This window comes from Stigmatopora argus, chromosome 16 (genome assembly GCF_051989625.1).
Source record: "Stigmatopora argus isolate UIUO_Sarg chromosome 16, RoL_Sarg_1.0, whole genome shotgun sequence".
In the NCBI taxonomy this organism is placed as follows: Eukaryota; Metazoa; Chordata; class Actinopteri; order Syngnathiformes; family Syngnathidae; genus Stigmatopora; species Stigmatopora argus.
This window is the reverse complement of record NC_135402.1, coordinates 12,850,658-12,922,746: the sequence shown is the minus strand read 5'-3', so window position 1 is coordinate 12,922,746 and position 72,089 is coordinate 12,850,658. Positions and strand designations below refer to the sequence as shown.

The following is a 72,089-nucleotide window of genomic DNA, read 5'->3' as shown; positions in this document are numbered from 1 at the left end:
GGGGTGGAGGGGTTTGAGGGCAAAGAACAGATAACCTTGATAGAACGTATTGACAAAGTACACATGAAGAATGTGAAATTCCTGTCAAAAGGCACAAATGTACAATGACAATGTATTGGGCTGGAAAGATATTCATTAACAAAGATATTGAAAATTTAAAGGCACCATACCATGTGTTTGGATGAATGTTGATTCCGAATATTTTTTCAGGAATATTTACAAACAATAAGTAATAACCAAATAAGAAAAGAATATAAAACGAATGTTGTACTTTACTGAATGAGTAAATTGAGCTGCTGAAGCACAACCCAGCATCCTTTTCTTTGTAAAAAATAAACCAAAAAATGATTAACACATGTTCATTCATTCCGGCGAAAGGCAGACTACACCCTAGAGTGGTCGCCAGTCAGCCATGGGGCATATAGAGAGACAAACAACTATTTGCACTCACAATCATACCACCTATCTTAGCGGACCCTTAACTGGTCGCCAGTCAGTTGTAGGGCACACACATACAGACAGATGACCATTCACACAAATCGATCCCACACTACCTGTGCCAAAATTTACCGCCAAGCCATCAGCTGCCCTTGTTTAAACACATCAATGCCAAATTACGACTCCGTACAAATTACCCAGAGTTATATACCTTCATTAAAGCAAGAGTAAGATCTCTTAGTGCCGGGATGCCTCCCTCGAAGTGCGCACCATTTAAGTCCACTAATACAATGTGGTGAGAACAGCTACATTATGCATTGCCTAGGGTCAGGGCTCACATCACTATGTTCCTCTTGACACTGACCACACAAGATGATATGTTTCTCACTAAAAGCAAAGTCTATGTGATAGTTATATACTACATGCTCACAGCAAAATAAAATAGTCAGTACACATAACAAATGTGATTATGTGACTCACTTTCTCAATAATATTCAATAACACCTAAAACAAATACATACAGTTGTGGTCAGTTGTGAAGAACATAATGTCTTGGCTCTCAAAAAACATTCAGGAAGTTTGATTCTTTTATGACTTTATTATGGGTGAACAGAAAAAAGTGATCAAATCTGCTGGGTCAGAAATATACATACAGCAACACGAATTAGCAATTTTGGTGACTTAGAAAGTTGTGTCAGTAAAATGAGCTTCATAGCATGGCCTCTTAACTTCTTGTGAGTATCTGTTCCAATCACTCTATCAGAGAAAAATCAGAGTTGTAGAAATAACTGGAAACTCAAGAGAGCCATGACATTATATTCTTCACAAGTATATGTAGACTTTTGACCACAACTGTATGTGTATTCACAGCCAAGCGGTAACTACTTTAGTGTCATGCATTAGTTTACATGTTTTGTGGGTTTTCGGTGAGATATATCGTATGCATATGTACGTATAAAATGAATGAATGAAAAAATATGTATATGTATGTTTATGTTAATGTATATGTTTATGTAGATATATAAAGTGAGAGAGAGAGAGAGAGAGAGAGAGAGAGAGAGAGAAAGAGAGAGAGAGAGAGAAAGAGAGAGAGTGAGAGAAAGTATAATGTACAGTATTATGTAAAGAAAGTCACTTGGTAATAATTAGTAAATAAACACACCCACACTTAACCATACAGTGATCCCCCACCCCCCATTATCTTTAACCACATAAAACAACAGCACCTTAAAGAAACTAAGTCTCTGTAGCCCATTAGCTATTCACCACAGAGCAAAGCACTTTGGACTCATGTTTTACTGTTACTGTTTTACTGTTAACCACTGTTTCTAAAATGCATTACCTACTTAATATAGTGTGTATGTGGGTGGGCTTATGCCTGTATACACATGGAGTGTATGCATACTTATGTTACTGGTGGCATGTTGTGGGTTTCCACCTTCAAACGTAATCTGACACAAAGCATCAGGAAGGCAAAATTGAAAGAGAAAAAGATGATACAAGAGAACAATATTGTGCTAAACTATAAGAATGTGAAGACAAGCAAGCATGTCAATACTACCAAACTGCTGAAGTCACAGACATTAATAAACAATCCCACAACTAACAAGGGTAAAACAGTGAGAAAGAACTTGAGAAAAAAAGGAAATTATTGGAATTATTGGAATGTTGTTATTTGAGTTTTGACACAATATATTTATGTACTTTCATAAATGGGCAATATACATATATATCATTCTGTGGTCAGAGGATAATCGGCCAGCTATGGCTCCCGGGTGGACGTTAGAGCAAATTTAGTTTCGAAAGTCTCCTTTCATTCATTAATTTAATCATTAATTTTCTGTACAATTTATCCTCACAAAGGATGCGGGGATGCTAGAGCTGACTGTGAGAAGTAGGCAGGCGACACCCTCAATCGGATGCCAGTCATTCGCAACGCACGAGACAAACAACCATTCACACCCCTAGTACTAAAATGTCTTTTTGTAAAATGAGCTGCTGATGGTCGGGTATAGGGATTGGGGGGTTAAAATGCTACGAATATATTCCTAAATTGGTAGCTTTTGACTCACTTTGAAGATTCAAGTCTTGGGCACACAACACAAGGCGGGTGGGGTAAAGTGGGGTGCAGATATAGCTGCCTATTCAAACCAACCTAATTTCTAAAATTCATTTTGATAATAATCCCTCAAGGGTAAATGACTCTTATCTTCAGTTGTATATTGTCTGGCACCCACCATGTGTCTAACCTGATGACAAACATGCAGACATGAAATTATCAACTCCACAGCAGGCGGGAAACAGACAAGCCCTATTAATTCAACCTCAGGAATTTTTTGTTTGTTTTTTGCTCTCCACAGTGAAACTCTAACCATTCTGTATCCACAGTTGAGCTACCGCCGTCCCTGTATGATATTAGGGGAAGTGTTTGGTTTGCCTAAAAAAGCCCCCTTCCTGTGTTTTACAGACACCATACGTCTTGAATGCATTAAACAACGGTCAGAAAAAATATGCAAGGTTTTGAACTGGCAAATAAATTGTAAAAGAAATGAACGGGAGACAAAGAGAACAAGTTAACAAGAAAATTAAGAGAGAAAGTAAAACTTGGCGGCAATAGTACATCTTGATCAACAGATGACTGATCATATCAGCGATGGCCATCTTTCACCAGCCACCATTTGATGACACGACGTGACGCTCGTGGCCGCACGAGCACACATCCATTTCCTCTGACGTACCCTCAGGCAGTAGCATCAATAACGTATGGCCTGGCCAGGGGCCTCTGTTGACACACACACACGCCCACTGGCGCACACCCACTCACTCATTCACACACAAATGCACAGAGTATATGAGAGTGCCACCTAATTCTAAGAGTCCCATATTTGGTTGTCCGTTCAGTGGAATGTATTTGTGCACGCACACTCACCACCGAAAAATATGGCTGCCTGCGTGCCCTGAAGCCTGACTGCAGAAGTCTCTTTCCCCACCAGGTCCCCCATCCTTCCAGTCTGCTTTTAGTGACAGCTAAAATGAGGAGAAGGAAGTGAATGAAAATAATGTAAAATGTTGCCGCTCCAAATTTCAACAGGCTCACTTGTCTTAAAAGTCAAAATGAATCAAACCTTTTTTTTAAAGAAAGCACAGAACAGAAAAAAATGTGATTTTAGTTAAAGAACTTTCACTTAATGGTGCATTAATTATTATAGGTGGGTATATTATGGATGATTTGGGTGATTACCAACTGCTCCTACTTCTACACTTTCAGCCACTGCTGTATATTTAGGACAGTTATGACATGAACCTTATTGTCTCAATTTACATATTGATAGATTGTATAGCACCCCAGTTCCCTTACAAAGTACTTGATGAATTGAAATAATTAATATCATTTGTAAGAATGATGAAAAAGTATAACATAATTCTACTAAAAGCTATTTTCCTCAAGTTGTTTAAAACAATGCTGTGTTTACTTTGTTTAGTCAAATACTGGCAACAATAGAAACACACCTTTAACCAGTAATTATTACTTTTACAGTGGGGTAGTAATGATTGGATCTTAAAAGTGCTTTTCCAAATTTAATGAATACATTTTTTACTGAACTTTAAATTAGACAGACATTAAATAATCATTATCCTCCTAAATGCTATATATGATATATGCCATAGTAACTGAGTTCTGTTTATACACCTGTGTATAGTATTAATAATGATTAGCAGACTGTGTTAATTGCATTTAGGATCCTGGCCGGGGAGAGTCAGCGAGGGGATGAACTTATATCTTTCTTTCCCAAAATAGAGAATTCTCGTATATTCTTAGTTCTGATATGGAGCAAGCCTACCCGTATCAACCCTGACATCACACACAGGCCCTTGGAGAATGAAGCTAACCTTAATTAGCCTAACATTGTGGTAAAATTGAATGAAATGCAGAACATCAATTATTAAGTTTAACTGTTTTCATAACCCTACACACATCCTACCATATAACACGTGTTGGGGTGGTGAATATGATTGGGGGAGAGGGGGGATGAAGGTAGCACGTCACAACCAGAAAGGAATCCATATCCTGCAATGTCAAGACGTCATTTCTCAACGTGTAATTAAAATGAGAACCCAAAACTGAAGGAGGGATTAAATGTCCCTACCTGACAACAAAGAACATTCATCATAAATGAATGATCAATCTTTTCAGTTCATTTTCCATGCTGTGTGTGCGCGTGTGTGTATGCGTGTCCGTGAGGTAAGTCCGATTTGAATGCGATTTTCACCGAAAGTTGGCAAATTTAAACCTCTAGGGATGTGCCAAGACCAATTTTCAAATTTGGACTCCAGTTTTTCAGAAAATCAATATTTTTACCAGGGTGTCGCATTTTGGAGGTCGGAAAAGTGCAACTTTGGGCCATTTTTTGCATCACTTGCGAGACTTTCAGATCAAAACTACTCTGTTTTGTGAAAGCAACATGACGAGAATAACATTGCATGTGCATCATTTTCCAGGTCATTCGTGTCGTCTTGCTAAAAATCGCTAACCCTCGATTTTGGACACTTCCAAAAACAGCCATTTCATACGGATTGGACACCATTTCCACATTTTATGTCCAATTTTAATGTGGTTTTTGACTATGGTTAGCTTCAATAGTGAATTATGTCATGACAGGGCCCAATTTTTGAATTTCGCCTTTGGTTCTTCGAAAAATCGACCTGAGGTCGCATTTTTGACATTTTAACACATGCAAAACTTTCAGACCACAAACAATGAGAGTTTTTGCAGCACTATGCAGGCGCACATGTGGCATTTATCTGCTTTTTAAAGTGGCTTCTACTGTCAAGCTACGAAATGACAAAAACCCTTAGGACATCCTTAAAACCTGCTTCATGTTTTCTTTCATTTTTCAGGGTCCCCATGAAAGAGAATTCCATTTCGACATCCCAGCTTATCTCATTTTCTGAACCGCTTTATCCTCATTAGGGTCACGGGGGTCTTCTGGACCCTATCCCAACCGGGCCAAAGGCGGGGGACACCCAGAATCGGTGGCCAGCCGATCACAGGGCACAAGGAGGCGGACAACTATACACACACACCCATACCTAGGGGTAATTTCGAGTGTTCAATCAGCCTCCCCTGCATGTTTTTGGAATGTGGGAGGAAACCGGAGTACCCGGGGAGAACGTGCAAACTCCACACAGGTGGACGTGACTTGGATTTGAACCCAGGATCCCAGAGCTGTGAGGTCTACTCGCTAACCACTCACTCCACCGGGCCGCCCTCCATTTTGACATATTCCTCAAAATCAGTGGTGCTCAAACATCTACTTTTCAAGGAGCCAACTTTCCGCCATCTGCCCTTATTTCCGGGCCAATGAAAAACTCACCAGTTACTATGTCTGCTGATGCCAGTAAAAACCCAAAGTAGTCTAGGCAAGTAGTAATCAAGCTTGGACACGCGATGACGCTGTTTCCCAGCCCAAGTCCCATATCAAATTAGATTTATTTTGATGCTTTGGCTTGATTGAATTGAACTGCTGAATTCAGACAGAAAGAAAACCCATTTTATTGCGAAACTCTGAGTCTTTTATAGGCTTATTTTCAATGAAAAACGGGACACCTCTTCACTTTTTCGTCATCATTTTAGCAAAAACACATTGTCCGAGATCTTTCTTGGCAAGTCTGCCCGACCTATGCTCAGATAAACACAGGATGTTGTTCATGACTAGTGGGCGCTTACACAACTCGGTTCAAACAGCGGTTGTGCAAATCTCTATATAACATGGCGTGTATTAGATATAATTCCATAGTTATACTTCGTTAGATGGAAAACTAGTTGAGATGAAATTAATGGCACATCTGCTTGGTGATAGTATTATTTTCATAGTAAGTTCTAAATGTCATTCATTAGGAGACCATGATTTTAAAAAAATGAGAAATTCGAAAGCAATTCATATTTTCACATTCACATTTTTTTTGCTGAATGAGTTCACGTGTGGGCGGCCCGGTGGAGCGGGTGGTTAGCGCGTCGGCCTCACAGCTCTGGGGTCATGGATTCAAATCCAGGTCATGTCCATCTGTGTGGAGTTTGCATCTTCTCCCCGGGCCTGCATGGGTTTCCTCCGTGTCCTCCGGTTTCCTCCCAGATCCCATAAATATGAATAGTAGGATGATTAGACACTCTAAATTGCCCCTAGGTATGGGTGTGAGTGTGCATGGTTGTCTGTCTCCGGATGATTAGACACTCTAAATTGCCCCTAGGTATGGGTGTGAGTGTGCGTGGTTTTCCGTCTCCTCGTGCCCTGCGATCGGCTGGCCACCAATTCAGGGTGTCCACCGCCTCTGACAGCTAGGATTTGCTCCAGCACCCCCCGTGACCCTAATGAGGAGAAAGCGGTTCAGAAAATGAGATGAGAAATTTTATGTGGGAGTGAACAGATAAGGGACGGTGTGACTCAGTGGGACTGAGAGCTAAATGTTATGGTTCGCTGAGGCTCGGTGGATTTGGAGTATTTTAACCAGTGGAGCACTTGAAGCGATTTGTTTATCAAATTTGATTGATTATATATTTACCTATATATTTCATTTGTTTTGGTCAACCTAAACTGTTAAATGGCAGGTGGCTCAATGAGATACACTTTACTATACACTTTTTAACCTTGTGTCTTACTTCTATTTGTCCACTAAGATATTTGAGATTTAGAAGGAAAAAAAACTATGACCAGTGACTGTAATAGTGAGAGGCAACAATGATTTCACAGTTAAGCCTATTTCAAAGCATGTGACCACCTTGCCCACATATTCCATAGGACAACCTTCTCTGTTCTCTGGTGACCTACTAAAGTCAAATCCTGTGCAGGTCATGAGCAGGTCACAGTTACATCATTCCAACCACACATCCTGCTGCTTTGACTTTAATGGCCTTTGGTCAGTTGGTCTAATGGAGAAGTGGGCAAACCGGTCCTCAGGGGCCACAGTGGGTCCTCGTCTTTGTTTTGACGAATCCAGCACAGACTGTTTAACTAATATGTTTTTTGAGGAAACCAGAATTACCTGACTGTAATCCATTAATTGCACTTGTTGGACACCAGGTTGATGAAAAGGTGTCCTATTGATGGGTTGCAAATAAAATCCAAACCCATAGCGGCTCTTTGTGGAATAGTTTGCCGACCCCAGTCTAATGTCACACTCACGTGTAACAAATACGGATACAAAATAATTCGAAACCCTTTTACCCAACTTGGCAGCTTGAATTGATTTGTGCCCAAGCAGTTTTAAAACTAAATTGGCATTTAAAAGGGCCTTAAAAGCCATAAATGTTGCCAATACCTCATATTTGACAAGAGCTAGTTAGTTTAAAATGTGTGTGGGTCATTTTTGTTTGTTTGTTTTTAATGGTTTTTACAGTGCTATCTGAAGATGAGTTGAAACCCTGCAATATTTTGTAATGTGTCTCCTGAGCGTCATTTTAAGATGAAACCAATAGACTTGCTTTTAGTACTGTCTTTTTTTGTTTTTTTTTAATTCTAGGTGTATTTTTGGATTTATTATTTCCTACTACAGAGGGATCAACAGTTGTACGAATGTCTTTTAATTTAAACCATTGAAGTTTTCTTTTTGGTCTGCAATTTATTAACAGCACGATGCTACTGCAGGGCGGCCCGGTGGAGCGAGTGGTTAGCGTGTCGGCCTCACAGCTCTGGGGTCCTGGGTTCAAATCCAGGTTACGTCCACATATGTGGAGTTTGCATGTTCTCCCCGTGCCTGCGTGGGTTTCCTCCGGGTACTCTGGTTTCCTCCCACATTCCAAAAACATGCACGTAGGCTGATTGGACACTCTAAATTGCCCCTAGGATTCAGATTGGCCCCCGCCTCTGGCCCGGCGATAGCTGGGATTGGCTCCAGCCCATCTCGGGACTCTAATGAGGATAAAGCAGCTCAGAAAATGAGATGAGATGAGAGAGATGTTCCTGCACCTGATTGACATAAATGTTCACGAATTCCACAAATAATGATACCTTTCTTAAACAGTACACTGTTTGCCAACTGGATCATATTGATAAATGAATGTCTATTACATGCTCAGTAAATGCTAACATTAGCCGTGTGCATGCATGTGATGTGATGTGATGTGTGTGTGTGTGTGTGTGTGTGTGTGTGTGTGTGTGTGTGTGTGTGTGTGTGTGCGTGTGCATGTGTGTGTGTATGTGTCATTGTTTACTTTCAACTAAATATGGAAATTAGCCCTCTGCTACAATCTTACATACAGTAATAACTTGAGATACGAGCTTAAGGCGTTCCGGGATCGAGCTCATATGTCAATTTACTCGTATCTCAAATCAATTTTTCCCATAGAAATGAACTAAATACAAATTAATCGTTCCTCAGTCTGAAAAAAACACCAAAAACAGGACATTACAATGGAAAATAAATAAATTCACCAACTACTCACAAGGTTACAAATACCTATCTAGACGTTATGATCTTCAATTCTAAAATGTGACAGACAGACGGTAGTGTGGAATGCGCGGAGAGAGAGGTAGATGGAGGGAGAGAAAGATGGGGGGGGGGGGAGATTGAAGGGGCAGAAGAGATACTTGACGGTAACGCGCTCGTAACAAACTTAAAATGTAGGTAACTTAAATGAACTTAGATTACGATACACACACAATAAGGTTTAATCTTACGTTTCTCTAAATTTAAACTTCTTATGCGATAACCGAGGCAAATGTTAATATATTCCACCGCGGCTTTCGAGCCGGAAGTTCCTGGCTTCTACATGCCTCACAACCGAGTGTTTGTGTTTTAAAATTATCGAACCAGCCACGACGGGTTTCGCTGGTGTCGTAATTGAAGGAACGAGCGCCGCTTTAATCTTTTTTTTAATTTTTCATGAGACTCTTCATGCATACTCTCATTGATCCTCATTGATTAGCGACAGTGTAACAAGGTTGTCAAAAGAATCAGAGACTCTGTACTTTAAAAGCGTTAAAATGACAAAAAAAGTATACATATTTTCATATATTTGGACTTTTAAATTCTAAATCTGGCTCTCAAGGAATAACATTGAAAAATAAGAATTGTTTATGGCTGTCTCTGTCAAAAAGGTTCCCGACACCTGATCTAACTCAGTGGTGTCAAACTGATTTCACAAAGGGCTGCAGTGGGTCCTGGTCTTTGTTCCAACCAGTGGTGGGCGGTCAGGGCCTGGAAGGCCTTCTCTGCTGGCCTAAAAAAAACATATGAATCATATTATCATCATGGGAGGCCTGGCAGATAAGTGGTCAACGCATTGTCCTCACAGCTCTGGGTTCTTTGGTTCAAATACAGTTCGGTCCACCTGTGTGGAGTTTGCATGTTCTCCCTGGGCCTGCGTGGGTTTCCTCCCACATTCCAAAAAACATGCATGGTAGGCTGATTAGACACTGTAAATTGTCCTTAGGTATGGGTGTGATAGTGTATGGTTGTCCGTCTCCTTGTGCCCTGCGACCGACTGGATTGTCCTCCGCCTCTGGCCCAGAGTCAGCTAGGATAGGCTCAAGCACCCCCGGTGACCCTAATGAGGATAAAGCAGTTCAGAAAATGAATGAGTGAAGGAATGAATCATCATATTTATTTTATGTCTATTCGTAATATTTAATAAGTCTGAATTATTATGTGACCTTCCTTCATTTGCTTTTCCCCTGGTTGCTCTTGTTCCAGATTGTGTTTTCATTTTTAAGCATTTAACCAATGTGGTGTGTGGATGGTCGTTTGTCTCTTTGTGTGCCCCACGGCTGACTGGCGACCAGTCTAAGGTGTAGTCTGCCTTTCGCCCAAAGTCAGCTGGGATAGGCTCCGGCAACCCTTAGGAGGATGCGCGGTACGGAAGATGAAAGATAACTCGTACAGATCCCGAATGGATGGAAGATCACAGAAAATAACAAAAACATTTTGGAGCCAAGGCACAACACTAGTATTTTTCATTTGGTGGGAGTGTTGTTGTAATGTCAGCTAAAAGATCTTGAGCACAGAGGCCTGAAGCATACCCGGTTGTATCACTAACACAAACAATGGCCAGAGTCACTGCCTTCTTCTCCCTCTCTCCCTCGCTCCCTCTCTCTCTCTTTCTCTCTCACTCACTCCTGTTACCAGATCATGGTGGTCCTGCACTACTGGCCAGGTATAAAACACAACAACAGTGTTGAAAAGGCACATTGTTATTTCCTTGGGGTCAGCCGTAGTTTAAAAGTGCCAGTCTTAATTAGTTGTCATAACTTATACATGATTACCTCTCCTCAGATACTCTGCCGTACAGTGTCTGCTCTAGACCGAGGTCAGGAGCATGGTTGCATCCACCATGTACAGTGCAGACTTAATGTCCATGGGGGCTTGGGGAGGCATAATGTAAATAAAATGAATTCCTTCTTAAGATATATCATTGATGTAGTATAAAAAAATGTATGGTTTACTGTACATTACTTGAAAAATACAAGCAGTGCCATATACCCCTAAATATGATGGGATGAGTTAAATAAAGGTTAAATAAAGAAAGAAAGAGAGAGAAAGAGAGAGAGAGAGAGAGAGAACGAGCGAGAGAGTGAGGAGAGAGAGAGTGAGAGAGTGAGAGAGAACGAGCGAGAGAGTGAGGAGAGAGAGAGAACGAGAGAGAGAGAGAGCGAGAGAGAGAGAGAAGAGAGCGAGAGCGAGAGCGAGACTACTAACAATGGATTACAGATCTATGATTCACTTTCAGAAAGGTCCCACATATTGGTTACATATTGGTTAGAGCGTAATCATTTTATTAGGACGTTTACTGTACTGCAGTGCACTGTAATGTAAGAGGGTGTGTGATGATGAGCAAGGAAAGTGAGCAAAAGAAGCTTCATGCAGATAGAAACGCTAGGCCTTATAATAAAATGTTTTTAAAAACTCCAGCTGAGTAGAATTGTGAGCTGGTTTGGGTTTGGATTGGATTGGATAACTTTATTCATCCCGTATTGGGGAAATTTCATTGTGGCAGTAGCAAGAGGGTGATTAGACAGAACAGCAAAGCAAAAGCACAAAGTACAAAGCAAATCAAAGTAAATGGATCAATGAGAATCACCAAATCAAATAATTAAGACAGAAAAGCAGCAAAAACACAAAACAAGCACCACACACAGGAAGTCTTCCACAAGATGGGGAACTTCTGCAGACTGGGACCGAGGTAGAGAATATGCAGAGTAGTCACTCTTCCAAGCTTATCCGCACAGTTCTTCAATAGTCTGGAGCTGAAGAAAACAGCAGCAGGGCAGAACTCCTCGACTCCGCTTCCGGCCTGGTAAGCACCGACAGCTCTTCCATCTTATCCCATAATGGAATGGTTGGTCAGAAGCGTTGTTTCTTTTGTCCAGCTCCGAATTTCCAGCTTTCATCTGATCAAATTGAATCATCCCAAAATTAATAACTGATCCTTCTAATAAAAAAAAAAAAAATCAGCGTAGAGACTCAGCAACTGTTTTCCTAATTTATTTCATTCATTTCGCCGAACAAGAAGTTTTCCACATTTATACCAACTGTTAATGTGGAGGGAAAGCAAGTACTGATATTAAAATACCAGAATTTTGAGTCCGACTTGCTGCCCGAATCGTTTGATGGAGTATGAATTGATCCATTTAAATGTTCATTAACCAAGCATGCACTGCAAAGTGCCCTGAGCTATAAGAGGAGGAAAGAAAAAGAAAAATAGCATTTATATTACCACAAAGTGTGTGTATATATACATAATAAATCATAAATAATATTTTATTGGATATACCCATTATTTTACCAGAGTTTGGGGGTGCTGAAGCCTTTCCAAGCAACCTACGATCAGAAGGCTGGAAACACCATGAATTGTTGGTTGTCTTATAGTCGCATTATGAAACATTTCATAGAAAGTAGTCATTGAAATGCATTAGCTTCTATGTTATTTTAATCGTTCTACTAATATTAAAATATTGTATCTAAACTTGTTTTTCTTTTCTTTTCAGAACTTCCAAAAATGTTGGGAAGAATAAAATAAAACTGGATTACTGGAATATTAACGTGCTTTTACTGACCCCTCTCGGCAAATTCTATGCAGCGAAGCCAAATCCACCTTTTTAGATTTCGAAGTCAGGTCAAGACCAAGAGTAACTAATATCATGCTTATACGCGGCACACGGCTTTGTAAAAAAAAAGTAATCCATATTTCAAGGTATTAACTGAAAGTAGCTGTGTTCCAAGGTAAAAACCTTGGCATGGGCAATGTATCGATAACAAAACGCTGCCATCATGTCGCCTATTGCAACAGTCACTGTATTTTGAATTATTTCGACTGACGTCTCTTCTCTTCAAGTTATACGATAAACAGGTCTTCAAAAATAAATTCCCCCTACCATTTCAATTGAAAAAAAGTTTACATTTTACTACTTAGAATGTTTTTATTTGGACTGATTTTGTCAAGTTCTGCCACAACTGACAATTCATTCTGAATCACATTCCCCCCTTCTCTATGTATAGTTGATTTTGAATTTATTTTTATACATAATTACTTCTTTTTTTTTCATTTTCTGAACCGCTTTATCGTCAGTAGGGTCGCAGGGTGCTGGAGCCTATTCCAGCTGACTTCGGGCCAGAGGCGGGGACACCCTGAAACGGTGGCCAGCCAATCACAGGGAACGAGGAGACGGACAACCATTCATTCTCACACTCATACCTAGGGGATATTTATAGCAGCGGTCCCCAACCGCTTTCTCACCGCGGACCGGTAAAGGTCTTTCTATTTTTTCGCGGACCGACTAATGGGGAAGGCGACAACTTAAGACAAAATTATGTGGGTGTGGAGTCGGTGCATGAACGACACCCACGACGGCAAAAAAACAAGTCCCAAGCATATTAGCAATTATTTATTATTATTATTATAATGTTGTACCCTGTATTTACGCTTGAAACACGGAGAAATAATCACAATAGTGATTCGTTGTTGCTTCCTCAATCCAACTTTAATGATATCTTTATCAACACAAAAACCCACAATATACAATTACACCCATATATATATACACACACACACACACACATATATATATATATATAATATATATATAATATATATATATATATATAATATATATATAATATAATATATATATATATAATATAATATATATATATATAATATATATATAATATTATATATATATATATTAGCAACACGTTAGAACCCAATAATGTACAATTACACCCGTTCAATATACATTGACTCGTTTTATCTTTTCTTTTTACAACTTCGAGAAGTCCTTCTCAACTATTCAACAGAGTAAACAATGAAATATCGATAACATAAATTCCTTGCAATAACCGTCATAGACACTATACAGGGTAATGGTGGCCAAAGGTAGCGTACTGAATGTTACATGCATGTGCATGACCCGGGACTCGCACGTTCACGCTCACACTTCAAAAGTAGAGAAACATTCCTAAACACTATCTTCTCTCTCACATGCTAAACAGTGTATATTGCAAACCACAAACTCAAACGGCCGCTACAACAAGCAGCATACCTTAAAACACAGGGAGAAATAATCACAATAGTGATTCGTTGTTACTTCTTCAATCCAACTTTACTGGTATGAAGTAAATCTCCCGTGTTGGCCAAGGCATCAATAATCGAATATCGATATACACCCAATCAAGACTAGTTGCACATCCCCAACATGTGATCGTTAATGGAGTGTAAGTTAAACACTTTAACATGTATAACAATTTTTCTCATTTCAAGTAGGAGGGCGAGATTGAAAACGTTCATATTTTTTTACTCTGACGGACCTGCATTAGGTGGCTCGTGGACTGGTATCGGTCCACGGACTGGTGGTTGGGGGCCACTCATTTAGAGCGTCCAATCAGCTTACCATGCATGTCTTTGGAATATGGGAGGAAACCGGCGTACCCGGAGAAAACGCACACAGGCCCAGGGAGAACATGCAAACGCCACACAGGTGGACCGACTTGGATTTGAACCCAGGACCCCCACTGCGAGGCCGACGTGTAACACACTCATCTCCGGGGCACCCTACACGAATACTTTATGATTACCTATGTCAATAAAATTCAAGAAATATGAATTTTGCAGTGGTATTACAGTCAACGGTAGAATCGGATCGCCCTGTTGTACAATTATAGCGCGACATATTAATTCAAATACTACTAACTAGTGTCACTCGCGCGTCGCGCTGCACAAACCTCCACCCCTCTCCCTCTCCCTTTCCCCTCCACACGTCACTTACAGAGCGGCAAGGAACCCATCTTCACAAGATGTAAAATAAATAAATAAAACATATACCAACTCCAATAATAAAAAAACACACAACTTCAAATTCTGTTAAGGCACCCTGAAAAAAAACTCAAAAAATAACTTTGTGACAAACGAGAGGCGGCACAAGGATAAAGAACTCCATGCCAGAGAGACAAGGAGAGTCGTATTTGACTCACTAATTCAGTGGTTCTTAACTTGGTTAGAGCTACTGAACCCCACCAATTTCATATGCGTATTTGCCAAACCCTACTTTAGTGTAAAATAAAATATGATTTTTTTTGTCAAATTCAAGATATATAAATTTCTCGCATCACTGATTGACACAGCAATACCACGTGATCATCTGCAGCCAGAGATAGACATGATTTGATGTGATTTGACCTCCACATCAGAGACTCCACCGAACCCCTGATAACGACTCACCGAACCCCTAGGGTTCAATCGAACCGAGGGTTAAGAACTAATGCACTAATTACTCTTTGACGCGATGGCTCTTCTGCTAATATGGCTGGTTTCTACAGCGCACTAACCGTGCACATACATAGAGCCACTGCATATAGGAGGCCAGCGGAGGTGTAAAAGTTAAAGAAAACCATTTACAGCACGAGAATTTAAAAAATAAAGTTGGAACAAGTCAGGCGGCCCGGTGGGGCAAGTAGTTAGTGCTCAGCCTCACAGCTCTGGGGTCCTGGGTTCAAATCCAGGTCACGTGGAGTTTGCATGTTCTGCCCGGGCCTGGGCGGGTTTCCGCCGGGTACTCTGATTTTCTCCCTTATTAAAAAAAAAACATGCATGGTAGGCGGACACTCTAAACTGCCCCTAGGTATATTTTGAATGTGCATGGTTGTCCGTCACCTTGTGCCCTGGGATTGGCTGGCCACCAATTCAAGGTGTCCCCCGCCTTTGCTTCAGCACCCCCAGTGAATCTAATGAGGATAAAGCGGTTCAGAAAATGAGAGAAACAATTCAAAAGATAGTTGTGAGTGAGGATAGAGGCAGGTGAGGATCGGTCCAACACAAACTCAAATGCGGAAAATAATATGCAGGAAAAGCAGGACCGAGTCGGCGAATAAGCTAAGGGGAAGGCACTCCCGGATGTAAAAAAGACAAAATTAAGGTATTGCAATATCGATGACTGAGTTGGCAAATAAATTCAGGATATAACATGCAAAAGAGTAACACTAAGACAGAATCCATCCTGGTTAATTTTGCGTCCTGGGCGGATAAATAGAAAGTAACTAAGGACACAGAGCAGCAAAAAAATTAAATAAATAAAAAATAAAAAAAATACATAAGAAATTGTGCAGGTGTCAGTCAGCGTTAGTGTTTCAGGGTATGTGTATTAATACTTCAAACAAATGTACCATACAAATCGTTTTGACTTGAATAAGTTTTAATAGTGTACACAGTCAAATCTTGCTCGTTCATCATCGGAACGTATATGAAGATCAGTGTTTGAAGAGAAAGTATGATTTTTTTCCCCGGAACAGAAGTCTTCCTGAAGAAATAAAGCAACAGCATCTAAAGAAACAAACAAAACTATACAATAAAGCCACTAGTGAGAATATGCAAGTTCCCCCTTTAGGTTAGTTTCCGTGAAAAAAAAAAAGAGGCTCGTTTGGTTATTCACACTTGTCTTCACAGAAGAAAAAAGACTGTAGATGTGCCTTTTGCAAAACTGATTTTCAAGAATGGAAAATGCCAACTGTAAAAAAAATGTCATTTAAGAAAGACAGGAGGGACAAATCCAAAAATAGTCTTATGGGACCTTTGGTGAAACATACAATTGTAATAACCTATTTAGCCGGGGAAAGACATACTGCACTGTACTGTAGGTTTTGAAAACACCAGAGAAAAGCTGATGTCTAGAACAATAAGTGTCACTAATACCACAACCTTAAAAATAAAGTATACTGTGCTGACCTTTGCTTTGAGCAATCTGAAAGTTTCCCTTAACAGTTTGATTTAAAAAAAAAAGTTGAAGACATAATCTGAAGATACATAGAGATACCAACATAATAACAGCCATCGGCTAGTCCATTTTATGTACAAGTGAGGATTTAAATTGATCCAGACAAAAATGATTCAACTGGAAGAGAAAAGGCCACCCCAAATGAACGAGACAGTCATTCATTCATTCAACTTGGTCAAAAACACCACCCTGTTTGAGTTTACATGCACTTTTTTTCAAAAAATGTTGCAGTCTGCTAAAGTTGACAATAAATGTAGAATGTTACACCAGAATGTACTGACACACGCTGTATTTACATGTCCTACTGGTCATGGCATTGTGCTTATGTGCTCTATGTTGTCTTACACTTGTGTACAAGAGCAACACACCACTGACAAAACACCCAGCATGTGTAAGTGTGTACACAAATGACATTCTAGAACTTTGAGTTTTTTGTTCTTCTATTACAATGTTGAATGTTGGTCCTCAATTTATGAGTAGAAGTCAACTATGATTAAAAAAATTTACCATCTGAACACACTAAAAACAGCAACTATAGGGGTAATGAAATTTGATTATGCATTGCTCAATTGAATAAACACAAGCTATCTTTTGGCAGGGGAATGATGTGTTTTTAGAGTATAGTTACTCTCATGATAGGTAACCAAGAATATAATAAATTGTAACTAGCAGGTTTTGGTCAGTGGAGATATTTTCTTTGGTACAAACTTGCATTTAGCCTTTGGGACAACATAGGAAATTTGCAAAAGATGGGTGAGGTAATTCCCCTTTCAACGCTTTCTAAATTTATTTCAAATTCATTTAAATCAAATGTCACTTCCCAGAAAATAAAAATATAAACTACACATTCAGGATGAGCATTTTAGTTAGTTTTAAGTACTATTAGGCCCATTGACACTAAAATTCTATAATAAATACAGGGAGTGCAGAATTATTAGGCAAATTAGTATTTTGACTACATCCTCCTCTTTATGCACATTGTCTAACTTCAAGCTGTATAGCCTCGAAAGGCCATTAGTAATTAAGCATATCAGGTGATGTGCATCTTAGTAATAAGAAGGGATCTGCATAATTATTAGGCAACTTCCTTTCCTTTGGCAAAATGGGTCAGGACTTGACAAGCTCCCAAAAGTAAAAAACAAAAATCGTGACAGATGTTGCAGAGGGATACAGCACTCTTAAAATTGCCAAGCTTAACCGTGATCATCGAACAATCAAGCTTTTCATTCAAAATAGGCAACAGGGTTGCAAGACACGTGCAGAAAAAAACAAGGGACAAAATAACTGCCCGTGAACTGAGAAAACTCAAGCGTTTGCCAAGATGCCAATTGCCACCAGTTTTGCAATATTTCAGAGTTGCAACATCACTGGAGTGCCCAAGAGCACAAGGTGTGCAATACTCAGATACATGGTCAAGGTAAGGTAGGCTGAAAAACAACCACCACTGAATAAGACACAAGCTGAAACGTCAAAACGGGGCCAAGAAATATCTCAACACTAATTTTTCTAAGGTTTTATGGACTGATAAAAGGAGAGTGAGTCTTGATGGGGCAGATGGATGAGTCCATGGCTGGATCGGTAAATGGCAGAGTGCTCTAGTCTGAATATGACACCAGCATGGTGTAGGTGGGGCTCTGGTATGGGCTGGTATCATCAAATCATGAGATAATCGTGAATTGGAAAGAAATTTATCACCGCCATGTTTGACATTGGGGATGGTGTGTACAAGGTGATGAGCTGTGTTGCTTTTACGCCAAACAGATCATTTTGAATTGTGGCCAAAATGTTTGGTTTTGGTTTTATCTGACCAGAGCACTTTCCACGTTTGGTTTGTCTCCCAGATGGCTTGTGGCAAACTTTAAACAAGACCTTTTATGGATAGCTTTGATAAATGACTTTCTTCTTGCCACTCTTCCATGAAGGCCAGACTTGTGCAGTGTACGACTGATTATTGTGATCTCTGCAGTTCATCCAGAGTGATCATGGGCCTCTTGGCTGCATCTCTGCTCAGTCTTCTCCTTGTTCAAGGTGAAAGTTTAGAGAGGGTGCCCAACTCTGATCCCTAGGGCCCCTTTTCAATCTGTTTTCCATGTCTCCCTCCACCAACACACATGAATAAAATAATCAGGATTGTTCACAAGCTTATGGCCAGCTTACTGATGGGTTCATCATTTGATTCAGGCATGGTAGAGGATGGAGACATGGGAAACAGACTGGATAGGGGGCCCCAAGGACTGGAGTTGGGCACCACTGGTTGAGAGTGACGTCTGGGTCTTGCAGTGGTCTGATACTCCTTCCATTTCAATCTGATTGTTGTCTTGTACAGTGCTCATTGAGATGTTTAAAGCTTGGGAAATGTTTTTGTAACCAAATCCGGCTTTAAACTTCTCCACAACAGTATCTCGGACCCGCCTGTTATGATCCTTGGTCTTCATGATGCTCTCAGCACTTTAAAAAGAGCCCGAGACCATCACAGAGGAAGTGCCTTTACACAAAGACATGATTAGACATGGGTCAATTCTATTTATCATCAACAGTCAACATAAGATCATTCAGAGATCCTCACTGAACTTCTGGAGTGAGTTTACTGCACTAAAAGTAAAGGGGCCGAATAATGCACACCCCACTTTTCAGTTTTTTATTTGTTAACAAAGTAAAATATCCAATAAATTTTGGTCCACTTCACGGTTGAGTTCCACGTGTTGTTGATTCTTGACAGTTTGATTAAAAAAAAATTATATCTTTGTTTGAAGCCTGAATAGTGGGGAAAGGTTGAAAAGTTCAAGGGGGCCGAAAACTTTCGCAAGGGACTGTATATTTGAATGTTGAGCTGTAATATTGGTTTCCCTAGTGAAAATAAATAGTAATTGAAACTTGTTTTTTTAAGTTGCCTAATAGTTATTCAAGGTATGAGTCACCTGGACACATAGATATCCTCTTAAATAGCTAAAACTAAAATAAAAAATAAAAAAACACTCAAACTCCCAAAAATATTCATCTTAGATATTTGTGAGTCTTTTGGGATAATAAAGAAAATAGTTGTTCAATAATAAAATTAATCCCCCAAAATACAACTTGCCTAATAATTCTGCACTCCCAGTACTTGTCAAGTCCTAATCGTTGCATTAAGGAAAACAGTGAAGAATAAAACATGTTAACATGTAAATATTTTATATTTCAAATCATCAATGCAAGAAATCAAAGTATAACACCTCAAATAACATAAATATTAGCTTGGTTTGAAACTTAAAAGCTTAAATAGATTTCAGCTAGAAAGCATTTGGACTTTAGATTGCTGCACCAGCTTTTAGCCGATAAAAATTTAACTCGATATGAAATAAGCACAATTTCAAGAAAAATATTTAGACAAATGATCTGGGAACTCCTTTTGCAAAAAATGCCATCAAAGTTGCCAACGTTCATATTTATGCAATTTCAAAGCATATACTGTTGTATGAAACATTAAAGGCATTTTTTGTATGATAAGGGTCCATAATTTGGGGCAGTGCAATTATAATATTGAGCCCATTTTGGCGGAGCGGCCTGGCGGCTTGAGTGGTTAGCACGTCGGCCTCACAGCTCTGGGGTCCTGGGTTCAAATTCGGGGCGGTCCACCTGTGTGGCGTTTGCATGTTTTCCCCGGGCCTGCACGGGGACTCCGGTTTCCTACCACATTCCAAAGATATGCATGGTAAGCTGATTGAACACTGTAAATTGCCCCTAAGTATGGGTGTGAATGTGAATGTTTGTCCGTTTGCTTGTACCCTGAGATCGGCTGTCTACCGATACAGGGTGTCCCCCGCCTCTGGCCCGAAGTCAGCTGGGATAGGTTCCAGCAACCCCCGCGATCCTAGTGAGGATAAGGCAGTTCAGAAAATGAATGATTTTTTTTGCAAAATCCTGCATTGTATGATGCTTCCTTTTAATACATTTTTAATAAAACGGGGCAAACATGCATCAGTTGAATAATAATTATCTATAAATGAGATGAATGCCAATGTGAGGAATAGTTTAGACTGGGGGTATCAAACCCGCAGAGTTCTGCTGCCTGATGGGCATTTTGTAGCTGATTCATACTGTACGTACATAATTAAATGTTTTTGTTGTTTATTTTTTATCGGCCAGGGTGGTGCAAAACCAGGTGTTTTTGAGTTGTGTGATTAAGTATGCACCCTACTGCACATTGCTCAATTTCCCCAAAACCCAAAGGAAATAAACGGGAAATACCCAAAAATCTGCAGGAACCGACAAACAAGAATCATTCTGGGAAAGACCCTCAAAATCAATAGATCATCCAAATTTTACCAGAAGTGACCTCTGAATTCCCTAAAATGGAAGTGAAAAAAAGGTAGTGACGCACAATTAACTAATTGTCTGCTATTGACAATGATGTCCAATTCACTTAAACTGGCTGCGGATGGTCATCTTTCAGTGGCATCGATGACGCTAGACGTCCAATCCATTTTGAACCAACGGCGGCCAGGAAATTACTTTTTGGACCAAAAATAAACCAGTCCAGCCCACATGAAATCTAGTTGGCACAAATGTGGCCTGAGTTTGACACCACCGGTTTAAACTGTGTAAAAGCTGGGGGTCACTCTGAAACTCTAGAGTTATTGTTCTGCAAAGGTACAACACTTTACTTTTAATATAAAAATAATGGAATGGTTCAGAATAGATTTTATTTGTCACCTTTAGTTCCTTGTCCTACAAGGAACTAATGTGCGAACACCCTTGTGCTCTGGCAGTTGTTATTGCTGAAGGAAACACTTACTTTAATATGAACTAATTCGACCAAAACCACTGAGATGCGGCATACACTTGCGGACGTGCGAATCTAGGGCGTCTTTGTGGGTGCGCGCCCAGACTCAGTGAGCAAAAATGTTCCTTAAAATGTAAACTTATTGCATTTACACCAACACTAGACTGGCAGAGGATGAGAAAAGAGCAAGTGTTGAACGATAAACAAAACAGTACGTTGGTCACTGAAACCGAGGAACATTATTTTTTAATTGTTTGAATGTGAATCCAGAAAGTCGCGATTGGACCATAAGTCAACTATGTGAAAACTAAAATACTTGACACTGAATCCGGCTGGTGTGGTAGCGAGGCAGTGAGGAGGCAAGGTGTACTTTTAAGTGTAAGAGATACTCAATTCCCCAACAACACCAAAAATCTTGACTGTTTTGTTTTTTTGAAGTGAGTTGAGCACCTCAGCCAAATACCTGAAACGTAAAAAGTTGCAACTCTGCTTGTTTTGGGTATGCGGAGCAGTTCTGTTTTTTTAGGTTGGAATGTCAGCCTGAGGTTGATCCGACAAAAGTAAAAAGCAGGCTCGCTCACTGTGTACATTCCATTACAGCGCACTTATTCTTGAACTCCTTTGTATGTTGTTTTTTCCTGTCTTGTTGATGTTACTCCTTTGTGGTGTAATCCTTTAAAATATAATGTGTAATGTCAAGTTTCGTTTGCAGTCAATCTCCAGATGCTGCTTAAGACATACTGGAGCAGCGTACTGAGGGAGAACCCATCTGGGTCAAAACCTTGTCCAACCACTGGAGGGGGCCGTTGAGATGCAGTTCGATCCAACAAGGAGTGCTAGTGACTGTCTGACGTCTACAGAAATAAAAACACAGTTCAGTTAGAAAAAACCCACACTCCTTGTTCAAAACAACTGGCACTGCTTACTTTGCAAAAAGTAAACCAGGATCATCTGGGACAATAAAATGAACACGACCTTAAAAGGTGTGCATTAAAATGTTAAAGGTACAAATGTGCCTTCTTGTGCCACATGCCAACGCATTCTCGTCTGCGCAAAGTACATTGTTGTGGTACAATCACAAGCTCAAAATGTTGGCTTTAGAGTGGTATACAGTACAATAGTTTGCAGCTGTAAACAGGACCCCCTGTAACATGAGAAAGAATTGGAATATTATATATTAAAGATAACGTTATCATAGGATGAAAGAAGGGGAACAGATTTTTGGGTGAACTACTAAAATTGCACACACATTACGTAAAACAAATTAAGCAATTCCAAAATGTGCAAAATGCAAAAATTGAATATAATTCTTGAAAATGTGTCAAGCAAGTTCGAAGACCTATCAAGCAACTTGGTTCATATGAAAAACAAATGAATAGATGAAATACTTTAACAGCAATTCATTTGAAAAGTCTGATGAGTTGATTAAACATAGCTGACTGCTGTTGGCCCGAGGAGCAGGCACATCGACGGCTAAGCAGATGGGCTCAACAGCCAGTTAAGGCCAACCAATGATGAAAAAGCAAAGCAGCCCTACTGGCTGTAAAGTCTGGTATCTGGACGGATACAACACAATCACGGAGCCAACGACAGAACAGTTGTTTGCCAAACACCGTTTGGCACCCAGGCGGCCAAAGGACCTGAGATCTTGCACAATTTACCACAAAAGGTTAATAGAGTAATCCCTCGAATATCACGGCTTCAAATATCGCGGCCTCACTACATCGTAGAATTTTTCTGGGGTAAAAAAAAATTTAATAATTTTTTTTGTGTATGTTCATAAAAATATGAAAATCCAACCCACAAGCGGAAGCCACTCCCCTGTCCTCCGCTTGCTACTAGGACTCAGCACTGAAGTAAAAAAAACATATATACATATATATACAAATATATACACATATATATATAAATACATATATATATACATACATATACACACACACATACAGTGGTACCTCGTCATACGACCGCTCGTCATACAAAATTCTCGTCTTACGGCGGAAATTTCGATCGAATAATTCGCGCGTCATGCGATCAAAATCTCGTGATGCGACCAAGCCAGGTCTTTTTTTGCATATCTTTCGTGTATAACAATATCTACGAGCACGGAACGATTAATTCAGACGAGTTTCTCCTAAGACCAGGAAACGCACAACGCGCATGCGCGGGCAAAAAGAGGGCTTTCTGGGTAATGAAGTATACTCGTGCACACAACACCCATAGGCAATGGCAACCTTTCTCAGAATAAAACTTCATTACCCACAATCAATGTGGGTAAGCTCAACTATTGTATTTCCTGTTATTCTTTCTAAGGAAAGAAGCTCCCGCGATCGTTCTTTAAAGACTATTTCTCGTTGGCAAGTGGTCGTGCGTTATCCTATTGTGAGGACATTTGTGTGCATCATTTTGGGAATATTTTGAAGGCAATACAACAGCAAACAGTCCATCGATAGCGAACGTGAGGGTGGAGGCGTGGCAAACCGCCAACCCGGAAAATGAAGGTAACAAAAGATTACAACAAAATTAGAATTCAGTTTTGTGTAAAGTTACATTAAACGTATGTTTGAGTGTCTGTATATATTAATCCAAGTTAATTTAAATTTGTTTGTTCCGTTTACGAGTGAGTTGTCGTGGAAAAAAAAAGTCCCTACTTTACGATTTTTCGTTTATCGCAACCATGTCTGGTCTACATTAACCGCAATAATCGAGGGATTACTGTATAATTGATTGTACAGGCGCACAGTGCATTAGAGTGAAGAATGTGCAGGGTGTGACCTAATCTTTGTTTGAATACAAATAATGAGTACTAAAGCCCTACCACAGATTTATACATCTAAGGTTGAAGATACAAGAACGTACTTTGCGGTCTTTCAAATCAAATCAAATCCAATCAAATCAAAAGCTTTTATTGTCATCATACACAGCTGCGTATAACGAAATTGGTCGTGCTACTCCACAAAGTGCGTTTTCCCAGTAAAAAAATCATAAATAAGTAATGTAAAAATATAAAGAGTCACATCCTGGCAAGGTAAATTCTAAAATATTGCAAAATCTAAGATATTGCACATTGTTATTGCACACCCCAAAGGTATTGCACAGAAGGGATTGTGTGTCGTGCTAACGCAAGTTCAGAGTCCTGATGGCTGTGGGAAAAAACTGTCGTTAAATCTATTTGTCCGTGCTTTGTGAGACCTCTAGCGTCTGCCAGAGGGCAGCAGCTGGAACAGGTTGTGACCGGGGTGGTATGGGTCCCTGACAATGTTCCCGGCTCTGCTGAGGTAGCGAGGGCTGGCAATGTCATCCAGTGAGAGCAGAGAGATGAGGTCAACAAACTGTCTTCGTGGTGCTCAGTGAACAATCTCACACTGAACACCACGAAAACTAAAGAAATAATCCTGGACTTTCGCAAACACAGCACAGATGTGGCCCCACTCCTCATAAATGGAGTATGTATAGACAGGGTCCAGTCCTTTACATTCCTGGGGGTCCAGGTCACGGATAAGCTCTCCTGGTCTACAAACACCACGGCAGTAGTGAAGACGGCCCAGAAACGAATCCATTTCCTCAGGGTACTCAGGAGGAACAACTTGGACACTAAGCTTCTGGTAACCTTCTATAGAGCCACTGTGGAGAGCATCCTGGCATACTGTATCAGTGTGGTACGCTGGAAGCACGGCAGCAGACAAAAAGGCCATGCAGAGAGTGATTAACACTGCCCCGAAGATCGTCGGCTGCTCTCTTCCCTCACTGGAAACCATTGCCAGCCTTCATTACCTCAGCAGAGCCAGGAACATCATCGGGGACCCACACCACCCTGGTCACAATCTGTTCCAGCTGCTGCCCTTTGGGAGACGGCATAGGTCTCACGAAGTACGGACAAATAGGCTTAAGGATAAGTTTTTCCCCACATCCATCAGGACTCTAAACTTTCGGTAACACGACACACAATCACTTCTGTGTAATAACTTCAGGGTGAGGTAACATGAAAAGACATTGGGCGGTGATCTGCCTCCTACTGGCTGACTGAAGGTAAGTGAAAGACAGTGAGAGGTAAGTGATCCGCTCGGGGGGTGATGCGATGTATCCATCACGGCAGAATGCTAAATTACGAGTCTGAAATTATTTTCACTTATTTGGGTCTTTTACCGGGAAAACGCACCTTATGGAGAAGCACCAACAATTTCGTCATACGCAGTTTCTGGGTATGATGACAATTAGGCTTTTGTCGAGTCAATGATGATGATAAAGCCTATGTCCGATTATTATTATGTTATGTTAGATATGTACAGGGAGTAAAGAAGAGGACTCAGTACACAGCCTTGAGGGGAGCCAGTGCTCAGTGTAATGGAGGAAGAGAGGTGGGGACTAAGTCTAACAGTCTGTCTCACTTCATGTTTCTGAAGCTTCAGTGTACTGCTGTAGGGTGGTGGGTGTTGAGACTGAATCTGATTTGTCAGTCTCAAAGCGGGCAAAGAAACGGTTCAGTTCCTCTGCTAGTTAGGCATCTCCGTTAACAGACATATTATTGTCATTGTAATTGGTAATGTGTCGTATTCCCTGCCACATCTTCTTTGGGTTATTTTCTGTGAAGTGCTCCTCAATTTTCCTTTTATATGCTGCCTTGGCCTTTTTAATGTCTCTCTTCAGGTCTGCTCTGGAAGCACTGTATTGTACCTTGTCCCCTGGCCTGAAGGCGGTGTTACGGCATTTGATGAGTGCCTGTCTCTCACTGGTCATCCAGGGTTTATGGTTAGGAAAAACCTGTATACGTTTATTAACATTGACAGTGCCCATGCAGTTTTTGATGTAGTAAAGTACAGTGTCCGTGTAGTCCTGGAGGTTAGGTGTTCAAAAGATTTCCAAATGGTGTGGGAAAAACAGTCCTGTAGCTGAGAAAGGGCGCCCTCAGGCCATGTTCTTATTATCTTTATTTGTGGCCTTGTTAGCCTCCGGAGTGGAGTGTATGAGGGGGTGAGGGACAGGCAGAGATGGTCGGATCCAGCAAGGTGATGGAGGGGTGTGGCTCTATAAGCATGTTTGATGTTAGAATTACCATGGTCTAGTTTTATCTCCTCTGGTGTGACACTTCACATACTGGATAAACTTAGGCAGAATAGTCTTTAAACATGCTTTGTTGAAGTCACCGGCGACAAAGACTCCATCGGGGTGGTCAAGCTGCCGTTTGTTTACAGTCGCTAGCAGGAGGCTAAGTGCCATGCTAACATTAGCATCCGGTGGGATGTAAACAGCCATTACAATGGAAATCGTTAGCTCTCTAGGTAGATAGAAGGGCCTGCACCGTACTGCCAGGAGCTCTAAATCAGGGGAACCGTGTGCGGTCGATTGGTCGCCGGTCTTTTGGTCACCGGTCTTTAGGTCGCCCGGAAGTTTGGTCGTCGTCTTTTGGGTCGCCGGTCTTTTTTGTCGCCGGTCTTTGGGTCGTCTTTTGGTCGCCTGATCGGCTACTGCCATCTACTGTCAATTTATTAAATAGCAGATGGTGTTTTTATTGAAGCATTCCAATGAACCTTCATTCTCTCTGGAGAACTTGCAATGTTGAAATACTTTAGATTAGATGGTCATTTTTATCAAACAAATAAAAGTATTAGTATACTTTTAATTAGACAGTATTTAGATCGTTTCAACAGTATTTAGACTCTAAATACTGTTGAAACGATCTAAATACTGTTGAAACGATCTAAATACTGTTGAAACGATCTAAATATCTAATATCAAAATATCAATAAGAGCACTCATTTAACACATCAATAAGAGCACTCATTTAACACATCGGCTGCTGCCGTTGACTGACATAGGCGTCCAATGAACCTTCATTCTCTCTGGGAGAACTTGCAATGTTGAAATACTTTAGATTAGATGGTCATTTTTATCAAACATCAAAATATCAATAAGAGCACTCATTTAACACATCGGCTGCTGCCATTGACTGTCATAGGCGTCCAATGAACCTTCATTCTTACTGGGAGAAATAAGAGCACTCATTTAACACATCAGCTGCTGCCATCGACTGTCATTTTAGCTCCAGTATTTGTATTTCATCACTAAGTGCTGATTTTACCGCATTTTAGTGCATTTTGGCACTTTTGCGAATGGTCGCATATCGTCGCATTTGGTCCCGCCGACTTTTATCGCTGTCTTTCCCCCGGGAAAATCACCCCCAGAGCCCGGTAGTCATGTCCTATAAGCTCCGGTATTTGTATTTCATCAATAAGTGCGTATTTTACCCCGTTTTAGTGAAATGTAGGCGCTTTCGCAAATGGTCGTCGCATTTGGTCGCGCCAACTTTTATCCCTGTCTTTCCCCGGGAAAATCACCCCCAGAGCCCGGTAGTCATGTCTGATAAGCTCCGGTATTTGTATTTCATCAATAAGTGCGTATTTTACCCCGTTTTAGTGAAATGTAGGCGCTTTCGCAAATGGTCGTCGCATTTGGTCGCGCCGAGGTTTATAGCGGTCTTTCCTCCGGAAAAATCACCCCCAATTAATGTCTGAAAAGCTCCGGTATTTGTACTTCATCATTAAATGCAGTTTTAAAAACTATTACTCCGCTTTTGGAACACTTTTCTGGGCATTCTTAACCATTTTTCTACCTTAAGAGAGATTCTCCCATTCATTCTCCCAGAGAATGAAGGTTCATTCAGTGGCGGGCCGTCAGGGCCTTCGAGGCCTTCTCTGCTGGCCTAAGAAATATCTGAATCATATTATATTTTGTCCATCAATACGTACTTATTATTCCAAATGGTCTGTTAGCTTCCTTTCATTGCTTTTCCCCCTGGTTGCACTGCTTCCAGATGTGTGTTTTCATATTGAAGCATTTAACCAATCACATTTCAGCCATTATTTGTTGCCAGATCAGATCTGCCTCAAAGCCTTCACAATCAGTTCTTGCGGGCTCTGCTGCATTAAACTAGACTGTAGCTTTTAACCAATCAGATTTCGAGTTGGCAACCCCACAATAATTTTTCATAGGCGTTAGCATTTTGCTGGCTGGGACATGTCTTTGCTTTCACAAACTATGATTGGCTAGTAGGCGGGCCAAAGCGGTACCGAGGCAGCCGAGATCGCAAACTCCACCCACTATGGCCGACAGAAGCAAAAACAATAGATTCTGTTTGCTCACAAAGCTATTTTCTAGACGGACTTTTTCAGGAAAAAAATGGACATCATTAAGAAAGGGCGGTCAACTCCGAAGCTAGCAGGCCTGTTACAGCCAGGAAAATGGTGTGTGGGGCAATTTCAGCGCGCTAACTTAGCTCCACAAGCAAATAGTATATTGTGGTGTTGATTTAATGCCATTTTCAAAACGGACTATGCTGGAAATATGACAGGACAGACTCGACTTTCATCATTAACTTCGATGGCAATAGGAAAGAAAGAAGAAAGAAAGGAGGATGGATATTGTGTAAAAAGGATTTTTGGTGACTAAAATTACAAATATGGCTATATTCCTAAATAATATTTCAATTGTGGGCCAAGTTCACTATCTGAAAAGCTCCAGTGTTTGTATTTAAGCTCCAGTGTTTGTATTTAATCACAAAATGCTGCTAGGAAGTGGATTTTACCCGTTTAATTTTTGGCGTTTCACCATTGACGTCCATCGCTGTCTTTTCCCAGGAAAAATCACCCCCCTGGCCTGGTTGTAATGTCTCAAAAGCTCCAGTATTTGTATTCAATCAATGAATGATGCTAGGAAGTGGATTTTACCTAATTTTAGTATTTTAGAGCATTTTTTGTCATTTCACGTATGGACGTATCGACGTTCATCGCTGTCTTTTTACCGGGGAAATGATATTCCGGGCCCGGTTCTGATGTCTAAAAAGCTCGAGTATTTGTATTTAATCAATAAATGCAGTTTTTGGCTGGATTTTACCTCATTTTCGGGCAATGTTTGCCCGTACGCCATTGACGTTCATCGCTGTCTTTTCCCGGGAAAATCACCCTCTGGCCTGGTTTTAATGTCTGAAAAGCTCCAGTATTTGTATTTAATCATGAAATGCTGCTAGGAAGTGGATTTTACCCCATTTTTGTGCATTAATTTATTGATTATTTTTTATGTGTCGCAGCTGTAGCTGCAGTAGAGGTTTTATAGCCATAAAATAGTTTTTGAGGGTTGGATTGATACGTTGAAGGCGCTACCAGAAAATGCACCGCCCGCCACTGGGTTCATTGGACACCTATGTCAGTCAATGGCAGCAGCCGATGTGTTAAATGAGTGCTCTTATTGATATTTTGATGTTTGATAAAAATGACCATCTAATCTAAAGTATTTCAACATTGCAAGTTCTCCAGAGAGAATGAAGGTTCATTGGACTGCTTCAATAAAAACACCATCTGCTATTTAATAAATTGACAGTAGATGGCAGTAGCCGATCAGGCGATCAAAAGACGACCCAAAGACCGGCGACCCAAAAGACGACCAAACTTCCGGGCGACCTAAAGACCGCGACCAAAGACCGCCACCAAAAGACCGGCGACCAAAAGACCGGCGACCAAAAGACCGGCGACCAATCGACCGCGTACCAGGGGAACAGTGAGTGTTAATGATCCTTCTGTTGCAGCACCAGTCGTTGTGTATGTACTCGCAAAGTCCCCCCCTCCCCACTTGCTTTTCCCGGATTCTGTTGATCGATTGTGCCGGTGTAGCGTGCTGCTAGCTAGCAATACCGCGGCGTCGGGGATTTGCGGGTGTAGCCACGTTTCCGTGATGAGAATAATGTTGCAGTTCCTGACAAAGCTGTTGGTAGCAAGCTGAAGTTCCAAATCGTCCATTTGGTGGGTGATGGATCTGGCGTTGGTCAAGAAGATACTCGGAAGCGGTGCTCTGTGCAGTTGTTTCCTTAGCTTAGCAGCTAGGCCCGCCCGGCATCCGCGCTTTTGCTTTCTTTCCTTTCGCCGCCTCCGTCGTACTCTGAGTGGGCTGACTATTCACGGAGATCCCAGTGTTCTCGAGATGTCAATTTGTTGTGATGATATCGCATCTCCTCCCGAGAGTAATTAAATCCTGGCGACTGTAGAAAAAGTTTGCCTCGCAGATGTTCGTAAATAACGATAAGATTGAGAAAACAAAACACCAAACTGGGGAGCAAAGAGCCGCTGCACCCGTGCGCGCCGCCATCCTGAGGAAAACAATACAGCTGCCATACTGCTTATCTGTTTTAAGGTGGCAGAGACCCTGGCACATTGTTATTGAGTCGAGAAATAGGAGAGAAAGAAACTTGAATTGCACTGGACCTAAAATACAATATTTCAAATTTTAGAATCAGTCTTTGGTTTATTTGGATTCCAATTTTTTAAAAGACAAAATAAAATTAGATTGTCAAAGTTTAAGCACTGCACATTATTTTGTATGGATGATTCTAGCAATGTGACATTTTAATATTTGTAATTGACAGACATTGCAACTGGCTGGCATTAGTGGATAAGCAAAGAAACACACACCTGTACTCCGCGCCCCACCCTTTGACAAAACTCATCCTGATGGTGCACATCCTCGTCAGCTGGTAAACAGCCTCAAAGCCTTGATTGACCGACTGAGCCAGCAAAGCAGCAAACTCTTGGTTGTTAAAAATCTTCAGATTACAGCCTGGAAGTGAAAAAAAAGTAGACTTTATCTGACTGTTGTCACTACAGTAATACCTTGAGAACAAGCTTAATCTAAACTAATGCGTTCCGGGACCAAGCTCTTATGTCAATTTACTCGTTTCTCAAATCAATATTTCTTATAGAAAATAACTAAATATACACACACTTAAAAATAAGTTTTAATCTTATGTTACAATAAATTGAAACCTTCGTGTGCGATAACCGAGGCAAAAGGTGTTAATAAATTCCACCGAGGCTTTCGAGTTGGCAAACCAGCCACAACTCGCTTTGAATCGTTCCGCTGGTGTCTTTTTCAGATGCTTGCTTTGCTTTCAAATCCATGTAGATTCCACTGGCTTTTTCGCAGAATTTCAACTTGGTCCAGTAAAAAATGCAATGCAAATGCCTTATCGGGAACCATCTCGTATGCTCATACAGTGGTAACTCGAGATACGAGCTAAATCCGTTCCGTGACTGAGCTCGTATGTCGATTTTCTCGTAACTCAAACGAACGTTTCCCATTGAAATGAACTAAAAACAGATTAATTCGTTCCAACCCTCTGAAAAAACACCATAAACAGGATATCGGATTAGAAAAAATGTTTTATTTGTTCTAATTTGCCATCTATTAACAAAGTAACAATTAACTAGTGGTTTAATATTACTAAAATGTGTTTAATAGTACTAAAATTATACGGATTTCGAAGGGGGAGATGGAGAGAGACGGAGAGGGGGGGGGATTTTTGCACGGCCACGCGCTGGTAACAAACAAATTTAAATGAATTTGGATTACGATGCAGACACTCAAAAATAAATTTAATCTAACCTAACACTAAACTTAATTCAAATTTTGTTTGACATTTTGATACCTTTCTTCTCCCGGGTTGGCTCTATTTGCCCCACCTCCACACTGACTTTCACATGCAACCTAGATGATTGCTTTTGTATTCCCTTCAAAATATTCCCAAAATGATGCACACAAATGTCCTCACAATAGGATAACGCACGAACACTTGCCAACGAGAAGTAGAATATACGCCATTCGCACTGACTAACGGAAAAAAAAAACACTGAAAAAAATGCAACGCTCCGCCCAGTGCTCGCAGAGACATTACACGAGGGAGTTGCGACCACAGTGACATTACACAAGGGAGTTGCGGGGAGAGAGAAGTGTCCATGTTTTTATGAACAGCCTCTCGCGTCCGCCGTCTGCTCGTATATCAAAACTTGTCTCGTATCTCAAGATAAATATCTGCTCAAAATTTGTCTCGTATCTCAAGGTAAATATCTGCTCAAAATTTTACTCATCTCAAATTGCTCGTATGTCGGGTCACTCGTGTCGAGGTACCACTATTTCGAATTTGTCTCCTATTTCAAGGCAAAGTACAACAGTAGCGGGCCGTCAGGGCCTTCTCTGCTGGCCTAAGAAATATCTGAATCATATATTATATTTTGTCCATGAATACCGTATTTTCACGACTATTCGGCGCATCGTATTTTTAGCCGCAGTGTCAGTAACGAGTGCTATTTCTGTATTTTAAACACAAAGCACGCACCGTTTTTTTAGACGCATATATATTATATATGGATGAACATCGAAACGCAATAGCGCTGGCTACCGGAAGCAGACTATTTCCGGGTTCCGGTGCGCAGTGACTGCTGGGATATATAGTTCTTGCACGCTACACCCACACGCTAAAAACACGTTTTTAAAAAGGCAACAGAAGCAAAACTGAGTTCGGTTGTACTTTATTTAGACATTTTACAACTTACTCACGTCATCATCACCCACAAATCCATCAAAGTCCTCATTTTCTGTGTCCGAATTAAACAATTGCCCAAATGAGTCTTCCAAAACGCCGGGTCCAGCGGTTGTAGTTCTCAAGCCGCCGGGAATGACGACAAGCTCCGAGTTAATATATATATAGTTCGCAGTCTACCTTTGAATGCTCCGTTGACGCCAACATCTAGCGGCAGGATTTATTTTGTAAATACAGCCAAAATGACGGCGAGCACCAAATTAGTGTGCTCGCCGACACACTGGGTGTATTGAAGAACTGGGTGTATTAAGAACTCTTTATCCCAGCAGTCACTGCGCAGTACTTTATCTACGGGAAATAGTAAAGTCTGGGGCTGCTTGGCGTAGTTGTATATATATAGTTCACAGTCTAGCTTTGAATGCTCTGTTGACGCCAACATCTAGCGGCAGGATTTCTTTTGTAAATACAGCCGAAATGACGGAGAGCACCAAATTAGTGTGCTTGCCGTCATACTGGGTGTATTGAAGAACTCTATATCCCAGCAGTCACTGCGCAGTACTTTATCTACGGGAAAATAGTAGAGTCGGGGGCTGCTTGCCGTAGTTGTCCTATCGACTGATGTATTTTATTTTATCGTGATAACAATTTTAGTATTGGTCCATATATAAAGACCACTGGATTATAAGGCGCTCTGTCTAATTTGGAGAAAAGTTTAGACTTTTATGTGCGCCTTATAGTCGTGAAAATACGGTACTTATTAAATAATTCCAAATTGTCTGTTAGCTTCCTTTCATTGCTTTTCCCCCTGTTTTGTAATGGTTGTAATGTCTGAAAAGCTCCAGTATTTGTATTTAATCAATAAATGCTGCGAGGAAGTGGATTTTACCCCTTTATAGTGCAAATTTTGCCGTTTCGCGTATGGACGTATATGGACGTATCAACGTTCCTCGCTGTCTTTTTCCCGGGGAAATGATACTCTGGGCCCGGTTCTGATGTCTAAAAAGCTGCAGTATTTGTATTTAATCAATAAATGCCGTTTTTGGCTGGATTTGACCCCATTTTCGGGCAATGTTTGCCGGTACGCCATTGACGTTCATCGCTGTCTTTTCCCGGGAAAATCACCCCCCTGGCCCGGTTGTAATGTCTGAAAAGCTCCAGTATTTGTATTTAATCATTAAATGCTGCTAGGAAGTAGATTTTACCCCATTTTTGGGCATTGATTTATTGATTATTTTTTATGTGTCGCAGCTGTAGAGGTTTTATAGCCATAAACTAGTTTTTGAGGGTTGAATTGATTCGTTGAAGGCGCTACGAGAAAATGCACGGACTGTCACTGCTGTACAAATATAATAGGTTAAACTACTGGATGTTACAGTAATGCTAATCTGCAGTGTTCATCTATACATATTAATATTTCGGAGTGTGTGTGTGCACGTTAGTGGGTTTGTCCGTTAACATCGGACAAAATGGAGACAACACCGTACATCCGATTTGAATGCAGTTTTGAACAAACAATTACAAATGTAAGGCTCTAGGATGTTACGGTGCTTGTTTTTTGAATTTGGGCCCCAGTTTATCCAAAAAATCCATTACCGAATTTACTCGCATATACGGTGTTTATTCGAGTATAACGCGCAAAATTTTGTACCAAACAACTGAACCAAAGTTCTGGTGCACGTAATTCACAAATCCTGGTGAAACACTGCCCTCTGCCAGTGAAGAAGTCCCCTCCGCAGCCATTCTATATAAAAAGGAGACCTAAAACCGGTCTTTGTCCGCCAGAGGCGCTAATCTACCTTCTTTTACAAAAGCCAGCCCTCTCCAAATAGTCTTCGGCAAGCATATCCTCCTGACTACCAGGAGTAAAAATATTTTCCAATCACATTTATAGTGGGGCAAATAAGTATTTAGTCAACCACCAGCTGTGAAAGTTCTCCTACTTGAAAAGATTAGAGGCCTGTAATTGTTAACATGGGTAAACCTCAACCATGAGAGACAGAATATGGGGAAAAAACAGAAAATCACATCGTTTTATTTTTAAAGAATTTATTTCCAAATTAGAGTCGAAAATAAGTATTTGGTCACCTACAAATAAGCAAGATTTCTGACCATCAAAGAGGTCTAACTTCTTCTAACGAGGTCTCCACTTGTTATGTGTATTAATAGCATATGTTTTAACTCTTTACCGGTATTAAAGACAGCTGTCCATAACCTCAGTCTCTCACACTCCAAACTCCACTATGGCCAAGACCAAAGAGCTGTTGAAGGACATCAGAGACAAAATTGTAGACCTGCACCAGGCTGGGAAGACTGAATCTGCAATAGGTAAAACGCTTGGTGTAAAGAAATCAACTGTGGGAGCAATTAATAGAAAATAGAAGACATACAAGACCACTGATAATCTCCCTCGATCGGGGGCTCCATGCAAGATCTCACCCCGTGGCTTCAAAATGATAATGGGAACAGTGAGCAAAAATCCCAGAGCCACACGGAGGGGACCGGTACCCGGACGTTTTGTCGACGGACGTTTGGTCGACGGACAGTTCGTCGAACGGGCGTTTGGTCGAACGGACGTTTGGTCAAACGGACGTTTGGTCGAACGGACCTTTGGTCGACAGATTTGCCGCCGGACATTTCGTCGTATGGACGTTTCGTCGCCGGGTTCGCCCGCTCTCAAAATTATAATCATGAGAGAGAGAGAGAGACAGACAGAGTTTACTGTTGAAAGCGATCAACCAGGTAATCTCTCGCTCTCACAATTATAATCGTGAGTTTGTAATTGCATTAATATCTAAATATCTAATATCAAAATTATCAATAAGTTGCGTATTATTGGCGTGTGTACATGTTATTTGTCGCCGGATTTGCTCGCTCGCTCCCGGATTCGCTTTGCTCGCTCTCAAAATTATAATCATGAGAGAGAGACTGTAAATGTCAGAGGATTAATATCTAAATATCTATTATCAAAATTATCAATAGGTTGCTTATTATTGGCGTGTGTACATGTTATTCGTCGCCGTCAGAGCAAGCGAACCTGGCGACCAAATGTCCGCCCGACCAAACGTCCGCCCGACCAAACGTCCGCCCAACCAAACGTCCGCCCAACCAAACGTCCGCCCAACCAAACGTCCTGTCACGGGGGGGGGAACTAGTGAATGACCTACAGAGAGCTGGGACCAGAGTAACAAAGGCTACTATCAGTAACATAATGCGCCGCCAGGGAGTCAAATCCAGACGTGCCCCCCTGCTGAAGCCAGTTTACATCCAGGCTCGTCTGCGGTTCGCTAGAGAGCATTTGGATGATCCAGAAGAGGACTGGGAGAATGTGTTATGGTCAGATGAAACCAAAATAGAACTTTTTGGTATAAACGCAGGTTCTCGTGTTTGAATACCGAATTGCATCCGAAGAACACCATACCCACTGTGAAGCATGGGGGTGGAAACATCATGCTTTGGGGCTGTTTTTTCTGCAAAGGGACCAGGACGACTGATCTGTGTAAAGGAAAGAATGAATGGGGCCATGTATCGAGAGATTTTGAGTAAAAATCTCCTTCCATCAGCAAGGACATTGAAGATGAGACGTGGCTGGGTCTTTCAGCATGACAATGATCCCAAACACAGCCAGGGCAACAAAGGAGTGGCTTCGTAAGAAGCATTTCCCCCACTGAGCGACCTGTATCCATAACAGCAGAATGCCAAATTACAAGATTCCGTAACTTATTTAGGTCTTTTGCCGAGTAAACGCAGCTTATGGAGAAGCACCACCAATTTCGTCACACGCAGTTTCTGGGTGTGATGACAAGTAGGCTTTTGTTGTTGTTGATAATGACGACAGGGCCTATATCCGATTATTATTATTATTATTATTTCAAGGTCCTGGAGTGCCCTAACCAGTCTCCAGATCTCAACCACAGAAAATCTGTGGGAGTTGAAAGTCCGCGTCGCCCTTTGACAGCCCCAAAACAACACTGCTCTAGAGTTGATCTGCATGGAGGAATGGGCCAAAATACCAGCAACAGTGTGCGAAAAGCTTGTGAAGAGTTACAGAAAACATTTGGCCTCCGTTATTGCCAACAAAGGGTACATAAAAAAGTATTGAGATGAACTTTTGGTATTGACCAAATACTTATTTTCCACCATGATTTGCAAATAAATTCTTCAAAAATCAAACAGTGATTTTCTGTTTTTTTTCCACAATCTGTCTCCCATGGTTGAGGTTTTCCATGTTTACAATTACAGGCCTCCCTAATCTTTTCAAGTAGGATAACTTGCACAATTGATGGTTGACTAAATACTTATTTGCCCCACTGTATTTTGAAATTCCCCATAGCAAAAGAATTTGGTATTATCGGAAGGCTCTGAATGTCCTCTATAGAGCACAAAGGAGTTAATGTGATTGGATCCAGTGGGTGGGCGATATTTAGGTTTACAAATGTCCTCGACAAAGGACAAATTTGAACGACTGGTAGTCAGGAGGTTATAGGATTATAGTGGTAAAAGTATTTAAAAAAAAGTTGCTCCACGGAAACGAGTCCGCCCAGGAGCACTATCATTGCTCAAGAAGAATGGAATCAATTGTTTGGCGAATCTGATGATGATCAGTCACACTTTGAAAAATGTTAAATACAGACGCTCCCCTACTTACGAACGAGTTAGGTTCCGAGCGATTGTTCATAAGTTGAATTTGTTTGTAAATTGATTCAGTGCTATATTTTGTATTATAATTTATGTTTAAGGCCTATACAAGTATTTTGAAGGTTTATATAAGTGCATTTGTATGTTTAAGGCTTGTATAAGTAACACACATTGGTTTGTACTAAAAAACATTTAATAAAATGGAGAGAATATGTACAGTACTGTATAGAGAGACAGAGAGAGAGAGATTTATGCATTAGAAACTGGCCCGAAAGAAGCGATCTAACGACGATTGCAGTTTTCTTTTTTTCATCATAAATGATGCGGTAGCACTGTATGGCATCATTCAATTGATTTGCAAACATTGTGCGACGTTCAATATTTGGGTCCTGCTGCTCGATCTTTCTGTTTATAAATGGTACTGACGGTCGAGCGATTCAAGTTGTATATGTGCAACGCTCACCACTCTCACGCGCATCAAGCTTCGTTATTATTGCCACTTGTTTCAAATGAAATGGCTTGCCTCTTCCTTGCACCTCCCTCACTAGAAGCCTTTCGCTTTTCACCAACCATATTGAATAATGGCTGCACGAGATATTTCATGATAAAAATGAAAAAGGTTCTTTGCGCACTGGAGATACGTCAGGCACTTACGCAACTTACGCAATTTACGCAACTTACGCACTGCAACGAACTGGGCAGAGGAAGGTGGATGCTGGGTGAGCTGAGCGCTCACAGCGCCAGGCGTCGGTATTAGCGGCGGAAAGAAGCACTACTCGGAAAAAGGCGCGCAATACAAAATCGAACTTACGAATATTTTTCGACATAAACGCAATTTGCAGACATGTTCGTATGGACCGTTGTTCGTAAGTCGTATGTTCGTAAGTAGGGGAAATTGTAAACTCAACCATTTTAAGGCGCAGTGATCTGAGCGCCCCACTGCCTGAGTGGTGGCCCAGGTTCAAGTTCTGCATGTGTGGGTTGTGTCAGGAAGGGCATCTGGCATAAAACTTGTGTGCTAAACCTAAAGGGCACTTCTACAGTTCCACTGTGGCGAGACCTGAGGGGATAAGATGAAGGTCCACCATTTTTGTGAAGTGCACACATAAAAAATCAATAATAAATAAGTAAAGAAATAAGTAGTCATCATAAATAAATAGTCAAATTAGATAAAAAGTCAACATGAATAAGTGGTCACATAAATAAGTAGTCCGGTACAAAAAGAAGTCCAAAAAATTAGGTCTAGATTAGGTCATCCTAGCTGCAGAACTCCAGTTGATACAGTTATTGCAATTTTGTTGTTTTATCACAGTAGATTAGTTTAGTTACATCTCACAAAGCAGGAGCCATTCATTTACAAATGGGATTCCACTTCAGCTTACATATATTCAGATATGATGTGACAGAGTTTTTAAAATATTTGAATGAGGAAAAATAACATGCTTTTACTCTCAGATAGATTGTTATAATCATTTGTTTTAGATGTACAGTCATACCTGTACTTACGAATGCCTCTAGGTGCAAAATGTCCAGGTTACGAAAGCTTTTTATAGGCAAATGAGTGCCTTGAGATAAGAAAAATATCCAAGTTACGAAAAAACCCCAAAAGTACATGCATTCCTTATCCGTTATTTTATTTTGAAAATATTGTCGCGGATGCGTTGATTCTCGCTTTAGAAGCTCACTCCACCATATACTGGGCTCTCATTGGCTGTCTCACAACAACCCTCCATTTTCTTTAACCCATTGTCTGCTTAAACTTATTTATGCTTGGGGAAGCTGTGCCTTGACCTAAACCGCAGCCTTCGGTGGGCAAAATTGTGTTGCGGGGGCAGGCGATGGGCCCTTTGGTCAGTAATAAGGACGTTGACAAGTTACTAGTTGGTCGATGTGCACCAAAACGGAGCTTGAGTAAATGCAACGCTCGGCAATACACGAGGATTTTAACGAGAAGGCAGCCGAGGAAGAAGCAGCCACCATTGCAACAGCACAAATCAGAACAAAACGGGGGAGAAACGAACTTTCCGGCTTCGTGAAAAACTCTCCTGAACGAACTCTCAACAGAGCATGAGTAAATGCAACGCTCAGCAATACACGAGGAATTCAACGAGAAGGTAGCCGGTGAGGAAGCAGCGACCATCGCAACAGTACAAATCAGAAAAAAATGGGGGAGAAACGAACTTTCCGATTTCATGAAAAAAAAACATCCTGAAAGTGTTCACGAGTCGTGCCCACTTTGACGATGTTTATCTTGTGCATTTTAGAAACATTATTTAAAGTCATCAAAGGCAATCGTCTTTGTATAGTTTTTTTTCAAAATGTTCGTCAACCAGCACTGCAGAAGCAGGTAAGAATCAGTAGTGACTTATAAAATGGGTGCAAAAATGCATTTCAAAGAAATCATAAAACGTTAATGTTTGTTGTTGTTTGAATTCTTAATGCTGTGTTTATTAAATGCATATTCATGTTTGTGTGCTATCTTTATGTTGCATCCCGGTAGCTTTCTCTTGTTCCCATGGGTTTCAACACGAGTAGATTTTGTATATATACTTGTTATTCATTTTGTGACATTAATAAATAATTTTATGATAATTTTCTCTCATTTTTGTTTTTCTCGCATCTTTCTTCCAAAATTGGGACATGTTGACCAATTTTAAAGAGTTTAGTTGGTAGTTGTATGAGGACCGTGGAACGAATTAGAGAATTTACATGTAAAGTACTGCTCTACTTACAAAGTTTTCAAGTTACGAAAAAAGTTCTGGCACCAATTAATTTCGTAAGTAGAGGTATGACTGGACTGTCATTATTTTGTGTCTAAAAAATTAAATGTCGTATGCAAAAAGTATTTTTATCAAAGTTGAATCTTGAAAAAGAGGGTGTCGTCTTATAATCGGGGTCTTTTTATATTCAGGCCAATATGGTAAATTATTTAAGACCAGTGTTGTTATAATTGGACTAAGGCATTTTTGATTACAAGATTAAAATAATTCAATGTATTTTATTTTTATTTTTTTAAAGAAATGAACCCTCTTTTTTTTAAATAAACATCAGTCCTACTAGGGAACTTTATTTTAGTGTTGATCATTATTGTGGTAGAGCCAAGTATTTTGTTCACAGTGATATCAATAGAGATCAGAGTTTATACTCAGTGGTGTAAAAAAACCCAATACTAAGAGTCAGAACCTGGGGGTATCTTGCAGACCGTGGCAGGGTGCCAGCCATATCGCTGGTTGCAGTTGGGACTCTGGACAAAAATGGCACTGTCGCTGAGGCACTCCGCAAACACCTCTCCTCCAATGTAATACAACCTGACCCCACGACCTGCATGTTTCATTGAAAGCCAAGGAAGGAGATTAACCATCGGCGTCTTTGGAACTTCGGGGTATGCTTACTATTAAATACCTATGTGCCTCCTTGTCATTTCAACAGTTGCATTTCTGTTGACGTTGCTAAGGAGTCCAAGGCAGAAACGTTCCGAGTTGGAGGGATCTGTGAAGCCGTCCACAGTAAGAGAAGGCTGCGAAGCGTGGAATGTTTCTCCGACACGCTGATTAAGCTCATAGTAGGCTATTGAACACCAGAAAGCTGGTTCACTGTAAGTCACTGGCTGAAGGTCTGTTGAAAAATGTTTAATAAACAAACTTTACTGCATTTCCTTTAAAACTCTTTTTTGGTTTTCAAGCTGCAAAATTGAATATGGCAAGCATCTGAAATACAACAGGTTTCCAAAATATTGTGTATTTTTCTGATTCAACCTAAACATTGCAAAGAGGCAACGCATAGCTTTCACCTCAAATTTACAACTTAAATCAACCAAATCGATAAACAAAATAGCAAACGTACCCAGACCGTGGCTGACAGGTGACAAGGTGTTTGGTGAAAGTTCCGCTGGTGAGCCTAGCACAACACACATCAACGCAAATACTTAATTATAGTTAATTTACCACATCTAACATACTTGTTTACCTGATTCCATACTTTGATTCATCGGTTGGTCACTAGCCTCACCATCTTCACTTATGTAGCCAGGCGGGGGAGTCTCTGAAAAAGTATTACGCAAAAAAAATACAGTGAAACCTTGACATACGAGCTTAATGCGTTCCGGGACTGAGCTTGTATGTCGATTTACTCATATCTCAAATCAACGTTTCCCATAGAAATTAACTAAATACGAATTAATTTGTTGCCACCCTCTGGAAAAAAACCAGGATATATTACAAAGGAAAAAAATATTTTTAATGGTTGTAATTCACCATCTACTAACAGAGTAACAAATAACTAGTGGTTATGATGTTAAATAAATGAGGCATTATTTTATAAAACGGGGAGGGAGTTCGTGGATGGGGGAGAGGGAGAGAGAGAGACTTGATAGATGTGCTCGCAATGTAACATAAACTTTAAATTTAACTTGAATGAACTTAGATTCCTATATACACACACACTTAAAAAAACACTACACTAAATTTAAACCTACTTGTGCAATAACCAAGGCAAAGAGGTTCATGTATTCCACCGCGGGTTTCGGGGCGAAATTCCTGCTTCTCCATACGTATTGACGATCCAGCTCAGTCACGCGTATACTAATGTTTTTCGATTATTTCGTGCTTAATATCGATTGTCATCATACGCCTTTTCTTCGCACTATCCTTCATTGCACCGGCTTGCTTTGGATCAATTGTGTTTCCCTTAATTCTGCAATGCAAAAAAATAAAATAACGGAAAAAAATGCAACACTCCGCCCAGTGCTCGTAGAGATCTTTACACGAGGGAGATGCGGCGAGAGACAGTGCGGTGAAATCATAAAGCAGCCTGTCGCGGCCTGGCCAACTGGCTGTCTCAAATGGTCACATCTCAAAATTTGTCTCGCATCTCAAGGTAAATATTTGCTCGGAATTTTACTCATATCTCAAATTCCTCGTAAGTCAAGGCACTCATATGTCGAGGTATTATGTAATATAAATAATTGTGAAGCAGTTAATGTACCGTGTATACATGCAAAAGAAAAACAACCATTGATGTGTAAAGTTTCAGGTGTGTTTAGGGAGTTAATGTTGTATATAAAATAAAAGATGACCTACAAGAAAGAAGATCTTTCTGCATTTTTTTATAAGAATAAATTATAATAATCTTTCTCATTTATAGTTATTTAAATAAAAACAAAGAGACTAGTTAGACAAACGGTAAGACAAATTTGTATTAAACTAAGAGAAGTGTGTTTTGAGAGCAAAAAACAAATGGGATTTTTTTGCATTGAAAAACCTACATGGTAAAAGTTAGTACAGGCATACTTCTACTTACGAATGGCTCTAGGTACGACATTTTCAGGTTAGGAATTTTTTAATATGCAAATGAGTGACTAGAGACACGAAAAAGATCCAAGTTAGGAAATCCCCCAAAAAGTAAAGTATTTTATTTTGAAAATATTGTTGCGGATGCATTGATTCTCATTTTAGAACATCGCTACCCTCTACTGCAGGGGTCCCCAAACTTTTTCTTGTGAGGGCCACATAACTTTTCCCTTCTCTGATGGGGGGCCGGTGTCAGTTTGTAACAGAAAAAGCCATGGAACATTAACTTTCTGTTGTGCCATGCACAATCTTCTCCCTTTGCTCTGAAGTTTATGCACGACACCACAACCGTCATTACAGAATCCCACGTCAACATTTTGCAGCACAGTGCTTGGTGGTGAATTTGGCAGTGGACTCGTAGCGGGGCGGTGAGACCCCTTTTTTCCAACTCCCGGTTCATGCGTCCCATTATCAGACCGCGAGTTTCGGCCACCATGCTAGGAGCCCCGTCAGTCGTGATGCTAGCTAGCTTTGACCAGTCCAGGTCCAACTTCTCCATGGTTTGGCACACTTTGTCAAAAATATCCTCTCCCGTTGTAGTCCCTTTGAGACTTTGGAGGGCTGCCAGATCCTCGCAAATCTCAAAGTTTGCGCTAACTCCACGAATAAAAATGAGCAGTTGCGCTGTGTCTTGCACGTCCGTGCTTTCATCCAGTGCTAATGAAAAAAAGTCAAATTATTTCGTCTTCTGCTGCAGCTGGGCATATACATTACTCTTCAGCGCGTCTGGTCATTGTACTCACCGACAGACTTACGGCATTAAATGCATCTTTCTTCTCGGGACACACCTCCTCCGCGACAGTATCCATACATTTCTTAACAAACTCTCCGTCAGTGAAAGGCTTACCGCTGCTTGCTATCAATTTAGCAACCCAAAAGCTGGCCCGAACGGATGCCTGGTTCTGCTGAGATAGTAGTCCACTTTTTTGCTTTGAGAGTTTGTCTGCTCGTATTTGGCCTTGCAATCTATCGTACTTGTCTTTGTGACGGGATTCATAGTGTCGGCAAAGATTGTGTTCTTTGAATACCGCCACCGTCTCTTGACAAATGAGACAAACAGCCTTTTCTTTGCATTGAACAAAAACATAATCGTTTGTCCACTCCAGGTTAAATATCCTGCATTCTGAATAAATTTTTCTCTCACCTAACTTTTTCGCCATTATTCCGTTCTCAAACAGGTTGCAGTTTTAATATGCTTGAATAGTCCGCGATGGTCCCAGGGCTCCGCCCTCACCTGCAATCGTCCAGATGTCTCGGTAACACTGCTCGTGCATGCAACGGTGGACGTGCCCGCATGCATCAAAGGGAAACACTCTCCCCGCGCGTGTCACCAAAGAAGCAATGCGAAGCCCCGCTTCACTGGGATGATTTGTGGGCTCAGCAGGGGTGCAATGAACCAAACACAAGATTAAAATGTCCCAGTCTTCAAGGCCAAATAGGAAAAAAATTCCGATAGCGTCTCTGGTATTGTTCAGAGGGCCGGTCCAAATGTGCCAGCGGGCCGCATCCCCAAAAAATAAAAAATAAAAATAAATAAAAAATTCTAAAAAAAAAAAAAAAAAAAAAAAAAATAAAAAATCCGATAGCGTCTCTGGTATTGTTCAGAGGGCCGGTCCAAATGTGCCGGCGGGCCGTATCCGGCCCGCGGGCCGTAGTTTGGTGACCCCTGCTCTACTGGGTTCTCATTTCATCGCTCTCATTCTATCTCATATAATGACAATAAAAGCATTCAATTCTATTTATTTAATTGGCTGTCTCACAACAACCACTGTCCATGTTTCAAGATTCTATCTGACATACCTGTCCACCTGGAATAAATGCTCTCCTTATTAACGATTGCAATTCCCCTTATTAAGAGTTTAAAAACTCTACTTGCTCCCTCCTGCCTGATGTTTTTGAACTGAAGTACATCAAATGAATATATTGAACATGCAACATATTTCAAGTAAAGATGGCCTGGTTTACAAACCTGGTATGTAGTTATTAGGAGGATCTATGCCAGCTGGAAAATTTGTGTTTTCAGGGATTGAGTTTGTGAAGTCATCTAAAGGTGGAAGCTCTGTCAGGATCTCTGTATGACGGGGCACCAAAACTGGGGGCAGAACTGTGGAAATGACAAGCAAAATGTCAATGACACTTCTTTCCATTCACACAGAGGGCTTATGCAAAAATAAATAAATATCATCTCACCTTATCACACAAATTCATAGCATTATTTTGATAGTATCCTAAAGATGAGAACTAGGTTTGAAATCAGCTCCAAATGAAATTACCTGGTGTCTCCACCCTCTGGTAATGGTAAGGGTTGACACACACTTCATCTTTTTTGAGGTTGAAGGCGTACTGGCAATTGTCATTAGCTCTGAGCTCATGGTGGCTGTGAAGGTCGGGCCATCTCCACAGACGACAGTATATAACATGTGGCAGGCCCTTACGATGAGACACCTGGAGACGCCCGTCCAGTGATCTGAGAGAATGTGAAGGAATTTGACATAGAGCTGAAATTATTTATTCAAGTATTGAGGAAAAAGCTAAAAGGAAATAATACACAATTATTTCAAGAACACATTTTTATGTAAAGCATAATTTGATTGATAAAAATGCTCAATTTACACCCCTTGTTTCATTTAATTGCCATCTTATGTTGCTGCCGACGGGTTACGAGAGCTATCTAGTGAATGTTTACTGCATGTGTATGTATATACGTAAAGTGGGGCAAATAAGTATTTAGTCAACCACCAATTGTGCAAATTCTCCTACTTGAAAAGATTAGAGAGGCCTGTAATTGTCAACATGGGTAAACCTCAACCTTGAGAGACAGAATGTGGCTATATCTATCTATATATATCTATATATATCTATATATATCTATATATATCTATATATATCTATATATATCTATATATATCTATATATATCTATATATATCTATATATATCTATATATATCTATATATCTCTATATATCTCTATATATCTCTATATATCTCTATATATCTCTATATATCTCTATATATCTCTATATATCTCTATATATCTCTATATATCTCTATATATCTCTATATATCTCTATATATCTCTATATATCTCTATATATCTCTATATATCTCTATATATCTCTATATATCTCTATATATCTCTATATATCTCTATATATCTCTATATATCTCTATATATCTCTATATATCTCTATATATCTCTATATATCTCTATATCTCTCTATCTCTCTCTATCTCTCTCTATCTCTCTATATCTCTCTATATCTCTCTATATCTCTCTATCTCTCTATCTCTCTATCTCTCTATCTCTCTATCTCTCTATCTCTCTATCTCTCTCTATCTCTCTATCTCTCTATCTCTCTATCTCTATATCTCTATATCTCTATATCTCTATATCTCTATATCTCTATATCTATATATATATATATATATATATATATATATATATATATATCAGTTTGATTTTTAAAGAATTTATTTCCAAATTAGGGTGGAAAATAAGTATTTGGTCACCTACAAACAAGCAAGATTTCTGGCCGTCAAAGAGGTCTAACTTCTTCTAACGAGGTCTCCACTCGTTATCTGTATTAATAGCATCTGTTTTAACTTATTACCGGTATTAAAGACAGCTGTCCATAACCTCAGTCTCTCACACTCCAAACTCCACAATGGCCAAGACCAAAGAGCTGTTGAAGGACAACAGAGACAAAATTGTAGACCTGCACCGGGCTGGGAAGACTAAATCTGAAATAGGTAAAACATTGGTGTAAAGAAATCAACTGTGGGAGCAATTATTTGAAAATAGAAGACATACAAGACCACTGATAATCTCCCTCGATCTGGGGCTCCATCTCACCCCGTAGCGTCAAAATGATAACAAGAACGGTGAGCAAAAATCCCAGAAACACACGGGGGGGACCTATTGAATGACCTACAGAGAGCTGGGACCACAGTATCAAAGGCTACTATCAGTAAGACAATGTGCCGCCAGAGTGTCAAATCCTGCACTGCCAGATGAGTCCCCCTGCTGAAGCCAGTACACATCCAGGCCCGTCCGTCTGTGGTTCGCTAGGGAGCATTTGGATGAACGCCCTTTCTCAGCTGCAGGACTGTTTTTCCCACACCATTTGGGATTTTTTTGAACAACACAACCTCCAGGACTACACGGACACTGTACTTTCCTACATCAAAAACTGCACGGTCAACGTCACTGTTAATAAACGGATACGGGTTTTTCATAACCAAAAATCCTGGGTGACCAGTGAGACACAGGCACTCATCAAATGCCGTAACACCGCCTTCAGATCAGGGGACAAGGTACAATACAGCGCTGCCAGAGAGCTGAAGAGAGGCATTAAAAAGGCCCAGGCAGCATTTACAAGGAAAATTGAGGAGCACTTCACAGGAAATAACCCATAGAAGATGTGGCAGGGAATATTACACATTACCAATTACAATCACAATTATGTGTCTGTTAATGCAGATGCCTCACTAGCAGAGGAACTGAACCGTTTCTTTGTCCACTTTGAGACTGACAAATCAGACCCAGTCTCAACACATCCACCACCACCCTGCAGGAGTACACTGGAGCTTCAGGAACATGAAGTGAGTCAGGTACTGCGGACTGTGAACACCAGGAATGCTGCTGGCCCTGACGGAGCACCTGGGAAGGTGCTCAAAGCCTGTGCTGACCAGCTGACTGGTGTCCTGGTCTACAAACACCACGGCAGTAGTGAAGAAGGCCCAGAAACGACTCCATTTCCTGAGGGTACTCAGGAGGAACAACTTGGACACTAAGCTTCTGGTAACTTTCTATAGAGCCACTGTGGAGAGCATCCTGGCATACTGCATCACAGTGTGGTACGCTGGAAGCACGGCAGCAGACAAAAAGGCCATGCAGAGAGTGATTAACACTGCCCAGAAGATCGTCGGCTGCTCTCTGCCCTCACTGGAAGATATTGCCAGCCCTCGTTACCTCAGCTGAGCCGGGAACATTGTTGGGGACCCGTACCACCCTGGTCACAACCTGTTCCAGCTGCTTCCCTCTGGCAGGCGCTACCGGTCTCAAAGCACGGACAAAGAGGCTTAAGGACAGCTTCTTTCCCACAGCCATCAGGACTCTGAATTTGCAGTAGCACGACACACAATCCCCTCTGTGTAACAACTTTGGGGTGAGGAAACATGAAGGACGTTGGGGGGTGATCTGCCTCCTGCTGGCTGACTGAAGGTAAGTAAGAAGACAGTGGGAGGTAAGTGATCCATTTTATTCTTTGTTGGCATCGGTGAGGCAAACCTTTTCGCAGTCGCCGGGATTTGGTTGCGCTCGGGAGGTGATGCGATGTATCCATCACGGCAGAGTGCCAGCGAGTCTGAAACTATCACTTGGTTGGGCTTTTGCCTGGGAAAAGCGCACTTTGTGGAGAAGCACTACCAATTTCGTCATACGCAGATGGGTATGATGACAATTAGGCTTTTGTCTAGTCAATGATGATGACAAGCCTATGTCGGATTTTATTATTATTTTTTTTTATTTTATTTACAGTGTGATACGCTGGAAGCACAGCCACAGACAGAAAGGCCATGCAGAGTGATCAACACTGCCCAGAAGATCATTGGCTGCTCTCTGCCCTCACTGGATGCCATAGCCAGCCATCGCTACCTCAGCAGAGCGGGAACATTGTCAGGGACCAATACCACCCTGGTCACAACCTGTTACAGCTGCTGCCCTCTGGCAGACGCTACAGGTCTCACAAAGCACGGACAAATAGACTTAAGGACAGTTTTTCCCACAGCTATTAGGACTCTGAAATTGCATTAGCACGACACACAATCCCTTCTGTGCAATAACAATGTGCAATATCTTAGATTGTGCAATATTTTAGAATTTACCTAGCCAGGATGTGACTTTTTATACTTTTATATTACGATTTGTTTTTGTTTTTTTACTGGGAAAACGTATTTTGTGGAGTAACACCACCAATTTCATTTACGCAGCTGTGTATTATGACAATAAAGGCTTTTGATTTGATTTGAGAATGTGTTATGGTCGGATGAAACCAAAATAGAACTTTTTGGTAGAAACACAGGAGTGTGAGAGACTGAGGTTGTGGACAGGTGTCTTTTATACCGATAATGAGTTAAAACAGATGCTATTAATACAGGAAACGAGTGGTGACCTCGTTAGAAGAAGTTAGACCTATTTGACAGCCAGAAATCTTGCTTGTTTGTAGGTGACCTAAGACTTATTTTCCACTCTAATTTGGAAATAAATTCTTTAAAAATAAAACAATGTGATTTTCTGTTTATTTTCCCACATTCTGTCTCTCATGGTTGAGGTTTACCCATTTTAACAATTACAGGCCTCTAATCTTTTCAAGTAGGAGAACTTGCACAATTGGTGCTAAATACTTATTTGCCCCACTGTATATATCAAAAATGTGAAATGAATAATAATGCTGTTTTACAACAATACATTACTCTATATATATCTATATCTATATCTATATCTATATCTATATCTATATCTATATCTATATCTATATCTATATCTATATCTATATCTATATCTATATCTATATCTATATCTATATCTATATCTATATCTATATCTATATCTATATCTATATCTATATCTATATCTATATCTATGGACCGGTGAATGAAATATTGACACCTGTAGTGAAAATATACAATATAAAAGTCCCTTTTTGGACTTTGTCATTTTTTTCTTTTCTTTTTGCCCATTGATTTACTTCTGAAACAATCCACATCTTCCATGACTGAAAATCTATATTCAAATGTAAATGTATTTTAATGAAAATAATATCTTCATTTGTGGATTTGTTTACTGGATTTTCTTTTATCAAGTTTGCATTTATTACCTCATTAGTAGTCATTCACTCCGTAAACTGAACATTGACAAAATCCTGCAATGCTGCAGCATAGTTTAAACACTGAATTGTATTCCAATATAATACAGTGGTACCTCGTCATACGACCGCTCGTCATACAAAATTCTCGTCTTACGACGGAAATTTCGATCGAATAATTCGCCCGTGATGCGGTCAAAATTTCGTGATGCGACCAAGCCAGGTAGCCATGGCACTGTCTTTTTTTTGCATCTCTTTCGTGTATAAAATCTTTCTACGAGCACTGGGCGGACTTTGCATTTCCATACGCGTTTTTCCCCCACTTTGGTCTACATTTACATACCAGGTAAACAACAATGGATCGGCAGAGTTTTGCAAAGAAAAGATCTGGAATATATGTACACTCGGTAATCAGACACGGGGAAGCGGCAAGTTCCAAACAACTCTTGATGCGTTCGTTTTGAAGGCTCCGGCGGAACGTCGGGGTGGGGCCAACCCGTTACAAAGGTAAAAAAGATTAAAACTAAATTAGAATTCAGTTTTGTGTGAAGTTACATTAAACGTTGAGTGTCTGTATATATTAATCCAAGTTAATTTAAATTTGTTTGTTCGTTTACGAGTGCCGTGGATAAAGTGCCCACGAAGCCCCCCCCCTCTGCCTCCGTGTGTATGTCGTTCCCTTCCCCTCCGCGAAATGCGTCTAATTTTACTTCTATTAAACACATTTTATTACTATTAAACCACTCGTTAGTTATTACTTTGTCAATACATGGCGAATTAGAAGAAATAAAACATGTTTTACATGAGTGCGGAGTTGCCGTGGATAGTCCCCCAGAACAGCGCCCCCCCCCCCCCCCCCCCGCCTCAGTGTGTATTTCGTTCCCATCCCCTCCATGAAATGCGTCTAATTTTACTTCTATTAAACACATTTTATTACTATTAAACCACTGGTTATTTATTACTTTGTCAATACATGGCGAATTAGAAGAAATAAAACATGTTTTACACGAGTGCGGCGTTGCCGTGGATAGTCCCCCCGAACAGCCCCCCCCCCGCCTCCGTGTGTATGTCGTTCCCTTCCGCTCCGCGAAATGCGTCTAATTTTACTTCTATTAAACACATTTTATTACTATTAAACCACTCGTTATTTATTACTTTGTCAATATATGGCGAATTAGAAAAAATAAAATAAAAATTCCAATCCAATATCCTGTTTTTGGTGTTTTTTCAGTGGGTTGGAATGAATTAATTTGTTTTCCATTCATTTCAATTGAAAACGTCCGCTCGAGTTACGAGAATCTTGTCATACGATCTCAGTCTCGGAACGGATTACGCTCGTATGTTGAGGTACCACTGTAATACATAAGCTCTACTCAATCTTAAAAAAATAATGATGACAACGTTGTTCTTGAAGAATAGAATTGACACAAACAGGCCAACAGTAAAAATATGTAGCCTTGATTCAACCTTCATATAATGTATCACTTATTTACTACATGCGAGTGTATTCACCTGTTATGGTCAGGGTATCCGTACATGCCTGAGGAGTCCCACTGCTCTATCATGTGGCCTGACCCTAGACCCCAAAGATCTGAGCAATTGCTAAGGACAGACACATGTACACACACACGCACGCACACAAACACGCACACACACAAAAACAACATGAACCAAAAATGACTCAAATAAAAGCAAACAGACAGTAAATGTGAGATGGCCCATTGCAGATAAACAGGATGAAATCAGAAATATGAATATGTAAATAGTTGGCATCTTTTAAATGAAATACAAAACAAAAAAAATACCATCACCCCATGCTTATAAATAAATGATGCTAACTACGTTATAGAAATAAACAAATTTAGTGTGATGCAGATGTTTTTTCATTATTATTATTATAAGGTGATCGATATTATTTCTATCTAACCCTAACCTCCTAACCCAGTAAAGCTCCTTTCAAATAAGTTCCCGCAAAGTCTGTGATCACAGAAGATTACATATACATAATTTATAATTTATGTACAGTGGTACCTCGACATACGAGTGTGGCCCGACATACGAGTAAAATTTCGGGCAAATATTTATCTTGAGCTACGAGACAAATTTTGATATACGAGCAGACAGCGGACGTGAGATGCTGCTCATAAGAACATCATGGGCACTGTCTCTCTCCCCGCGACTCCCTCGTGTAATGTCTCTGGTCGCAACTCCCTCTTTGTAATGTCTCTGCGAGCACAGGGCGGAGCGTTGCATTTTTTCAGTGTTTTTTTTTTCAGTTAGTCAGTGCGAATGGCGTATATACTACTTCTCGCTGGCAAGTGGTTGTGCGTTATCCTAATGTGAGGACATTTGTGCGCGTCATTTTGGGAATATTTTGAAGGAAATACAAACTCAAACAACCCTCGATATTGACTGAAAGTCAGTGTGGAGGTGGGGCAAAAAGAGCCAACCCGGGAGAAGAAAGGTATCAAGATGTCAAACAAAATTAGAATTAAGTTTAGTGTTAGGTTCGATTAAACTTATTTTTGAGTGTGTCTGCATCGTAATCCAAGTTCATTTAAATTTGTTTATGTTATGTTACGAGGGCTTTGCGTGCAAAAATCCCGCCCCGCTCTCTGTCCGTCTCACCCCCGCCCCGCCCCCCTTCGAAATCCATATAATTTTAGTACTATTAAACACATTTTAGTAATATTAAACCACTAGTTATGTGTTACTTTGTTAATAGATGGCGAATTAGAACAAATAAAACATTTTTTCTAATCCAATATCCTGTTTATGGTGTTTTTTCAGAGGGTTGGAACGAATTAATTTGTTTTTAGTTCATTTCAATGTGAAACGTTCGTTTGAGTTACGAGAAAATTCCGCCGGGTCAAGCGGGTAAGTGAGGAAAACACCTGACATGAACTGCCATGAGCAAATAACGACATACGAGCTCAGTCATGGAACGAATTTAGCTTGTATCTCGAGGTACCACTGTATTTTGTTTCTGAGAAAAAGGACAAATTGGCAGCTTTAATTAGTAAAATAAAAATTATGAAATCTACCAAAAAAGAGATGAATAATAAGGTCAAGACTATGAAAAGACAAATTTTAAAAACACTGGACACAATTTGAATAAAAATGTTGTTATAAATGAGGCATGCGCACACAAATGACACTAAACATCGTCCATTTTTTGCATGCACGGCAATAAAGTTGTCTAATCTCTCATATCATCTTCCGCTTATCCGAAGTCAGGTTGCCGGGGCAGCAGCTTAAGCAGGGAAGCCCAGATTTACCTCTCCCCAGCTACTTCATCCAGCTCTTCTGGGAGGATCCCAAGGCGTTCCTGGGCTAACCGGGAGACAATCTCCCCGCGGCCCCCTCCCGGTGGGATGTGCCCGGAACACCTCCCTAGAGAGGCGTCCAGGGGGGTTGTCCTGATCAGATGCCCGAGCCAACTCATCTGGGTCCTCTCGATCCGGAGGAACAATGGCTCTACTCCAAGCCCCTCCTGAATGACTGAGCTTCTCACCCTATTTCTAAGGAAGAGTCCAGAAATCCTGTGCAGGAAACTCATTTCAGCCGCTTGTATCCGGGATCTCGTTCTTTTGGTCACTACCCACAGCTTGTGACCATAGATGAGGGTGGGAATGTAGATGGACCGGTAAATAGAGAGCCTCGCCTTTTGGCTCAGCTCCTTCTTCACCACGACGGACCGATTCAGAGTCTGCATCACTGCAGACGCCGCACTGATCCACCTGGCGATCTCCCGCTCCATTCTTCCCTCACTCGTGAACAAGACCCCAAGATACTTAGACGCCTCCACCACTCGCACATGCATATTGTGCAATGTGGAAATGTCGGTCCTTTTGGAGACGGCGTCTCATCTCATCTCATTTTCTGAACCGCTTTATCCACATTTGGGTCGCGGGGGGTTCTGGAGCCTATCCAAGCAGAATCCGGACCAGAGGGTCCAATCAGACTACCATGCATGTTTTTTGGAATGTGAGAGGAAACCGAAGTTCCCGGAGGAAACCCGTGCAGGCCCGGGGACAACATGCAAACTCCACACAGATGGACATGAGCTGGGAGACAGCGTCAACATGGGACATTTTGTCGAATAAGCAATAAAGTTCTGCGAGTGTCTGGTGTCTTAAGGGTCATCCAAATTGCGATCATTTTGCGCTTATTCCGAGGAGGCATATTGATAAGACTTACCAGTGCTGTGTACGCATACTTCCTGAGCTCGATCGAACCCTTAGGGTTTTGGGGAGTCAGTCTCAGGGATTCGGTGGAGCCTCTGCCGCGGAGGTCAAGACACATCGAGCCATCATGTCTATTCATGATAACATGCCAAGCTAGACCATTACTGGCTGCAGATGATCACGTGACATTGCTTGGCCAATTAGTGCTGCGGCCAATTTATATACGACGAATCGTCAGTCAGAACTTGTAACTCAGATGATTCACAATAAACTTGTATTACCGAATTCTTCTGGTTTACAGTGCAGTGGGATCAAGATGGCGGAAGCCGTAGCGTTGGTCTGGAATTCGAGCCATTCAAATTGGAAATGTGGTACTTTTCCGAAATGGATAAATAAAATAATATGTAAGTGACAATTTTTGGGGGATTTCCAGGGTTTAGGGAGGTTGTCCGGGGTCCCGGAGTTTGCGTTGTATTTCCGGGTAAACCTCGGAAATTCTGGGGTAGTCAGCAGCTCTGATATAGGGACCGAACCCACCGTTACGAACCCCATCTCCCGGAGTACCCCCCACAAGACTCTCTGGGTAACACAGTCGAACGCCTTCTCCAAGTCCACAAAGCACATGTAGACTGTTTGGGCAAATTCTCATGCCCACCAAAGACATTGCTGAGGATTAGAGCTGATCCACTGTTCCATAGCCAGGACGAAATCCACAATGCTGAATCCAAGATTCGACCTCCCGGTAGACCCTCCTCTCCAGTACCACGGAATAGACATTACTGGGGAGGCTGAGGAGTGTGATTCCCCGATCCCACCATCGGACCCAACTCACCACCAGGTGGTGATTGGTTGACAGCTCCACCCCTCTCTTTACCCAACTGTCCAAGACAGGAAGCCGCAGGTCCGATGACATGACCACAAAGTCGATCATCGAACTGCGTCCTAGGTTGTCCTGATGCCAAATGCACATATGGACACCCTTATGCTAGACGTAGGGCGGCACAATGGCGCGAGTGGTTAGCGCGTTGGCCTCACCATTGATGCCCTGGGTTCAAATCCAGGTCACGTCCACCTGTGTGGAGTTTGCTTGTTCCTGCGTGGGTTTCCTCCCACATTCCAAAAACATGCATGGTAGGCTGATTGGACACTGTAAATTGCCCCAAAGTATGGGTTTGAGTGTGCATGGTTGTACGTCTCCTTGTGCCCTGCGATTGGCTGGCCACCGATTCAGTGTGTCCCCCGGCTGTGCCCCGGAGTCAGCTGGGATAGGCTCTACCACCCCCCACGACCCTAATGAGGGTAAAGCGGTTCAGAAAATGAGATGAGATGCTTGAACATGCTGTTTATTATCATCAGTTCACGACGAGCGCAGAAATCTAAAAATAGAAGACCACTTGGGTTCCGATCAGGGGGGCCGTTCTTCCCTATCACCCCCCTCCAGGTCTCACTGTCATTGCCCACGTGAGCATTGAAGTCCCCTATCAGAACGAGGGAGTGCCCCGAAGGAACACTTCTCCACCACCGCTTCCAAGGACTGGTGGGTACTCTGAACTGCTGTTTGGTGCATACGCACAAACAACAGTCAGGTTCCGTCCCCCCACCCAAAGACGGAGGGATGCCACCAGGGCAAACCCCAATATACAGGCACCAAGCCAGGGGGGGCAATAAGTATGCCCACACCTGCTTGGCGCCTCTCACCATGAGCAACTCCAGAGCGGAAGAATGTCCAACCCCCATCGAGAGGAGTGATACCGGAACCCAAGCTCTGCAGGTGAGGCAGACTACATCAAGCCGGAATTGCCTGACCTCACACACTCGCTCAGGCTCTTTCCCAACCTCACACACTCGCTCAGGCTCTTTCCCAACCTCACACACTCGCTCAGGCTCTTTCCCAACCTCACACACTCGCTCAGGCTCTTTCCCAACCTCACACACTCGCTCAGGCTCTTTCCCAACCTCACACACTCGCTCAGGCTCTTTCCCAACCTCACACACTCGCTCAGGCTCTTTCCCAACCTCACACACTCGCTCAGGCTCTTTCCCAACCTCACACACTCGCTCAGGCCCTTTCCCAACCTCACACACTCGCTCAGGCTCTTTCCCAACCTCACACACTCGCTCAGGCCCTTTCCCAACCTCACACACTCGCTCAGGCCCTTTCCCAACCTCACACACTCGCTCAGGCTCTTTCCCAACCTCACACACTCGCTCAGGCTCTTTCCCAACCTCACACACTCGCTCAGGCCCTTTCCCAACCTCACACACTCGCTCAGGCCCTTTCCCAACCTCACACACTCGCTCAGGCTCTTTCCCAACCTCACACACTCGCTCAGGCTCTTTCCCAACCTCACACACTCGCTCAGGCTCTTTCCCAACCTCACACACTCGCTCAGGCTCTTTCCCAACCTCACACACTCGCTCAGGCTCTTTCCCAACCTCACACACTCGCTCAGGCTCTTTCCCAACCTCACACACTCGCTCAGGCTCTTTCCCAACCTCACACACTCGCTCAGGCTCTTTCCCAACCTCACACACTCGCTCAGGCTCTTTCCCAACCTCACACACTCGCTCAGGCTCTTTCCCAACCTCACACACTCGCTCAGGCTCTTTCCCAACCAAAGAGGTGATATTCCACATCCCAAGAGCCAGTTTCTGCAGACCGCCAAGGATCCCTCCTTTGGGTGCCGCCCAGCTTTCGACGCACCCGACCTCTTTGGCCCCTCTTATAGGTTACCCCATGTGAGGAGGAACCCATCTAATCTCTTCTGGCTGTGCCCCACGGGTGTAGGCCACCAGGCGATCGCCATTGTGCCCCTTCTCTGGGCCTAGCCCCAGAGTGGGGCCCCAATGACCGCTTCCACTCGAGGGAATCCGTAGTTCATTGGTCTTTCTCATCATAAGGGGTCTTCTGAGCCATTCTTTGTCTGGTCCCCCACCTCAGACCAGTTTGCCATGGGTGACCTAACCAGAGGCACAAGGCCCCTGACAACATAGCTCCAAGGATCACTGGGACACACAAACCCCACCACCTTGATAATGTGATGACTCATCAGGGGGAACAAATCTTGTCCTACTAACTAATGACCCAACCATGCTTGCGGTCTTTGACACACTTCCTCAATATGGCTTTTCTATCAAAGAGAAAAACTACATCTGTTTCCTTCTCACAATATGCTGTACAGGCAAACCGACATCTGAAGCTTCTGTGTTGAGATGAGCTACCAAATTAAGAAATCCATTAAGCACAGGTACTCAATGTACACAAGTATAGTGCAAACTACAGTAAGTTTGTGTGCAATAATAGAAGGGAAACAACAATTTGAACTTAGCCAAGATGAGATAAGTTATCTCAGGGATGGGATCACACTCGTACAGTTAAGCATACGGAAACCAAAAAACGCTACTGGAGAAATCTGAAAAGCACCAGCACTTGGATCAGCAACAGTACAGTTGTTACTTTCACATTCTTCTGGTGAAGAACAGTAAAAATATTTCACTGTCGAGGGAGCTTTTTTTGTAATATCAGCTCAACTTGATAACCAAGTTCATTTGACATTTTAGTGTCTTTCCCTGCAGTCCAAAATACTTCATTTAAAAAATAATAATAATAATCCTAGAAGGTTGGAATTTAATAATTATTAGGGGGCAAAAGTCCCCGCGTGATGAATAACTATTTAACAATAAATGAAGACTAATTATTCAAAAATTGATTTGTTCCTGGGGCCGATTGACTACCTATTTATCGTAACTCAAAGAGAACTATTTCAAAAGGAACCAGTGGAACTAATGTTTTCTAAAGTCAAACTGTTGAATACAGCTGACAACATCTAAAAAACAGGGAACTAAACCATTAATAGTCGGTGATGGACATACATTATTATTATGTAAATATGGAATAGGCGCCTTTCAAAGCGGCTGCTAGTTGCAGTGGCTCCCTATACCCTCACTCGTATTCTGTGTTTTTAGGGCTTTTTTAGAGCTTTTTTTTCCTTTATTTTTACGTTTTATTGTCTCTTAGGATTGTACTTGTTACTTTGCTTTATATATTATATTCCAAACCTTAATGTTTTAAAACTTTACTTTCAAGACTCTACTCCAGGACTAAAGTTGTGCGAGAGGCAGTCTTTGAGCTATTAGTTTAGTTTATCTTTGCGAATTCTGGACATTATATTTTGACCCACTCAGCCATGCCTCCGCTGTTTTACACAAAGGATCAGCTGTTAGCGCTACGCAACACCTGGATTCCCCTGGACCTGGACCTGGACCTCCCCGCGGAGTTAAAGAGGAAGAGAAGAGGATGCAGAGCTGGACGAAAATGTCAGGAGAGAAAGCGACGCTTCAGACCCAGCATTCCATCTATTATTATGGGGAACGTAAGATCTCTCCCCAATAAGATGGAAGAGCTAACGGCGCTGACCAAACAACAACGACAATATCGGAATATCTGCATTATGTGCTTCACGGAGACCTGGCTGAATGAACTAATTCCAGACTCTCTCGTCTCCTTGGACGGTTTTCAGCTGGTGAGGGCGGACAGAGATGCTGAGGAGAGCGGTAGGAAGAAAGGGGGGGACTAGCTGTTTTTATTAATAGTAGATGGTGCAGCCCCGGGCACATTACTGTGAAGGAGCGACTCTGCACTTGAGATATCGAGCTAGTAGCTGTTAGCATCAGGCCGTTTTACATCCCCCGGGAGTTCTCGCACGTTATCATAATAACTGCGTATATACGTCCCTCGGCCGATGCGACAGTCGCCCGCGAGCTGCTTCACGCCACTGTGTCCCGGCTGCAAACGTCACACCCCCAGTCTCTCCTTCTTATCTCTGGTGATTTTAACCATGCTTCCTTGGCTTCTACTCTCCCCACCTTCACTCAGTATGTGAAGTGCCACACCAGGGAACAAAAAACTCTGGACCTGCTGTATGCCAACACAAAGGAGGCATACAGCTCAGTCCCCCTCCCCCCACTGGGCCGCTCAGACCACAACCTGGTCCATCTGATCCCCACCTACATCCCTATGGTGAGGAAAATAAAACCTACCACGAGGATCATACAAAGATGGACCGAGGAGACCAGCATGGTACTGAGGGACTGTTTTGAGACCACTGACTGGGAGGTGCTGTGCAATTCACATGGTAATGACATTGACAGCTTGACCCACTGCATCACAGATTATATTAACTTCTGTGTTGAGAACATTGTACCCTCCAAGAAGGTCCGTTGTTTCTCCAACAATAAGCCGTGGGTCACCAGGGATCTAAGGGCCCTCCTGAACAAGAAGGAGAGGGCTTTTAGGTCTGGGGAGAAAGAGAGCCTGAAAATGGTCCAAAAGGAGCTGAAGAGAGAGATAAGGAAGGGTAAGACCATCTACAGGAGGAAGCTGGAGAACCAACTCCAGAGAGGCAACACCAAAGAGGTCTGGAGGAGCTTGAGGACTATTTCGGGCCATGGAGGCAACAGCGAGAGAGACCCGGAGTCTGGCGGCAGGGAGTGGGCCAATGAACTGAATCAGTTCTTTAACAGATTCAGTCCTGCCCCCACTCCCCTGACCCCCCAGACCAGGAGCAACGCTCCCCCCTCATTCTCCTCCTCCTCCCCCTCTTCCACCGGTCTCTGCATTACAGTCGATCAGGTGATAAAACAGCTAAAGAAGATCGAGGCAAGGAAGGCTACCGGTCCAGACGGCCTCAGCTCCAGACTACTGAGAGAGTGTGCGGATCAGGTTGGTATGGTGATTCTGCATATTTTCAACCTCAGCCTCAGTCTGGAGAAGGTCCCCACCTTGTGGAAAACTTCCTGTGTGGTCCCAGTTCCTAAGACTGCGTACCCCAGGGAGCCAAACCACTTCAGGCCGGTAGCATTAACCTCTCACCTGATCAAGACATTGGAGAGAATCATCCTCAATCACCTCAGCCCCCTGATGAATGCAGAGCTGGACCCGCTGCAGTTCGCCTATCGTCCAGGTATTGGTGTGGAAGATGCTACCACCTACCTGATGCACAGGTCTCTTTCACACCTGGAGAACACGGGAAGCACGCTGAGAATGATGTTTTTTGACCTCTCCAGTGCGTTCAACACCATTCAGCCGGTCCTACTGAGAGGGAAACTGGAAGAGGCTGGAGTAAGGAACCACCTAGCCGCATGGATCATCGACTTCCTCACTGACAGACCACAATATGTGAGACTCCAGGACTGTATGTCTGATGTGGTAGCTTGCAGCACGGGGGCCCCACAAGGCACAGTGCTCTCCCCACTCCTCTTCTCCCTCTACACATCGGATTTCCAACATAATACAGACACCTGCCACCTCCAGAAGTTCTCTGACGACACCGCTATTATTGGACGAGTGACGGACGGGAATGACCTGGAGTATAGGGGAGTCATCACAGCCTTTGTTGACTGGTGTAGGCAAAACCACCTCTACATCAACACCAGTAAGACAAAGGAAATGGTCATCGATTTTCGGAGGAATCCTCAACAGACCACTCAGGTGAACATCCAGGGTACAGACATTGAAATCGTGGAGAATTTTAAGTACCTGGGTGTTCACCTCAACAACAAACTAGATTGGTCCACAAACATAGATGCCCTGTACAAAAGGGGCCAGAGCCGCCTCTACCTACTGAGGAGTCTACGTTCCTTTGGAGTGTGCAGGACACTGCTGAGGACTTTCTACGACACTGTGGTGGCATCTACAGTGTTTTATGCAGTGCTCTGTTGGGGATGCGGGAGCACGGAGAGGGACAGGAACAGGCTGAATAAGCTGGTCAGGAGGGCCAGCTCTGTTCTGGGCTGTCCTCTGGACTCTGTGGAGGAAGTGGGAGAGCGGAGAATGCTGACCAGGATGATGTCCATCATGGACAGCACCTCCCACCCCCTGCATGAGTCTGTGGAGTCCCTCCGAAGCTCCTTTAGCAATAGACTGCGGCACCCTCATTGCAGGAAGGAGCGCTTCCGCAGATCCTTCCTCCCATCAGCTGTCAGGCTCTTTAACAAAAAAATGGCTGAGTGTTGAGACCTACCGTATGCATGCATGTATATTTATGTGTATGTATGTATAAATGTGCTAAGCAACACGCTTATTTATTTATATATTTATTCATGTATTTATTTGTTAACTTACTTTTACCTATCTATTTATGTCTAAAATGCCTTTCCTATTCCTGCATCCTCACCCTGTTGCTACTGTGACAACAAAATTTCCCAAATACGGGATGAATAAAGTTATCCAATCCAATGGAAGCAGATCGGAAGGAGCTCAACTTCAAGCAACCATAGATGATTTGAAAGAGGACAACTTAAAACTCATTCTCCAGAAAAAACGCCATTATCATTTAGTGCTTACTGTATCTTCAGAGATGTCACAAAAAAAAGTTAAGTAAAAAATATTGGGATATTAACACTTATCATTCCACAACTCCATCACAAAGGATTTGAAATGAAACAGAATGTGATTGAACTGTAGACTTTCATCTTTAAATTTAAGATAGCTATGTCCAAATCCAGTGAAAAGATTTACCCTTGTCAGAACAGGATTGTGCTATTAAAACTAACAATGTCAATAATGGAAACATCACGTGGTAAGTTTTGGTTTCCTCCAACCCACTTTCACTTCTCCTACAAGACTAACCTTTTTGACCTGAATGAAGAAGCGGGTTTCCCGTTGCGCAACGTTTTCGCTACAATTATGTGGCTCAGTATCAGTGTTTGACCACATTAGGTATGCTGCATGATCAGTCAATTCACTGATTTGCTTATCTGAAAAATTTGGAACCTCTGTGGTTTGTAACTTCCGTATCACTGGTTGGCTTTTAAATTGTCAAATGTAGGTTTTTTTTATTATTATTTCTTGTGGAATTAAATCAATCAAGTTAATATTAAAAGAATGAGTCCAATTTCAAATTGTTTGCATCATAAGACTGGTATTACACTCTGGGTATATTTAACCCGTTTTAACCCACTGTTCTCATTTGAGAACAGCCTGTGCTTCTTTTCTTACGTGATAAAAAAAAGGAGTTTTCCCGTTTTATGCAAATGTTCTGAACACGTTACAAAAAACTAAAAATTGATAACTTGGGTTAAAATGGGATAAGTAAATATTAAGATTTTCTTTAAGATTAACATTGTTACCTGTCAAAAAAAATGATAAAGCTTAAAACAATAACTTGGCATACAGCAGGAACTGAGTCAATGTTTGGACAATAATTTGCCTGCTTTCAAGGATCTTAATGGTTTTCTCGCGTTATACATGACACCACAATTTCAAATCCACCTTTGTCTTATTGTCATGCTTTTTTTCCCAAAATAGTTTGCTCAATTTGAATTGGAACTGATTTTCCATCAAAAACACAGTGAGTGGCACTTGGCCATTATTTAAGTGAAAAGTATGTAGGAACTAAATTTAAAGTGTACGCAGTTGTGTTTGCCCATCTCACCTGGGTATGGTAACACATTTGGTGTTGATGTTCTGCGTGCTGATGGCTTTTTCCAGCTCATCCAGCTGTCCTGTCTTCTTCAGCTTCTTCACCAAACTCTTAACAGCTTTTTCACACCATTTCTCCTCCTGGCCACCTCCGTTCTGCTCCCCTACTCCTCCAATGCCACTCCCTCCACCTCCTGTCAGAGTCTTCTTCCATCCCAACAACCGCTTCACCACCGGGGGAGTGAAGGGTAGTATGGAGGACATCTTGTGTGTACGTTGCGTACGTAAGCGTTTTGAGATAGCCTCTTAATCTGATGTAAAGGGAACAAGGGAGGGGGAGAGGGAATTAAAGCCGTTGGGTAGTATGTCTAAAATTGTTCAGTAAATAGAAGGACAGAGAGGATATACAAGTGTATTTTGTTTAATTAAAGCCAAGTTATTAATACTAAGGAAAAGGCTGGAAAATACAATAGTAGACAATATTTCATGGAACATGCAAATCAAGGGGAGTCGAAACTGGAGGATCCAATTCATCCTGAAAATACAGAAGATGACAAAAACATGTCAACTTCAAAAAAAGTAAATTAACAGCGATGAAAAAAGTCACTGAGGCTAACTAATGTTTTGTTAAAATAATTGCGTCAATGCAGGGTACCTTTCGGTTACTAGGTCAGCCTTAAAACCTAAGCCATCTTAAGAGAGGTGACAAATCTTCTATGTTGATGCTGATACTAATCAAACACTAATCTTATACAAAAGTACCTATCCTATTATCAAAACCAGAGTTAACCTTCTACTGCTAACACTGAGCAGTGTCAGACCGCATTAAACCTGGGTTGGCTGGCGGGTCAAACATGGCGCATCGGATAACTCCGTACACATCTGGAGAAAATGTGCTCAAACTATGCTGTAAAAGAATGCAAAACTCACAAATGGTAAACGATACAGATGAAATGTATTAAGGAGTGGAAAAAATTATATATACAGACGCTCCCCTACTTACGAACATACGACTTAGGAACAACATACGAACATGTCTGCAAATTGCGTTTATGTCGAAAAATGTTCGTAAGTTCGATTTTGTTGCGTAAGTTGCGTAAATTGCGCAAGTGCGTGACGTATCGCCAGTGCGCAAAGAACCTTTTTTCATTTTTATCATGAAATATCTCGTGCAGCCATTATTCAATATGGTTGGTGAAAAGCGAAATGCTTCTAGTGAGGGAGTTGCAATGAAGAGGCAAGCCATTTCATTTGAAACGAGTGGCAATAATAACGAAGCTTGATGCGCGTGAGTGGTGAGCGTTGTACGGTCATACAACTTGAATCGTTCGACCGTCAGTACCATTTATAAACATAAAGATCGAGCAGCAGGACCCAAATATTGAACGTTGCACAAAGTTTGCAAATCAATTGAATGATGCCATACAGTGCTACCGCATCATTTAGGATGAAAAAAAGAAGAAAACTGTGCAATCGTCGTTATATCGCTTCTTTCGGCCAGTTTCTAATACATAAATCTCTCTCTCTCTCTATACAGTACTGTACATATTCTCTCCATTTTATTAAATGTTTTTTTTCAGTACAAACCAATGCGTGTTTCTTATACAAGCCTTAAACATACAAATGCACTTATATAAACCTTCAATATACTTATATAGGCCTTAAACATAAATTATAATACAAAATATAGCACTGAATCAACTTACAAACAAATTCAACTTATGAACAATCGCTCGGAACCTAACTCGTTCGTAAGTAGGGGAGCGTCTGTACCGTATTTACTCGCGCATATATATATAAATAAATATATATATATATATATATATATATATATATATATATATATATATATATATATATATATATATATATATATATATATATAAATATAAATATATAAATATATGTATATATAAATATAAAAATATATATATATAAATATATATATATACACACACACACATACGTAATACGTAATATACATATATATATATATAGGGTCGCAACTCCCTCGTGTAATGGCTCTGGTCACAACTCCCACGAGTAATGTCTGCCCGAGCACTGGGCGGAGTGTTGCATTTTTTCAGTGTTTTCTTTTTCCGTTAGTCAGTGCAAATGGCGTATATACTACTTCTCGTTGGCAAGTGGTCGTGCGTTATCCTATTGTGAGGACATTTGTGTGCATCATTTTCAGAATATTTTGAAGGGAATACAAAAGCAAACAACCCTCGATAGGTTGCATCTGAAAGTCAGGGTGGAGGCAGGGCAAATAGAGCCAAGAAAGGTATAAAAATGTAAAACAAAATTAGAATTAAGTTTAGCATAAAGTTAGATTAAACTTATTTTTGAGTGTGTCTGCATCGTAATCCAAGTTCATTTAAATTTATTTATGTTACGTTACAAGCGCGTTGCCGTGCAAAAAGTCCGTCCCCTCTCTCTCTGTCCGTCTCTCTCTCCCCTCCGCAAAATCTGTCTAATTTTAGTACTATTAAACACATTTTAGTACTATTAAACCACTAGTTATTTGTCACTTTGTTAATAGATGGCGAATCAGAACAAAACCCACCCGCTGAAAAAAAACACCAAAAAACGGATATTACAATGGAAGAAAATATTTTGATTTGTTGTAATTTACCATCTACTAACAGAGTAACAAATAACTAGTGGTTATGATGTTTAATAATAAAATAAGGAATTATTCAGTACAACGGGGAGTTTGCTGATGGGAGAGAGAGACTTGATGGATACGCTCGTAACGTAACATAAACTTTAAATTTAACCCCCTAACCCAGAGGCAGGGGACACCCTGAATCGGTGGCCAGCCGATCGCAGATTTTAATCTTACGTTACACTACATTTAAACCTTCTTGTGGAATAACCAAGGCCACTAGATTAATGTTTCCCATCGCGGCTTTGGAGGGGAAATTCCTGCTTCTCCATATTGGCAAGCCAGTTCAGTCACACGCACACAACTCTAATGGTCTTTGATTATTTCATGCTTAATATCAATTGTCATCACACGCCTTTTCTTCGCACTACCCTTCATTGCACCAGCTTGCTTTGTATCCATTGTGTTTCCCTTAATTCTGCACTGACTAACGCAAAAAACACAAAAAATGCAACACTGCCCAGTGCTTGTAGAGATCTTTGCACAAGGGAGATTAAGCGAGAAAGACAAGGCGCTGAAATCATAACCAGCCTTACGCGGCTGTCTCAAATGCTCGTATCTCAAAATGTGTCTTGTATCTCAAGGTAAATATTTGCTCGGAATTTTACCCGTATCTCAAATTCCTCATATGTTGGGGCACTCGTATGTCGAGGTATTACGTACATCAAGAAGTCATGTAATACGAAAAAAACGGCACACTGATGACAGGAAGGAAGGCATTCGTGTCTTCGGAGTACAATATCCCTCTGAGGCTTCAATTCTGAACTTTAAAAGCTACAGACAACTCTTTACTAGCATTTATGTTTAAAAAAAATCCAAACAGTCCAAAATAAATGCTCTTTGTTGCAAACAATGGGACAGTCGGTAGAAAGATCGCCAAACACCCACCTACAAAATGAAGCTATTTAAAAAAAATCGGTGTTTAATCATCATATTGTGGGATTCTGTTTATAAAACATCAAACCTAAACAATGTTTGGACCAAAACCGTGTGAGGAGACCTTCCTAAATCACACACGTCGCCTTATTGTAAAGGCACAACAACAACAAAAAATATCTCATCGTGTTGATGGACCAAAATGTAAAATCGAAACGCTAATCGCAATTAGCAAGGCCTTGAGGACGAGATACCGGTCGTATTTTGTCTGTAATATCAAGTTGCTTTCTGAGAACATGTTTGTTTGTATCACTTCTACTATGTAACCACCCAACAGATAAACACTCACGCAATAATACACGTTCGCTCTCAGAAGTGCGAAGAATAAGGTAATGCGTTTCGTGTTTAACGAATCAGTCTAGAAAAAACAACGAAAAAAAATCCAGGGCGATTGTCACATTTTTAAAATTGAATGTATTAAAGTTTCTTTGTCTTGGATTTACCGATCCTCCCTCTTCGCTTCTATTGTCAACTTCAAAACGCGTGAGGGAAAAAAAATACCGCTAGCAAGCTCGCTACTTTGTCTGACACCAATAACCATCTCTGCAATATGTTTTGTCGCTTACAAAATTAATATTATTAACTGTTATTATTAACATGCTTACCAACCAAGGAGATGAAAGATGACCGTGTGCTCATTTAGGTACCCGTAACTACGTCCAGCCTTTTCATTATGATTTTGGTCTTAAAAGTGAATATGGAATGCAAAGAAACAACAGGGTGACGGACTCTCATTCAAAGCGCAACCAAACTATGAATGGCAAGCAGGCAGCAGGACTCAGTAGAATCTATTTGGCCCGCCTCTTCTCTCTTTTTATTGGCTAAATATATTGGTTCAATAGCGGAGCTTTTTGACATAGTACTTATTTTCCAGTGGTTTGAGTCCATGTCAATTCTGTACTATTGTGGCGGACTCGAAGGTCGGTTAATACTAAACCTTTAATTGCCTCATTATTATCATGACTATGATTATGGTAATGATTTATATTATTAGTACATCAATATTTTTAGATTAGTAATAAAATAAAGCATGATATGAGTGAAACCATTTTGGGGGTAAATTCGTGCCATCATGCAAATTAAGCAACACAGTGTCAGCACCTGCATGCAAATTAGTACTAGTTCCTTTAAAAAAAAAATCACCGCTCGGTTAAAATACTGCGTCCTGTTTTTAAATAACTCAAAGTGTATTCATTAATGTATCTTAACTGTATAGGACAGCATGCACATGCGCAGCGCTAGCGCTGTCTGTCTCACCTGAGATTTGTTGCTCAGATGCGGATAATGCCAACTAGTGAGGACTGTTCGATTTTGGAGGATTATCAGTGTATTGAATAAATAGTCATCAGCATCAGTGATTCCTCACAAGATGAGAATAATATTGTTAGCAAGAAATCCAGACGAACGAGGAAACAAAACACAATATGGACTCTTTACCTCACCAAGTGTTTGATTTCAGTTGACTTTTGCAAATTTTAGAATTTTGCTTTCCTGTAAGTATTACATCTTTAATTTTCTGTCATTTTACTCATGTCGATTTCAATTATTTACCCATATGAGGTGCAAAATGCCCTATTTGACCTCTGTCTACAATATCTAGTTGTGAAGGTAATTATTGCTGTTGTTAAAAGTAAAATAAATATGGGTTCATCTGTCTATAAAAAGATCTAAACAGTAAATTCATTGTTTGCTGATTATCAACCAGAGCCAGTGAGTCACAACTAACTTAAGTAGTTTTAAGACAAATCCAAACGATTGTTGAACACACATTATATTTTACGCAAAAGGGATTTTCATTTTCATGCCACTCCAAGTGGATAAAGAATAACACACTGAGTTAATAAATCTCACTGGGCCATCACCACGGTAACGGAAACTCCAGTGGGTAGATTGCAGTGTCATGTATAAACATATGTGACTGCATTGATATATACACTTATTGGTCAAGTAGAGTCATTTCAGTCACCTCGTTCATTTTTACATTTATTATACAAAGATTTATATTTTTTTGTGTGCAGGTGTGTGCCTGATCACATCACCTTCATGTAATGGGCAAATGCTGCAAGTGCAACGGGAGAGTGCTTTGCATGTGCTTGCTGCCTTGCATGATGACTGGTCACCTTCTCATTTATATCATGGTGACTATATTCGTAACCATCTCGTACACCCCCTCCAAAATAACCATCCACTACATCGCTCCGGGGATTTCAGCAAATTCCGGGGCTTTGGCCTCTCATCCACTCAGCCCTTTCTGGAATCTTCATCTGGAGCACAGTGCACTGTGGAATCATCTGCAGCACTCCTTGGACCGCCATTACAACCCAATACTGAGAGGAAATACGAGTGGGACACGGAGAAAGCCTATAGCAAAACTTCCAACTCCAATTAGAGATGAGTGCCTTTCTGGTTGTGCATCACACAAGTGCTCAAAACCTCCTCTATATGATGTCAACAATATACCTGAACAAATGAGGTCATTCGTGAATTCAATGCATTGCAGGTGTTACCGGATGCTCATCAATCAACCCAGTATGTGTAAAAGGAACAAGACTAGATTTGGTTTCAACTATCCAATGCTTCTCATAGCCATCAAATCTCAAGTAGGGAACTTTGAAAACAGGCAAGCCATCCGTGAAACCTGGGGTCGCAGTGGTTTTGTGAAAGGAGAGTTCAACAAGAAAGGGGGCTTTGTCCGTACCGTGTTTCTACTCGGGAGGCAAGACTCGAGTACAGGACCTCACCCAGACCTGAAAAACCTTTTGGATTTAGAGAATCAAAAACATAGGGACATACTCCAGTGGGATTTTAGGGATTCTTTTTTTAATCTAACCCTGAAGGACTTGCTGTTCTGGAATTGGCTCGAGCAATACTGCCCCACGGCGGCATTCATTTTTAAGGGGGATGACGACGTCTTTGTTCGAACTGACGCATTACTGGATTACTTAAACAATAAGTGGAAGGAACACCATCTTCGGTGGACCATTACAAATGAAACTGACGTGGATTTATTTGTGGGGGACGTCATCGCTAACGCAATGCCAAATCGGGATCCGTCTACTAAATATTACATACCAGAAAGTTTCTACAGAGGCGCCTACCCAACGTACGCAGGAGGAGGAGGGGTCGTATACTCTCAATCACTTGCATTACGACTTAAAGAAGTGTCCGCAAAGGTCTGCCTTTTCCCAATCGACGACGTTTACTTGGGAATGTGCCTGCAGAGACTGGGGGTCTCTCCCAGTCATCACCCAGGTTTTTTAACATTTGATCTACCAGAGACAGGCAGGGGAAATCCCTGTGCTTATAAATCGGTGCTTCTTGTTCATAGGCGGAGTCCCAAAGAGATGTTGACGTTATGGAACAGGTTGCAGAATATGAATAGTGAATGTTGAAAATTTCCCCGTAAAATAGGATTAATTAGGATAAATGCAGTTAAGATGACTTTTAAAAAGTATAAAAAATGGGTGCCTTTGTGTCCATTTTAAGTAGGAAATAGTCTATCAGATGTTTTGAATGCAAAAAGCACGGTTGTGGTTTGCATGATTTGTGTACAAGTCCCTCTATATGTCAGCGCGCATGACTGTAATATGCCGTGATACCTAACACTTAGGTTAAAAAAAACTGGAGAAACTGTTTTGGCTTCTGCTTTGTATACACAAATAAAAACTTCAGCAGTACACAGTTATTAAAAACTTCTAATGTTTTCCTAATAAGCAATTTAGGATAAATTATTCTAATTGGACCATCTTAAGACAGACCTGCATTGGTACTTTGGTAAAATATGTGACACTAACAGATATTCTTTCAACAAATATTGTGTCATGACTTGTTTAGATACTCATTGTTTTAAATTGTGTTTTAAATGAATTGTTAACTTGAGTTAGTTACTAACATTATGAAAACGTATTTATTATGTAATATATATATATATATATATATATATATATATATATATATATATATATATATATATATATATATATATATATATATATATATATATATATATATATATATATATATATATATATATATATATATATATATATATATATATATATATATATATATATATATATATAAGTATCCTTGTCATTGTTATCCATATGTCCACTAGACAAGAGTGTTACCATACTGTAAATGTGTGCTCGCTGTCTTGACTTCTGTAGTTGCAGGCCTCAACATTCATTAAAAATACAGCACGGACTGACTTGAAAGAGACTTATTTGAGATTGAGTGACATCGAGTGTTGAATTCCTGATCCTGCAATGACGGAGCCACTTTCACCAACAACTCAGTGGAAAACTATGGTTGGTCCAGTAGAAATAATGAAACTGGCAAAAACTTTTTAGCTCTCAATAAGCCTTGTTACCTCTAGACCTGGGCAGCAATTGATCCAGAAAGTGGGTGCAGGTTTTTAGTCCAACCGAAGCATACAACATTTTTTTACACCAATCCACTGGCTTACAAGTGTAACCAGTTGATTGCAGGCAGGTGCTGCTTGATTAAGCAGGAACCTCATTGACATCGATAATTATCGTCATATAATAGATCCAAGTGAAGTCTCCCTGTTGTTTTCTTTCTTTCTTTTTTAGTTTTTTTAATGCCTCTTAAATACCTCTACACATGACATGTGAATAAACAACAGCCTTGGACGGCCAAGTCGGTGGTTGGTTCTGTGGTCGAGGGTTCAATCCCAGGTTGGTCCACACTGTGTAGAGTTTCCATGTTCTCCGGGTACTCTGGCTTCCTCCAGAATCCCCAAAACATGCAGGTTTGTCCGGTTGAATATCCCCCTTATTGCCCCTAGGTATGTTCGTCTCCTTGTGCCTGGCAATTGGCTGACCACCGATTCAGGTTGTCCTCCGCCTGTTGCTCATAGTTAGCTGGGATAGGCTCCAACCCCCCCCCCCCCCCCCCCCCCCCCCCCCCGCTACCCTAAACCCTAATGAAGATAAAGCGGTTCAGAAAATGAAGAAAATCAATGAATGCATGATCTGCTACAGACGGAAGGCACACTAGTCAACATCCGGCTGGCAGGCCAGTCATGTACCCCACCTGATTATCAGCTGAGCAATCCGTGTTGAGAATTGAGGGAGAGTGAATGAAGGGGAGGGGGAAATTAATGGCCTTGTGCGGTTCAGAAAATGAAAAAAAGGCTTTGCTCAAAATTTGTGTACATACATAATGACTGGTGCTGCAACAGTTGGATCATTAACACTGTTCCCCTGATTTAGAGCTCTTGGCAGTTCGGTGCAGGCCCTTCTATCTACCTAGGGAGCTAACGATTGTCATTGTAATGGCTGTTTACATCCGGCCGGATGCTAACGTTAGCATGCCACTTAGCCTCCTGCTAGCGACCATACCTGTCAACTTGTACGTTTTATACGTATTTTATACGGTTTTTTTACCATTTCAAATCATGTACGCCGTACACCGACTTTTGTACGGGGATTTTTTTTTTTTTTTTAATCGCCAATATTTATGAAAACCGATCTCAATAAGACAGTTTTGGCTAAAATCCAGATAGTCTCGTAGGCTGGTAGCCAACGACGCTACTGTCATCGATCGTTACTATTGTCACGGTATACCAGCAAAAATTATCCTCAATCGTATGTATTTTTTTAGCGGTGCGTACGGCAGTATCGATAAAGGATGACATGCGTATGCGTAGATATACATAGAGTAAATATCGTAGAAGCAAGCATGGAGGAGCCACCTAGTAAGAAACGAAGAACTCAAGGATTGGGGTCGACACCAGAAAGAATGGGAGTTACTTCAAGGTGAATATGCTGGCTGGATTAAAGCATCGTTAAGAGGCACTCAATTCTCATTCTGTGTCCCTTGCAATAAAGACGTGAAAGTTGCTGCGAGTGGATTTTTCCGATATGAAGAGCCACTTTAAAACTGCCGGACACGTGGAGAATGAGAATTCATACAGAGTACAGAAAGACAATGGGAACAGACACTTACTTCTTTATTACAGATGAAATTGAACTGTGACAACTGTTGCTCACAAGTGAGACCCTCATTAGAGCAGATAAAGTCTGCTAAATCATGCACATTGGCTTACAATAGGAAGCACTGAAGGCACAGTTTATTGCATTGTAAACTTTTTAAATTGAATAAAAGACTTTGTATGCAAATTACCTTTGTTATTTCTATTACACTGTCTGGTTACCGCGAGTAAACATGCGTCGTACGG

At 41.2% G+C, this 72,089-nt stretch overlaps 2 protein-coding genes across 9 annotated transcripts; one reads left to right on the top strand and one right to left on the bottom strand.

Moving 5' to 3' along the window:
- Positions 1 to 21,688: 21,688 nt before the first annotated feature.
- Positions 21,689 to 66,707, bottom strand: smad2 (SMAD family member 2). 6 transcript variants are annotated; one of them, XM_077623455.1, is made up of 11 exons: positions 66,494 to 66,698; positions 62,294 to 62,591; positions 51,184 to 51,273; positions 45,078 to 45,271; positions 44,774 to 44,908; positions 41,435 to 41,497; positions 41,300 to 41,380; positions 40,859 to 41,071; positions 40,640 to 40,777; positions 30,918 to 31,062; positions 21,689 to 22,313 (listed from the first exon to the last, which is right to left on the bottom strand). In XM_077623455.1, exons 2-11 carry the CDS (start codon positions 62,542 to 62,544, stop codon positions 22,190 to 22,192), a joined length of 1,434 nt encoding a protein of 477 aa, XP_077479581.1. In that variant the 5' UTR covers positions 62,545 to 62,591; positions 66,494 to 66,698; the 3' UTR covers positions 21,689 to 22,189. The 6 variants fall into 6 exon arrangements, with proteins under 6 accessions (XP_077479581.1, XP_077479580.1, XP_077479583.1 ...); XM_077623454.1 differs by having other exon boundaries at positions 66,490 to 66,693; XM_077623457.1 differs by having other exon boundaries at positions 41,300 to 41,353; positions 66,490 to 66,691.
- A 98-nt stretch (positions 66,708 to 66,805) lies between these two features.
- On the top strand, positions 66,806 to 69,710 carry LOC144091256 (N-acetyllactosaminide beta-1,3-N-acetylglucosaminyltransferase 2). 3 transcript variants are annotated; one of them, XM_077623463.1, is made up of 3 exons: positions 66,806 to 67,377; positions 67,903 to 68,022; positions 68,096 to 69,710. In XM_077623463.1, the coding sequence occupies exons 2-3, from the start codon at positions 67,941 to 67,943 to the stop codon at positions 69,274 to 69,276; spliced, it is 1,263 nt and encodes a 420-aa protein (XP_077479589.1). In that variant the 5' UTR covers positions 66,806 to 67,377; positions 67,903 to 67,940; the 3' UTR covers positions 69,277 to 69,710. The 3 variants fall into 3 exon arrangements, with proteins under 3 accessions (XP_077479589.1, XP_077479588.1, XP_077479587.1); XM_077623462.1 differs by having other exon boundaries at positions 66,806 to 68,022; XM_077623461.1 differs by having other exon boundaries at positions 66,807 to 67,377; positions 67,903 to 69,710.
- Positions 69,711 to 72,089: the final 2,379 nt, after the last annotated feature.

Excerpts from the sequence above, each read along its gene's own strand:
- LOC144091256 (XM_077623461.1), top strand. The coding sequence starts at position 67,933 with ATGGGCAAATGCTGCAAGTGCAACGGGAGAGTGCTTTGCATGTGCTTG.
- smad2 (XM_077623455.1), bottom strand. The coding sequence starts at position 62,544 with ATGTCCTCCATACTACCCTTCACTCCCCCGGTGGTGAAGCGGTTGTTG. Across the intron at positions 51,274-62,293 it reads AAATGTGTTACCATACCCAG|CAATTGCTCAGATCTTTGGG; the intron begins GTGAGATGGGCA and ends GTCTGTCCTTAG. Across the intron at positions 41,381-41,434 it reads TGACCAACCGATGAATCAAA|TATTTGCGTTGATGTGTGTT; the intron begins GTATGGAATCAG and ends ACTATAATTAAG.